Source organism: Theropithecus gelada, chromosome 1 (assembly GCF_003255815.1).
Source record: "Theropithecus gelada isolate Dixy chromosome 1, Tgel_1.0, whole genome shotgun sequence".
Lineage (NCBI taxonomy): Eukaryota > Metazoa > Chordata > Mammalia > Primates > Cercopithecidae > Theropithecus > Theropithecus gelada.
Genome location: NC_037668.1, coordinates 100,835,378 through 100,907,466, shown reverse-complemented (window position 1 = coordinate 100,907,466; position 72,089 = coordinate 100,835,378).

Genomic DNA, 72,089 nt, shown 5'->3' with positions numbered 1-72,089 from the left:
CTGTAATAAATATGAGGCTGTTTTTTGACACCTGAAAAAAAATATGTATTAAAGTACTTAGAATAGTGCTGAGAAAAGATTGCTTATGTAAGTTTCTTTACCATCTTTGGCAGCACAGTTAGCAAACTTGAATCACAAAAGGATCAATGTTTGCGAGTTAAATGGGACCTCTAAATGAGAATGTCAAAGATAGACACACTGGTCGCATGACTTTAATAATGTTTCTTATTTTTGCTCACAGCTTGTACTTAATTTCTAACAATGGGACTTCTGCTTGGCCTTGAAAGTGAGACTCAACTTTGTTCCAAAGTTCCAATCTTCATGTCAATCAATATCTTGTAGGTCCACACTTGCATTCTGATCTTTGCAATCTACAGGCCCCAGGATTCCTAGGATGCCCTGCATTCATGCATTCATTCCCAAAAGATTATATATGCTCTACTCCATTTAGCACCACCAAATCCTCTTTAAGATCTAGTTCAGTCTCCACTTCCCGAAAACCTTTTCTGATCTCATTGAAGAATTTTTTTTAGCGCTCATCCCTAACTATATCACTTCTTGAATAACGCATGGTTGGGTGACCTCTCTTGAAGTACGTATCGTGTTTTAATTTAATTCTCCATTTAAGTGTTGGTATGTTACATGTTATCTATCCAACTTGAATGTGTGTGTTCCTTGTGGAGTTTTATTATTTTGTATCCATACAAAAAAGCTGGTAATGACATCATACTTAAGATAAAACTTTAATCGATATCTTTGAATACTTAATCATCTGTTAAATACTGTATGGTTACTCCCAGCAAAGAATGCATTTATGTTGCTACTAAATTCTTTGAGAATGTTCAGCTGCCCTTATACTATGCATAAGAACAACTTATATCTCAGTCAAATTCTCTCCATGGCAATAGCAGCTTATTTCACAGAGAATACCACTGTTTTCTGTGGTAGGTAAAGCAAAGCTTGATATTCAGAGTGTTTTTGGTTTTGTTTTTTTAACTGGACCTTCACACACAAACAAACACAAGAGTCCTGTTTAAATAGATTACAAGTGTAAAATTATTTAGGAATCAGTTATGTTAAGGATCCACTTTAGAAACAAATTTTACCCCAAAAAGAAGATTACCACCATAATTCAACTTTACCTTTAAAAGAGCATTCTTTATTTAAACCTAGGACAGCAGACCATCAGTTATCCACTCAGTGAAATTGTTTAACTAGTGATTTGCATGATTCATGGAGTAAAATGAGACGATAATTTTGAGGGAGCAGAACACCATAAAACAGGTGTCAAGGTACTTAAAATTATTAGTACATAGAAATGTCCTGTTCTGTAATGTTCAAATACCTGAATATTAGGCTTTCCATGACAATATCTCATTATGATACATTTTCTAAATTTTATAAGTTTTGATATGGTTATAAATTATCCCCACTTAGAATCTACATGTACAGGCACCTGTAAAAATAATATCAACCTTCTTCTGTGCACAGCATAGTCATGTACACTTTTATTTCCTTTCTCTAAGACATAGTGTAGCCTTAACCACCATTACAATTTTGGTGACTTCCTTCCAAATTCTTACCCGGCTCACCTAGCTGAAGTTCATTTTTAAGAATTTTAAAGAGATTAGAAAGAAAAAGGGTTCTAAGTAAGAAAACCCTAGATTGATGATTATTTTTGCCAAAAATACAGTGTTTTGAATGAGAAATATCATAATTTGGATAATGCCACCTGGAATAGAACATGTTTTTCCACTTCGTGTCATGAAAATATATTTGAAAGTATGAGAAAGGCTTTGATCCCCAATGTCTTATGGCATTCTAAATTCATATGCAATGTTATAATATTAAATATATTTTAGCATTAAAATATATTATTAACATCTAGTTTTGAATATCTTTCACTAGACTGTGATTATAGGTAATAGTAATATTATTATATAGTTAATATTTCCCTAGGTTTGGGCACAGCAGACGTCTACTGGTATTTTAGATATTATAATATTTTTGCTATTGTTTTGCCAGTTCTGCTGCTGAATTACTATTTTACTTGTGAAAAAACATATGTTTGAAAGAAGATAAATCTACGTCCATTAGTCATGCTAAAATAGAGTTTATTTGTAGCAGAGAATAGAGGATTCCACTCATTGCAATAAACTTTTATTGCTTAATTTGGTTCCATGCCCTCATTCTAGACATTGTGAATATGGAAATGAACTAGAGATTGTTATTTCTTCATAAACGGATTAAGGATACAGTAATATAAACAAAGAACTACAATATATTATGATGAGTGTTATGATGGAGATATGCTTAAAGTAGCAGTGGAACACAGGTGATGGGGATTATAATTCTGAGTAGGAAATTAAAAACAGAAAAGGGACCTGCAAAGAAAAGCAACATCTCAGTTGAGTTTAGAACAAGTAAAGGTTTCCCAGGAAGAAACAATGCATCATTTCTATATGAGAAAAATTTTAATCTTTTGCCCTAACTTTCACAGAGCCATGTAACTTTTATATCTTACAACTTAAGTTCTTACTATAGAATTTTTCTTAATTTCTATTGAGATGAAAAAAAACTTCTGTGAGAAATAGCCAACCAATGACTTGTATTTTGCATAGAATAAATATACCAAGAAACCATTCTAAGAAAGTGCCTACTATTCCGGAAGTTTTTGATCTACCGTATACAGTAACTACAACAAATATGTAAAGCACAGAATCCATTAAAAATACTAAGCCAGCCAGGTGTGGTGGGTCATACCTGCAATCCTAGTACTTTAGGAGGCCAAGGCAGGTGGATCACCTGAGGTCAGGAGTTTAAAATCAGCTGGTCAACATGGTAAAACCCTGTTTCTACTAAAAATACAAAAATTAGCCCTGAGTGGTGGTGGGCTTCTGAAATCACAGCTACTTGGGAGGCTGAGGCAAAAGAATCACTTGAACCAAGGAGGTGGAGGTTGTGGTTAGCTAAGATCAGGCCATCAGGCCATTGCCCTCCAGTCTGGGTAACAGAGTGAGACGCCATCTCAAAAAAAAAAAAAAAAAAGAAAGAAAGAAAGAAAGAAAAAAAATACTAAGCCACTTAATTTTTGTATAAGGTATACAGAAGGCGTCCTAGCCCATTCTCCCAGCACCATTTATTAAATAGGGAATCCTCAACCCAACCCATTGCTTGCATTGCTTGTTTTTGTCAGGTTTGTAGAGGATCAGATGGTTGTAGGTGTTTGTTCTTATTTTTGAGTTTTCTATTCTGTTCCATTGGTCTATGTGTCTGTTTTGGTACCAGTACCATGCTTTTTTGGTTACTGTAGCCTTGTAATATAGTTTGAAGTCAGGTAGCCCCAGAACTTAAAATAAAACTCAATGAAAAAATAAAAAATACTAAGGCAGGATTATCATTGAATTTTCTTTCACCTAGTGTTAAATGTAGCCAATCTCCTCGAACTTCTAATACATGCTTCCCTATCTGAATAATAAAATAAAGAAAAATTTAAAAAGTTCACAAATTCCTATCACCACAATAATTTATCAGTCTGCAACTGTGCTTTCTCTCTCATTATCACAGATGCACAGCCACTTTCCCTATCTGAGACCAACCCATGCCAAGTGTACTAAATCCCTTCTACTCTTGCTTACACTGAAGCACTGTTACTACACTCTGCCTCTTCTATTGCATATTCATTATTTATTTCTCTAACAATCATTTTATCAGAAAACAAAATTCCTGTCACTTCTTCAATGTTAATAATAATAAATCTCATAACTTCATAGAATTCATCTATTGCTGGTTATATACTCTCATCAAATGGAACTCCTCAAAAGTGTAGTCTATATTTGTTGACTTCAATTTCACTCCTGTTACTTTTTAAAATTAGGGTCTAATTAATATAAAATAAAATGCTCCTTTTTAAAGCATAGAATTTGATGAGTTTTGACAATCACATACACCATCTGCAACAAGAACTATAACAATTTCATTACCCTAGAAGTTTCTCTCAAGCCCCAATGAAGTCAATCTCCTTGCCCCAGCAAAAATGATGTGAAACATTATGCATCTGAGAACAGTAACAATTCTTACACTAAAAGATGGAATTAGAAATTAGATGATAAAAAGCCAAGCATGCCTAGGTAAATCACTAGATTCTAGTGCATATGACAGGATTTGTGAAGGAATATCCACATTTAGATACTTGAGATAAAATAAATAAGAGCAGCTCATTGATAGGTAAATTATTGATCTGAAGATGAATTTTTAAATTCAAGCAAAAGCCCAATACTTGGAGTGTGGTAAAAGTAGAAAAATTGAAGTGAGCATGAGGTTAATTTTGTAATAAATCTTACAGACACTGCTTCTTTGTCTTTTTATTCTCATTAATAGCCTATGCTTTGTCTCCACAGGTGTACCATCACCTGTCCTTAAAGGTGCACTTCTCTGAATTTTATTAAAGACAATTAAATGCCTTTAATAAAGGAGAGAAGATGTAAGAATTTGTGAAAGCAGGTTCTAATCAAAAGCAAACAACTTTGTTCTTCAATTAAAATTAGAATCTTTTTTAATTAAATTTTCCTTGCTGTGGGCATGCATGGATATTCATCAGTCATATGCAAAAATGTACTTTTAGATGACAGTATGTTCTCCTTACAAAGCAGAAAAAGGTCATAGATCTCTAGCACAAATCAAAATTCAAATGTCTTCTCTCTGATTGATTTATTATTGCATATTAGAGTCCCTGGGCACATTTAAAACTACATAAGCTATGTGACATACAAGACAATTGTTTTTAATTTCTGCAGTTGTACTTTAATACTTAAAATCAATGAGCTATTCCAGAGCACTTGCCTTTCTGTTTTATGGGCTATTATATACAGTACTAATGTCATTTGCCTTAACTGCAAACCCTGGTTTTCCTTTGTCCATTACATGTCATATTCTGATATCTGGGGGTGGGTTGAAGTTAATATTTCTGTAGACCAATTATAATTTTAATATGCATATATTTTAACTAATATAGTTGATGAAAAAGATAGATTTGACAACAAATGATGCTGGAATAATTGGATATACATATTCAGAGAAAAGAACCAAAGAAAAACAACTTCACCATATACCACTTAGAAAAATTAATTATAAAATTGATCTATGCCCTTGTGTCCATGGATTCCAAAATAAAATAATAAAATAAAATTGATCTAAAAGTGTAAGATGTATTTAAAACTCTATGACAATACATTTGAAGGTCTCAATAATCTGGAAAATATCCTTTGTATTTAACAAATTAATTCAAAAAGGCATTGAAAAACTGTTGAATAATAATGCAGGGAGACACAGAGAGAAAGGAATTTAGTCATGAGTCCCACAGTGCCAAACAAACAAAAACTCCAGCAACACAGATTTTTGCCTCACATAATTGGAACCAGTATTGCTGTGTGAGACAAGAGTAGAATCATGAGCTTGGGCCTCCAAGACATTTCTTTCACCTCTTGCCTCTACTCCTGCCTGGATCTCAGCTGCATTGCATCCCGCTTGCTTCCAATGTCTCGGAAGTGTGGCTTCCCTGTAGATCTATTTCTTTATAGCATCAGCATCAAAGAATAAACATCTTTCAGAGCATTCCTTTAAGAAAATGACGGAGTCTTATATAACAAAATTGGGCAACACACCCATATGGAAACCAAAACGTGGAACCAGAAGTATGCTTCTGGTCTTATGATCTTCCCAATCCATATAATTTGCTGATTTCTATGCTCAGGAAGAAGAGAATTCTTTCGTCAGAAGAATGATTAAATCACACACTGTAATTTTTCCAGTGGCTTACATAATTTTTACAAGTAATTTATTTAAAATAACCAAGAGATTTGTCTTTCCTCTGTGCTTCCTAGTAACTGAACCCTTTCTGTACTTTATGCATCTTAGAGGTAGACAAACAACAAATTTCACTAAGCTAAAGAAAACATTGCCAGAAATACAGATGGTTGTAAAAGGTAAACACATCCAGTGTTTCTAAAGTAGTAAGGGAGATTTTTTAACTGAAACAAGTCTGCTACATGTTTTTAAAAAATTGTGATTGGATTTCAATCCAAACCCTGGTTCTCTTTCTAGAGATTCATGAACTGCACAGTGATCTTTAAGTAGATTTTATGATAGCATATTTCAAAACTTATAAAGCAAATTTATGTTGCTTGCAATGACATACTTTCACTGATACTGCAAATATTTTCTCTAAACTAATTCAACTCTTACATAGTTTAAATACATATTTATATATACATGCATATATAAAATACATAAATTAATATTTGAAAATATGAAACATGTAAACTAAAACTGACAAATTCTAAACAAATGTATATTATGTACATATGCACAAACAAGTATAACTGATAACAATAATTGTTATGAAATATGTCAATTTATCACATAATAAATGTCAATTTAAATCCTTGTAAATGGATCCTACTAGTTATTACAAAATAAATATGCTTTGACTAAGTAGATTTTATTCTGCAAACACTCTGGTTGATAACAGAAAATATATTAATCTATGTCAACAAATTCATAGATTTATAGCTCACAAATACAAAGCAGCAAGGAACCATAGCATTATAAATATATTTCTGAAAACAGATTTAAAACTTAAGAATATATAATAAGGTGAGGAGAAAGGCCTGAGAGAAATATATGACAAAAGGTATGTTTCAATGTAATAAAAAAATCTTCTGACTCAATAAAGATCCACCATATATTTAATGGGAGATTACTAAAATTATCCTTAATGTTAATGAAAAATCAAGGATATCTTCTGTAAGTACTATTTTCAATTCACATTCCTCTGAATTGGAGCCGACATGATAATCCAAGAAATGGGACATCTATAACAGAAATAAATTATTATCAGTAGTACTAGAAGACTTTCTTAAACTTTTGAAAATTCAAAAGAAACACTCACAACATTTCTGACTTAATTAGAAAATTCAATGGTTAAAGTATATTAAAATCAGTAACAATTTTGAAGAACAGTATGTATGAAAGACTTCTGGTAGACAATGGATTCAGTTGAAAAGGATGGGCTGCTTGCTTTTTCCAAGTTTTAGAAATTCCCTATTAAATACATAGAATATATTTTATAATTAACTAATAAAATTGTTCACAAAATAAAGGACCTACAAGATGCTTGAAACTCAGAAACAAATTGAAATAAGAATGGGTAGGGAAATCTGACGCTTTGCTACACCAAACTAAATTCAGACTATACTTATCCCAGAGGGCTATGGGCTGAGAGATGTTTAAGCATTAAGCGTGGCACCAAAGCCAGGGACATTAGACTTCTTTACCTTTTCCACAGCTGAGAATAAACTAAACTTTATCTAGAAGCCTTGAGGAGCAGCAAGGAACCTTAACCTTCATAGTGGATTTTGAGTAGAGGACAAACAAACCAAAACAAAACAAAAACATCACAAAACAAAACAAATCAAAACAAATCCTTGTCTACACAAAGAAAACAAACTGCAGAAAAAAATGTTTAAACAACCTGATTGAAATGAAATCCATAACTTACAAAATTATACAAAAAAAAGCCTAGAGGTATTAAGTATCTGATGATTTTTGAAGTAATATATACACACTTTCACAATTTTAGACATACAAGACTCACTTGGAACATGTCAACTCCACCCACAATTAAAGAAAAATAAAAACAGAAAAACATGCATGGACCAAATAACCATGAACAGAGTCATTTAAGAGAAGAAATGGGATATTCAGCAATCTCAAAACATAAAGCAATAAAACATTATGAAACATTCTTAAAGTGAAAGAAGGACAAAATTAAAGAGGAGAGTTTGTATTAAGAAAAAATAAAGTTAAAAATGATCCAAGTTGGACTTCTCACTGATAAAAAAGAGACGTGCTGAAATAAAATATTTAAAGAATGAAATAAGCAGTACAAATTTAAAAAGTGTGATATGTAATCCCAGCACTTTGGGAGGCTGAGACAGGCGGATCATGAGGTCAGGAGATCGAGACCATCCTGGCTAACCTGGTGAAACCCCGTTTCTACTGAAAAATACAAAAAAACAAAAACAAAACAAAACAAAAAACTAGCCAGGCAAGGTGGCGGGCACCTATAGTCCCAGCTACTGCGGAGGCTGAGGCAGGAGAATGACATAAACCCGGGAGGCGGAGCTTGCAATAAGCTGAGATCTGGCCACTGCACTCCAGCCTGGGCGACAGAGCGAGACTCCATCTCAAAAAAAAAAAAAAAAATTAAAAAAAAATAAATAATAAATAAAAAGTGTGATAAAGACAAATGAACACATGGAAATAACATGGGGAAAATGCATATTCTAGAAGGACACATAAATGTTAAATTAGCAGCATACTTCCAATCGGCAACAACAGATGAACAAAAACACCAAATTAGTAAGAAAAGTGACTCTCAATCTTGGTTTCTAAACTCATTTCAATTATCACTGAAGAACAAAAGTAAAATTAATACAGTCATGCTTCGCTTAAAGATAGGGATACATTCTGAGAAACGTCATTAGGCAATTTTGTCATTTTTTGAACATTATAGAATATACCTACCCAAACCTAGATGGTGTAGCCTACTAAAAACCTAGGCTATATGGTATAGCCTATTGCCTCTAAGTTACAAAGCTGTGCAGCATGTTTCTGTACTGAACAGTGCAGGCAATTGTAACACAATGATTTTTGTTATCTAACCATAGGAAAGGTAATGTGTTGCATGATGAAATTATGACAAAGTCGCTAGGTGATAGAAAATTGTTCTCTCCATTGTAATCTTATGAAAACACCATTGTATGTGGAATCCCTCATTGACCAAATCATATAACTGTATTCTCAAACACTGAGTGACTTTGTAATTCAGAGATCTTCAGTACAGGAATAATTTAAAGTATTTTAGTAAGAAGGAAAAGAAATTCAAAAGAAAATAGTGCAACACAAGATGCAATAGTAAAAAAAAAAAAAGATATCAAATATTGATAGATTTAATTACCATTTTCTAGTAAGTCATAACAATACTGAATCAATGTATACCTGATTATATATCATTCATGTATGTAACAAATTGACAGAATTACAAAAAGAAATTGACAAGTCTATACCTGGCAAATGATAAAAATCACCTAGATGGTAATAGCTCAAATGTCCAAAGTTAGTTTAAGAATATATAAGATTTTTTAAATATTATAATCTTAAATTCAGTGGACAAATATAGGAAGCTGAGCCCAACAAATAATGATTGAGAATATGGGCTCTGGGGTGTAACTTTTGGGATGCAATCTCAAATTCTGCCTATAACTAGATAATTGACCTTGAACAGGACACCACAATTTCCTCATGTTTAAAATAGTAGTGATAATACTATTTACCTCATAAGGTTATTGAGGAATTAAATATGTTAATAAAATCAAATGTGTTTAATAACAGAGTCTGATGCATAACTCTTCAATAATTATTTTATTTACAGATTTATAATTTTGCCCAAATATATTACATATGGCATATATAATTTTCCATAATTATCACGATATTTATAGAAGTTTAATTTTTATTATTTCAAGTAACAAAAAGTATACAAATTTGAAAAAAATTCTTGCAATAAATTCAGCTGCTAGAATATTCATCACTATTATACTTAAAATGTACTAGTTTAGGCCGGGCGTGGTGGCTCAAGCCTGTAATCCCAGCACTTTGGGAAGCCGAGACGGGCGTATCACGAGGTCAGGAGATCGAGACCATCCTGGCTAACACCGTGAAACCCCGTCTCTACTTAAAAAAAAAAATACAAAAAACTAGCCGGGCGAGGTGGCGGGTGCCTGTAGTCCCAGTTACTCGGGAGGCTGAGCCAGGAGAATAGCGTAAACCCGGGAGGCTGAGCTTGCACTGAGTTGAAAACCGGCCACTGCACTCCAGCCTGGGCAACAGAGCGAGACTCCGTCTCAAAAAAAAAAAAAAAAATCTACTAGTTTATACAAAACCATTGATTATACTAGAAGGCAACTGGTATCTTGCAGTATCTCAAGACTGCAGTAACTGTAAGTCAGGAATGTTTAGATCAGGGACTAAAAGCTGCCACGATTCTAAGCATTATTTTATCACCATTTTGTAGAGTCTGCAACATCATTTTTCTTTTCTACTCTCTGCGCTTCTTTGCCTTATTTTTCTTTTCTCTCTACCGGCTGGATCTGCAGCTTCTCCCCCATACACATGCTTGCCCCTTATCTCTTAAATTTACATCAGTTTAGTTCTAGCTACTAAAGGAAACTAACAGCAACTGAGTTCAGATTGCACATTACTACGGAAAAGAATGAAATAGTCGGCTGGGCGCGGTAGCTCAGGTCTCTAATCCAAGCACTTTCGGAGGCTGAGGCAGGCGGATGATTTGAAGTCAGGATTTCAAGACCAGCCAGACCAACATGGTGAAACCCTGTCTCTACTAAAAATGCAGAAAAATAGCTGGGCATGGCGGCACACACCTGTAATCTCAGCTACTTGGGAGACTGAGGCAGGAGAATCGCTTGAACCCGGGAGGTGGAGGTGGCAACGAGCCAAGATGGCGCCACTGCACTCCAGTCTAAGAGACAGAGCAAGGCTCTGTCTCAAAAAAGAAAAAAGAGAGAATGTAATAGTCTAAATGTGGGTCAGGTTATCTACTGCAATCAACTACTGCAAGGTTGGAATTAGAAATTACAATCAAAGGTACCTTCTAGGAGACGTTGTAGCCTAGGAAGAAATCATAGGAGTCATTGTAGCCTAGGAAGAAATCAAAATACTGTCTGCTATAATCAGTACCTTGCCTACCCAATCTTAAAAGATATACTATAGTGTTTTAGTTTGCAGGACCATAAAATAATACAGTAAAAAACTTGCTTGTGAGAACCAATGTTGTTTTAGAAAAATCACAGCTGTAAAAACAATTGAATCCAGTGTCTAGTACTTACCCTTGACAATAAAACCTGCACAATGGTAAAGAAGGTTTTTGTTTGTTTTTACTTTTTTAAACCATAGTGATGTACTCTTTAAATATTAAGATAACATAATGTTAAATTTAATTATTCCTATGTTCTCAAGTATGTTCTCCAAGTTTAAAATCCATCATTATTTCAGTTCTGATTTTCTAGATTTAAGACCAACAACATCTATTTGTACACCTTCCTATTCTTCAAAATCTATTTATACACGTTCATATATAAATATACACATGCACAACATTTACAAATTCAGTGTACATTAGACTAAATCATGTTAACTTGGATTTCAAGGTCCCAGCTACTCACTAGCATCCCACCTACTCATTATCGCATATATACCCCACCTAAAACTTAAATGTCTTACCCAGGAAGATATCCTGATTTTCAAGGATATGACTTATGTCAATAAGACCCAATTTTAATTTTCTTCATATGTCAAAATACGGTGGTTGGTTATGGGGAAAAAAAAAAAAATGAATTTTGCGGTGTCTCTGGTACTGACTTAAATGTTTTACATAGAACATTCAAATTGTATTATAATTATGTGAGATAGATTTTCCATTATCTCTGTGTTAGATGAGAAAACTGATGGTCATTAAGTAATTATCCCAATGTCACACATCTAGCAATAACCATTGCTAGTGTTCAAACGCAAGCACTGTTGCTTCAAAATGTGCTTTTAACTATTCTATCTCTGTATGTATGTGTGTGTGCTACTGCTCACACATGCAAATCTGGAGGGAGACTGAAAGAGAGAGGTTGAAAAAAAAGAGACACTGTTATAAGGGGTGAAATAAGAGAGAGAAAAAAAGCATGAGGGAGCAGAAGGGGAAGAGGAGAAAAGGAAAACAAGAGAAAATGTTTTATATTATCGGAACATTAAAAACTAAAATATTTGCTAGGTGATAAGTACCACCTGATAGAGACCATGTAGAATTTTCAGTATTTTTCATCAAAGGCAATATACTGTGATGAATTCTTTGACTTTTAAAATGAATATTTCCAAATTGTTCTTTAAAACAATTTCGTGAAGGGCAATTACATACATATTAGTAAATCTGTAAATACTAACAATGTCATTAGCTCTAAATATATAAAAGGAAACACTGCTTACCCAAATTTTCATATTATTATATATTATATATTCTCCATTCCAGGTTTTAAAACAATTTTGTCTAAAAGAACTTATTAGGTCTTTATCTCTATTTGGTTATTTCTAGAGACATGATATTGAATTAATTAAAACAAAGGGTTATGATTATAATTTGAGAGTGACATTAAAATGTATTGCTTATCAATGGCTTTTAAATTTTTTCAGTCTATTGCAATGTTAATTTTTAACTTAAACTAGAGGAATTTATATATATATGTATAATTATATATAATGTAGTATATAATATTAATATAATATATAATGTAATAATTTAGGTATATTATTATTTCATACTGATACATCTATATAATTTAGTACTGATATATATATATAACTATATATATTCTAAATTTAATCAGTACTAAATAAATAATGCTGTTTAATACTCACTAAATCAACATGACTGGGTTATAACAATTTTTCAATGAAAACAGATTCATTTTAACATATATGTTATTGAGAAGTATATTATCATTCAGTTATGATATTTTAGGATATAAATTATAATTACAATTCAAACAATTTTATATATTGGATTGTTCTTGATAAATTAAATCCAATATTTTCATCATCTCTATTTACATCAAAATATTACAGTTATAGACAATTTGAGTTCATCTATTACAAGAAATGGGTTTCCTTTTCTCTATCAAGAAAACATTTTAGCATCTTACATGTATATAAAAATAAACAATTTTAATTTAACTTTGTACAAGGCTATATATTGTGCATCTTGACTTTGCCCAAAGCCATGCACATTTGGCCACGCCAGTATTTAAGTAGCAGTTTACAGAAGGAATTCAGAAAATACTACTGGCAGTATGGTTGTTTTCTACAAACAACAAATGAAGTGTGAATTTGTAAAGAATTGTGTCTTCCAAAGGAGAAGTAAAACTGTAAATAATGCAAATTGGCAGGATTATAGAATATAATGATTCCAAAGAATATTCTGAGTTATAATTGGAAATCATGTTGAAGGAAGCAGGTTACTCTATATCATGTGTTGCTAAGTATTGAATATGCAGCTTGTGAAGGAATTCAACTATGCCAGAGCAAATTAAAGAGCATATTGTAATATTATGCTCATTCAAGAACCATTATTATACCTTAAACTTGCATGGTCCCCAACCCCCAGGCTGCAGACCAGTACCTGTCTGTGGCCTGTTAGGAGCCCAGCAGCACAGCAGGAGGTGAGCAGCCAGCAAGTGTACATTACCCCCTGACCTCCGCCTCCTGTCAGATTAGTGGTGGCATTAGATGTTCATAGGAGTGCAAACCTTATTGTGAACCACACATGTGAGGGGATCTAGGTTGCCTTCTCCTTATGAGAGTCTAATGCCTGATGATCTGAAACCATTGGTTTTGTCCAAACCATTCCACCTGCAGTGGAAAAAAAAATTGTCTTCCATGGAACTGGTCCCTGGTGCCAAAAAGGTTGGGGGCCACTATCTTAAAATATATGATGTGCTGAGGAATAACATTTTCTACGATTTTTACATTCTTAAGATATAAAGGATCTCTGAGACCATGGGTTATTTGGTTTTCTGATTGTACTAGATTGAAGAACATTTTGGTATGTCTAGACATGAGAAAATCCAAACAATTTATAACTTTAGTAATCCAGTAACCTATAGAATGTATAGCAATTAAAACAAAAATAGAAATAAACATAAGGCTTCAGCTGTTTAGAAAATCACAGATCAGAAGTAGATTAGGGGTGAGAATACCTCTTTTAAGAGGCTGTAAGTATAAAGTTTCCATAACTAAACATATTCACAAAAACCAGAAAATGATTATGCTTCACTTCTACTCCCAAAAGAAATCTGCTGCACTGGAAAGTCTTCTAAATTTACAAAAAGTGTTTTTTAGTGTCTCATTATGACTGAGTAGATCAAAATATCCTTTCCAAAGCAAAAAGTAGACATTTGTCATGGATATGCAAAAATCAGAATGAATGGCCTTAAACCTCCTCGGCTAACAGAATAATCTGAAACAAAGAAAACTATCAAGTTTTGAGAGCAAGGAAAATGGGCAAAAAAAGGCATCAACATTCAGGTAAGACACCTAAGGAACAAACAAACAATCTCCAGGAAAGTCTGCCTGAAAGTGATTTTCATGCTTGCTGAGGTGGAGACTTATTTAATAGAGTTGTTGACTTGATCGCCCCAATCCATCCCTCCACCCTGGCCTTGGACTTTATGTTCAGCTTTGGAATAGCTTTTCTTTATGTGGTGGTTCATTCAACAGAAATGGCTTTCCTCTGAAGGATCTTCATCAGTATAGATTACTCTCATGTTCTATGTCAAAAAGTCATGAAAGAAACTGAAAGAGGTACGATGAAAACAACAGGCACTAAAACATAAAGTACAATAAAGTAGGGAGAAACAGAGCTGCTGTCTCCTGTGTTTGGAACTGCAAAGATAAATGGAAAGAAGCTTAGAGTTCACTTTTTGAGTCTTTGTAGTTTTAATCATATGCTACTTTGTTCAATGAAATTTATTTGTGTAATATTTTGCTGTATTTAAAAGATAGTGAAGTCAATTATTTCTCATCAGCTCATACTGAAATGAGTTCAGATCACATATCCTTAGAATGTTGACCAAACTCATGACTATAGTCTCTGTGACTTTGAAATTAGGCTACTTCAATCAATCTATAGTCTAAATAAAGAAAATAACTAGTTACTGGTGAGAAAAGGGATTAACAGAGAATATGAATTTTTCATTTTTATACGGGAAAAACTTACTAGTGTTATATAATTATGAGCTACTTTGAACACTTGCAATAACAATCATGCAAATTATGATATTTAATTTTTGGAGTAAACTAAAAAATAAAAACTGAATATATATATTTTGCATTGGTTTTAATTTATCTTTTAAAAGTTAAAACAAATATATATTTTACTACAACTTCAATTGTTTTTACAAAAATTATTTTATTATTTTGTCTAGATTCATGAGAATCAGAGACTTAATATTTTTATGTTTGCTCTTTTTGTCATTAGTTAAAAACAAAAATGATGTGTGCCTTTTATGCAGTAGATACTGCTTTAAGTCCTCTGCGGATGTTATATGACTCGATTATTTCAAAAATCAATAGAGGATCTGGAGAGCCACTATCAATGCCCTGGACCTCAACCTGCTTCATCATAGTTTCTTGATTTACTGTATCTATGAATTACTAGTAGAACTGGATATTGGGTAAGATTCTTAATTCTTTTAGGTGATTTGAGAATCTGAATTCTTTGTGAGTGCTAACCGCCATAAGCAATGTTTCTATGAACATTCTGCTGCATTCTCACACATGCATGAGATAGTCTCTGGTATACGCACTGTTAATGCTACCCCTGTATACTTCAGCCTTTACCTTTTCTATCCATGGGGATCCAACTATCACACACAAGCTACTGTATCCTTTTGCCAGAGAATTTCTCTGTCTTTTGAAGCATGCTCTGCCTCTCAGCAAGTCAGACGTTCCGGCAATTAATGATCAGAACTCAATGACCGATGAAACTTGGTATATAAATAATGCCTCTTGCTGCACACTCACCCCACCTCAGGTGGGATAACCCTAAACTGTGTACTGCCTTTCAGAGTATACCAAAGTGTGATAATGCTTTAATTGCCTACAGTGGTAACTTGCTTTATAATCCACCCTTTACTGGCTTACTTTTCTTCTTTGTCTCAGTTTCTCACTGCGTTTCTGGTGTTTCCTGAAATCAATTCTCAGATAAGTTACTACCACTTTTATTCCTGATTCAGAGTTTGCATCTAGAGGAAATTAAAGTAAGAAAGATCCAGGAGTCCAAGTCAGTGTTGTAGATTTCACAGATATTCAATTTTACAAGCAAGAGCGAAAGAGTTTCTGAAAATATTTGTAGTAATTTTACACTCTCAATATCAGTTCATACTGTTTCCATTGATTCATATCCTCCACCAAAATTTCTTAATTTCTGTCAACATAGTTTGTGAAAAATAGTGTTTCATTATGGATTTAATTTGCCTTATTGTATTATTGATTAGGGCAAAAATCTTTCCATGTCTTTAAATGCTAATCTTGTTTTCTCATCAGAACAAATGCTTGTTCATTACTTTTGCCTAGTTTATGCTAGGCTGCTTGTCTTATTCTTATGTATAGTTATACATTCTTAATATGTTTAATAGATTAAATTCTAATGGCTTTAAATATGTTACCAATGTCTTCTACCTTTTTTATTTAACCAAATTTTCTTTTTGCTGCAGTTTGATAAACTCAGTTCTTAATTTTAATATAGTTAGTTCTATTAATATTTTTTCTCATGGTCAGCACATTTTGCTTTGGATTAAGAAGCCCCTTTCTACCCTGAAATAATAAATGTATTTTCCTACATTCTGTTCTAAAAGGCTTAACGTGTTACCTTTACATTTTTTTTTAACCCACTAGAAATTGATTTCTCTGCATAGTGTGAGATACAAACCCAATTTCATTATTTTCTCATGAGATGACTACTTTTCCTGGTACCATTTGTAAGTAATATTTCTTCATTTGTTCTTTCTTCTATCAAAATATTTTTTCTCTGGTCAAGGGTCAGCAAATACTTTTTAAGAACCAGATAATAAATATTTTTGGTATTCCACTATGGTTCTCTACCATAAATTATTCTGTGTTTATGTTTTACAACCCTTAGAAATAAAATAAAAACAGCAACAAAAACATTAGCTCCCAGGCTACACAAAAGAATGCCACAGGGTCAATTTGGCCTTCTGATCTATGTAGTCATAAATTTTGATATCTCATTTCCTCACTTTTTGCCGTTTTCAAGTCTTTGGTCAAATGTTATGCTTAAGATTTTCATCAGTGACCTATTTATAGATGTATTGCTTCTCTACCTAATTGTTATATATTGTTCCTCTCAAATCTATTTTTCACTGTGTGACTTACCACCTTACTGTTTTATACATGGCTTTGGTTTTGTTTTGCTTTGCCTTTTTTTGTTCTCCCTCCAACCCCCACATGCCCTGGAATGCAATCAACACACGAATGGATTTTTGTCTGTTTTGTTCATGACTGTCTCTGTGATCTAGAAAAATATAAGCCATGTATTATATATCCATTAAGAGTTGTATAGATGAATGAATAATTACGTTTTATAGTTTTGGAAGGTTTATAAATCTCCTGGAAATTTTTGTTTTAAAGCACCACACTTCTAGAGCCAGTAACCACAGCTTGTTCCTATAATCCCATATACTCAAGAGGCAGAGGTAGGAGGATGATTTGAGGCCAGGAGTTCAAGACCAGCTTGAACAACATAGTGAGACTTCGTTTCTAAAAAGTAAATAAATAAATAAACTAAAAAAAAAAAAAAAACCACCATGTTTTCAATTTATTTATTTATTTTATTATACTTTAAGTTCCGGGATACATGTGCAGAATGTGAAGGTTTGTTACATAGGTATACACATGCCATGGTGGTTTGCTGCACCCATCAACCTGTCATGTACATTAGGTATTTCTCCTAATACTATCCTTCACCTAGCCCCCTACCCCCCAACAGGCCCTGGTGTGTGATGTTCCGCTCCCTGTGTCCATGTGTTCTCATGATATTCAACTCCCACTTATGAGTGAGAACATGTGGGGTTTGGTTTTTCCGTTCCTGTGTTTGCCAAGAATGATGGTTTCCAGCTTCATCTGTTTCACTGCAAAGGACATGAACTCATCCTTTTGTATGGCTGCATAGTATTCCATGGTGTATATGTGCAACATTTTCTTTACCCAGTCTATTATTGGTGGGCATTTGGGTAGGTTCCAAGTTTTTGCTATTGTGAGCAGTGCTGCAATAAACATGTGTGCATGTGTCTTTATAGTAGAATGATTTATAATCCTTTGGGTATATACCCATTAATGGGATTCTTGGGTAAAATGATATTTCTGGTTCTAGATCCTTGAGGAATCACCACACTGTCTTCCACAATGGTTGAACTAATTTAAACTCCCACCAACAATGTAAAAGTGTTCCTGTTTCTCCACATCTTCTCCAGCATCTATTGTTTCCTGGCTTTTTAATGATCGCCATTTTGACAATATTGATTCTTCCTATCCATGAGCATGGAATGTTCTTCCATTTGTTTGTGTCCTCTCTTATTTCCTTGAGCAGTGGTTTGTAGTTCTCCTTGAAGAGGTCCTTCACATTTCTTGTAAGTTGTATTCTTAGGTATTTTATTCTCTTTGTAGCAATTGTGAATGAGAGTTCACTCATGATTTAGATCTCTGTTTGTCTATTATTGGTGTTTATGAATGTTTGTGATTTTTGCGCATTGATTTTGTATCCTGAGACTGTGCTGAAGTTCCTTATCAGCTTAAGGAGATTTGGGGCTGAGATGATGGGGTTTTCTAAATACACAATCATGTAATCTGCAAACAGACAATTTGACTTACTCTATTCCTATTTGAATACCCTTTATTTCTTTCACTTGCCTTATTGCCGGGGCCAGAACTCCCAATATTATCTTGAATAGGAGTGGTGAGAGAGGTCATCCTTGTCGTGTGTTGGTTTTCAAAGGGAATGCTTCCAGTTTTTGCCCATTCAGTATGATATTGGCTGTGGGTTTGTCATACATAGCTCTTATTATTTTGAGATATGTTCCATCGATACCTAGTTTATTGAGAGTTTTCAGCATGAATGGGTGTTCAATTTTATTGAAGGCCTTTTTTGCATCTATTGAGATAATCATGTGGTTTTTGTCATTGGTTCTGTTTATGTGATGGCTTATGTTTATTGATTTGCGTGTGTTGAACCAGCATTACATCCCAGGGATGAAGCTGACTTGATCTTGGTGAATAAGCTTTTTGATGTGCTGTTGGATTTGGTTTGCCAGTATTTTATTGAGGATATTCACATCGATGTTCATCAAGGAGATTGGCCTGAATTTTTCTTTTTATGTTGTGTCTCTGCCAGGTTTTGTTATCAGGATGATACTGGCCTCCCAAAATGAGTTAGGGAGGAGTCTCTCTTTTTTTATTGTTTGGAATAGTTTCAGAAGGAATGGTACCAGCTCCTGTTTGCTCCTCTGGTAGAGTTTGGCAGTGAATCTGTCTCATCCTGGGCTTTTTTTGTTTGTTTGTTTGATAGGCTGTTAATTATTTCCTTAATTTCAGAACTTGTTATTGGTCTACTCAGGGATTTGACTTTTTCCTGGTTTAGTCTTGGGAAGGTGTATGTGTCCAGGAATTTATTCATTTCTTCTAGACTCAAAATAAAGGGATAGAGGAATATTTACCAAGCAAATGGAAATCAAAAAAATAATCAGGGGTTGCAATCCTAGTCTCTAATGAAACAAACTTTAAACCAACAGAGATAAGAACAAACAAACAAGGGCTTTACATAATGGTAAAGGAATCAATGCAGCAAGAAGAGCTAACTATCCTAAATATATATTCACCCAGTACAGGAGCACCAAGATTCATAAAGTTAGTTCTTAGAGACCTACACAGAGACTTAGAGTCCCACACAGTAAAGTGGGAGAATTTAACACCCTGCTGTCTATATTAGGCAGATCAATGAGACAGAAAATTAACAAGGATATTCAGGACTCAAACTCAATTCTGGACCAAGCAGATCTAATAGACGTCTACAGAACTCTCCACCCCAAATCAACAGAATATACATTCTTCTCAGCAACACATCACATGTATTCTAAAACCGACCACATAATTGGAAGTAAGACACTCCTCAGCAAATGCAAAAGAAAAGAAATCATAACAAACAGGCTCTCAGACCACAGTGCAATCAAATTAGAACTCCGGTTTAAGAAACTCACTCAAAACTGCACAACTACATGGAAACTGAACAACCTGCCCTTGAATGACTACCGGGTAAATAATGAAATTAAGGCAGAAATAAATAAGTTCTTATAAACCAATGAGAACAAAGACACAACATACCAGAATCTCTGGGACACAACTAAAGCAGTGAGAGAAATTTATAGTACTAAATGCCCACAGGAGAAAGTGGGAAAGATCTAAAATTGACACCCTAACATCACAATTAAAAGAACTAGATAAGCAAGAGCAAACAAATTCAAAGTTAGCAGAAGATAAGAAATAACTAAGATCAGAGCAGAAATGAAGGAGATAGAGATACAAAAAACCCTTCAAAAAATCAATGAATCCAGGAGCTTGTTTTTTGAAACGATTAACAAACTAGATAGACCACTAGCCAGACTAATAAAGAAGAAAAGAGAGAAGAATCAAATAGACACAATAAAAAATGATTAAGGGGATATCACCACTGATTCCACAGAAATACAAACTACCGTCAGAGCATACTATAAACACCTCTACATTTTCTATTCTGTTCTTTTTCATTACTTGAATAATATATTGATTTTGCCTTAATTATAATTCCTGTATTTGAAATCTTAGGAAAAATGATGATGCTGATTTTTTTCTGTTAATTTTCATTCCTTATTATTTGTTTATTCGTGGTTGTCTAAGTTTGAGTGAGTGTGCAGGAATATTCAAAACATGGGACATTTTTATTATGAGTACACATTTCTTCCCATCTTTATCATAAGGAACATGTAAGTTTGTATTGGAAACTTCATTGCTCCAGAGGATTTGTGTTTGTATCTATCAAGCTACTGGGCCAATATTAACCAATATTAAAATAAATCTTGACCTGAATTTTCCACACAAGACAAATAATGTGATTTTGGACTACAGACCCACATAATGGAACTTTATTTATTTATTTTTTTGTTGTTCCATGCATGGTTACTTTACGTTCTGCAAATTGTCTTTGCAATTTTGGGGTCTTTTTCAGAATGTAAATCTCTTGTTTATTGTCTTCTCATGACAGCATGTTTCTTCTCGAGTTTAATAACATTTTATTAGGAGTTCATGTTTTGTGAAATTCAATCTTGGAGAATCTTGAGAGACCTGGAATCAGAATTCTACCCTTCAGGAAGTATTTGTAACTGCTTTTGGCAGGCACCGGAGTGGTCCTACTGACTTTGAAATACTTTAGTCAATTTCTCAACTTGATGTTTCTCAGGCTGCACAAGTAATGCAAAATAAAATCATATTCCAGTGTGAGCACAGGTTTAGGGCTTCAAATTCCCAAGGTAAACAATGAGTTTTATTATTCCACCTAGAAATGGCATAGAAAGCCTGATTTCCTCAAATAGCTCCTTTGGTTTCCAGCCACAGTTTTGCTTGTTTTGTTTTGTTGTTTACTATATTAAGGATATAGCTGTTCAGTGTGTTACAAATTTTGGCTTATATATCAAGTGTAGCTTCCTTCCTTTGAATAAACTCAAGACCTCTTCTACTATTGTCCAGGGGACAAATGTTAATTCCCTGGGCTCTATGTTCCCTATTGTGCTCCAGAGAAACCCCAGCTTCATTATCTTAACCACTCTGGTGTTATTCTGATACTCTTTTTTTTATTACCCCTGAGAATTTTCTTGTTTTCTTCCAAGCCCAGCTCTGCATATTAAAAATTAAAAATTCTTTCAGAATGTCTAGACTGCCACAGTATTATAAGAGGAAGAACCCCCTTGTTCCTTTGCCAGTCTTCCTAAAAGAAACCTTTAGCTTAATCCTTGAGACATAAAAATTTGTTCTTCAGTGGAGTTTATTCTAAAAATTTGTTCTTCAGTGAAGTTTTTTCTATTCTTCATCTTATCCATTTAGTTCCTTTAGACTTTGTATTTTATTTCAAGATTTTATAGTTGCTTTTCTTTTATTATAGATATCTTTTATTTTCTGGCTTTAGTATCCTCCCAATGAAGTCTAAGCTAATTAAACTAAAGTCAGAGTATTTTTGTGTTTATTTTTTTTTTTTTTTTTTTTAAGCATTGGTTCATCTGTTTCTGTCTTTAGTACTCCACTTGCATCATATTGTTTTTCAACAGATATTCATTGTGGATTCACATTTCTTTAATTAAAGTGGTCTGTTTAACAGCCTATAAACATATGCTCTCAAAAACAGTCTATGAATAAATACCTGTAGTCCTTAAACTATTACATCATTAAGACATTGGGAATAGAGATGGTTGTTCATCTGCACGGAAGGTTCTAATCTCCTTGGAGGAGTCACTCTCAACTAGGGCAGTGGACTCATCCTCTGATTCAAGCACTCTGTCTTGGTCCAGGGATAAGGACATTATAAGAAAAGGAGAAGGAGGCTTCTTACATTGTTTTTCTGAATCCAATTGCCCAATGAGTCATTCTTATCTCTGTATCCCTTCTGCCTCATTGAATGCATAGTCAGTTTTGCATTTTGTTTGTTTGTTGTTTCTTTGTCAGGTTGTCAGTTCCTCTAAGGTTTTCTACATAATATGGTTTCTAATTTGCAGCAATTCCACAAACTGTCTGGTCAATGGGTGAGAATTTTCTGCTTTTCTAGAAATTGTTATATTGTTGCCAGAGACTTGTGAGCTCTGCAAGAGTAAATGCATATCCTTCTTTCTTGTTCCTGACCTAAAATTACTATTCTTTTGAATGTGTCTTTGACCTTTCATCTTATCCACATTCTATACTGGATTGCAAGATTGAAAATGTGCACTCCAGTATATCTCCAATGTGCAAAGATAATATAGCTTCTTTATGTCTATAATTAATCTGATCTTTTTATGAAGTTACATTCCACTAAGAAGTAATAGAATAATGTTGTAAGAAATTAAAACAGGGTGCCTCAAAATAAAAGTATAAATTAAATGTAAAAAAGGTGTCTTTCACTTTGAGTGTTCTCTTATAGGTGAATTTTTAGTTCTCCTACTTCCACGCCACCTTTTCTTTTTTTTTTCTTTTTTTTTTTTTGAGACGGAGTCTCGCTTTGCCGCCCAGGCTGGAGTGCAGTGGCCGGATCTCAGCTCACTGCAAGCTCCGCCTCCCGGGTTCACGCCATTCTCCTGCCTCAGCCTCCCAAGTAGCTGGGACTACAGGCGCCCGCCACCTCGCCCGGCTAGTTTTCTGTATTTTTTAGTAGAGACGGGGTTTCACCGTGTCGGCCAGGATGGTCTCGATCTCCTGACCTCGTGATCCGCCCGTCTCGGCCTCCCAAAGTGCTGGGATTACAGGCTTGAGCCACCGCGCCCGGCCCACCTTTTCTTTTTAAAGTTGATGAAGAATTGGGTGTGGGCATAAGAGCAGTAGAGTAAGGAGCATCTGCTGTCCTTTCATCCACACAAGCATCTTTGCCATCTCTGGACTGGTGACAGGACGATGTGATATGTCATAACTGGACTTTGGTAATCTCATCCTCACATCCACATTTGGGGTATGTCACTCTCAGCTTTACTTTCAGTAGTAAATTGGTGAATAACGTGATCTGTTTAATGTAATTGCCATCCTCTACTGGCCCATCTGTCCTCTCATTACCCATCAGTCCCTTCCCCTGGGCATGTGACTACCTCTAGATCCCTTGCAGCATACAGAAAGGAGAGAACCAGCAGCATACCTCAGCTTCGTTCACGGACATTTCCCTCTGTTATTGCCATTTTCTTTACACTTGTGATACATGTGGCCAGCCTCTATCACAATCTCTTTTCAGGTCCCCAAACCAAAAGATGACTTCTGGTTATCATTCATAGATAGATAGATGATAGATAGATAGATAGATAGATAGATAGATGATAGATAGATAGATAGATGATAGATAGATAGATAGATAGATAGATAGATAGATAGATAGATAGATGATAGATAGATAGATAGATAGATAGGTAGATAGATAGATAGATCATAAATCTTTCTTACTTTCAGGTTTCTCCTCAGCCTAGGTAGCATGCTTTCCCATTCTGGGACCCACAGAATAGAAATCAGGGAATGTATTTAGAGCTTCTGGCTTCCCCATCTAGTGCATTCTCACCCTAAAATTCACAGAGAAGCAAGGGAAAGCTCCCCCCGCACCCATTCTCTGTGGTAGTACTTCCTTTACGTCATATGCTGAGTTGTCTCTAGGGTTGATTTTTTGTTACTGAATGGTGAAATTGATTCATCTTTGCTTTTATCATGGACCAATTACAGATTAAATGTTCTCCAAAGTAGAAATGTTAGTTTTAAATTCCAAAGTACGATTCCATTAGATGAAGTTAAAAAAAAGTTTAGTAAAACTCACTAGATTCCAAAAGTGCATTATTTCCAAAGGCACTGTTGGAAAAGTAGAAGAAAGTAGGTAACAATGGCATTCTTTGTGTCCCTTGAATAGGGTTTCCAGATAAATGAAATAAAAATTATAGGATCTTCTTAATTAAAACATAAAGATTTTTGTCTCAATTACTTCTCGTGTGTTAAAATATGTTAATTTGTAAACTATTTTGATAATTTTCAAAGATAGTTTGGCTCATGAAACAGAAAAGCGTTCCTTGTTCTAACTTTCTAATCTAGTTCTGCTAATATCTATCTGTATAATATTTTCCTTGTTTCCTTTCTTCTCTTTGATTTAGTTTCTTCACCTTTAATTAGAAGAGCTTGTAACTAAATGGTTTATAAGTTCCTTTAAATCTCAAAAATACTATCATTCAGCCAATCACTTGAATTCGCATAGTATGTTGAATAAGAAAACTTTGAGGAGCTTTATAAAAAGAAAAGCAGGGTTTAAGCTAAGGTTAAATGAAAGCAGAGAACCAGCTACCTTTCCAGTCTTCCCTTTCATTGCCTTCCAAATAGCACTTTTCCTTTTCAATCATCCCCTTGGACCAGTCCAAACTTTTCAACAGCCTTGACCAGAGTTACCTATTATATCTTTCATTGGATGCTCTGATTTGCATTTTCTAAAATGGCCCCAAAAGAATGTGTCAAAGAGTATATTTAATATTACACTAAAATGCCTTCTCAGGCACATTAGAAAATTGATACTAATGGCCCTTCTTCTCCGGAGAGCTGGAACGGTGTTAATGGTCCAGCACTTGTCACCGTTTTGGCGAAGTCTAAAATTGTTTCTAAAGGGGTTTTTTAAAACAAAATCTGTTCTTAGGATTTTTCACAAGATTCTGTATTGCTTTTTAATGTGTCATATTGTCTCTATTTTGTAAAATATTCATCATGCCACGGTATATTAAAAAGAAAGGAGAATGGCTTGTCAGAAACTTAATTTGTCTTAAGTGCCAACACCTGAACTGATTTTTTTTAAATTGAGTCATATCACATAATAAATCCTGAAAATAGCAGTTGAGTTATAATGTCACACAAAGTCCCTGTGCCCTAATAAGGTGTCTGCTTTGTGAAATCATACACTGGTGAATTGGGAACCTAATGTGGGAAGTGAAAAAAAAAGTGGTCTTTTGCAGCTTGCATTTGCTATCAATTATACTTGCATAAATCTGCTGGCATTTTAGAATATGATCCATCAGGTCAGCACTTGTCAGGTGAGTAAACTGCTCCCATAGTGCAAATTAGACTTTCAGAAGCAAGTTTTCGCTTCCAGTCCATTGGGGCATTATTTTGCACATTGAAGTGGCAATTTATTAAAATAGTACCCCTGTGGTCTGAATGAAAGAATATGCCTCCTAAACTTCATAGGCTATTTTTTTTGGACTGGAGGGAATATATGATAAACTCGGTTCATTCTAGCTTTTTCTACTGCATGGATCAAGTTATCATTTAAAAAATCACAATAATTATTATCCATACATTGTGATCAATTATGCAAACTCTTTGCATGGTAATTACTTTAAAGTCCTTTAAATTATTTAGTGTACAGTTAATTAGGATAGTAAGTCAATATTCAGTAATTAACTTTTTAAAGAGAGGATTCAGAAAATCAGGAAAAATTTGGATTAATATTAGATTACAGTGGCATCATTGTAATTGAACAATGCTAAATCATTTATCAATTTCATTTTAAATATGACACACATAGTCATCATTAATACATGTTATTGAAAGAAGTTATTGTAAGTTGAAATACATTTTCTAATTACATTATAATAAAATATTAACTTTTTGACAAAGTGTTCAGTGTCTATTATTTTAGATTGAATAAGATTGGCCATATTTAATTGGTTAACATGATATAAATTTACAGTATATATTCACATCATACAAAGGTTTATATAAGTCATTTAAGCAGATCAATATCATCTGAAATATTATTTAATAATGGGGAAATATTCGAATGGATATAAAGTGAATTTAGAGAGTGAATTCTGTATATTGCTGAAGGTAAATAAATCGCTCATTAGGGAAAATAAAAAGCACATTGTTTCTTGCTCTGTAGGAGAGGATGAGAGGACATAGATACACGCATAGGCACACACGAAGATCACAGTGAAAAGAAAGGAAAAAATTCCCTCATTTTTCCTAAAAACCAACTAGTGTTTTGTTGCTGTGGTGGTTGTTGTTTTCAAGTAGGTTCAAAGATCAACAGATACCACATTGGTGCACTTGTTACAGTTTTGCTTTGAAGATGATTTAAATTTCATGGGGGGGGAGCAAAATGAACTAAATGTAGATAATTAATAAATATGTGTCTACCACAAAAAAATTCTACTTTCTACAAAATAAATGCTGTGATTTGAATCCAGATCAGTGACACCATACTACCTGCTTTTAATCATCATAATAAATTATGTGTGAGAGGGAGGGTAATTACACAGAATCATGAGCTTATTGAATAGTCAACATGCAAATGTTTTAGGAAACATTAGATTCAATCTTCTTATTTTACATTTGAGATAATCAAGCCTGAAAGTGTCTCAGTTGAAGACTCATAAGTTTCAGAGGGAAGACTGAAACAAGTCACCTAAAGGCCAGTCTAGTGTTGTTTTTAATACATTTCTCTGAGCCATAAGCTCCAATTGCAGAAATGTTTGGAGACAAAAGATTACAAAAAATCTTTATAAATATGTCATCACGTATAAATGTATATACCTATTGCAACTTATTTAACATATTCTTTAGACTGTCCTCGCTTACAAAATAAGTGCCTTAACCAATTGATAATTTGGTGTGTATATCAAGATTGCCAAAATACTCAGAGACAAGGTATTGGTATTAGTCTCCAATTATGATCTATAATGTAATGAATTATTCTTTGATTTATTGATTTCAATGTGTTTTTCCAGCCATGGCAGAATTTAGGCTTATTCCAAGAAGTCCTTGAATGAATGCTTGTATGACTACGTGTTTTCTCAAAGAAGGGGAATTGGGTCTATAAGTACTGTCAAGAGTCTCTATAAATAGTAAAATTTCTGTCATGAGTAAAGAGTATGAATTATGTTAACATATATACACATATACATATACACACACGTGCATGTACACATATACACATGCCAATGTATATACATGTTTGTACACATACACATACTCTTGAAATAATTAAGAAATACTGATACTATTTACTGTCACACGCTATCCTATAAAACAGGAAAATCTATTGCTTTAGTGTTTTGTTTTTTGTTTGTTTGTTTGTTTGTTTGAGACAGAGTCTCGCTCTGTCACCCAGGCTGGAGTGCAATGGCATGATCTTGACTCACTGCAACCTCTGCCTTTGGATTGAAGCGATCCTCCTGCCTCAGCCTCCTGAGTAGCCGGGATTACAGGTGCTCACCATCACGACTGGCTAATTTTTTTTTGTATTTTTAGTAGACACAGGGTTTCACCCCATGTTGGTAAGGCTGGTCTTGAACTCCTAACATCATGATCCGCCCCCCTCGGCCTCCCAAAGTGCTGGGATTACAGGCATGAGCCACCGCACCCAGCCCATTATTGCCTTAGTTTTAATAACTCTGTCTTATTTTACTTCTCAATGCCCTTTATACATTGTATCTTTTTCATGAGTGATCTCTGACTTGAATCTTAATTATCTTTAAAAATAATTTAAAAGATAATGGTTATTTATCCCAGGCATGCAAGGCTGGTTCAATATTCAAAAATCAGTTAACATAATCTATCATATGAACTGACTAAACAAGAAAAAACATATGAACACATCAATAGATAGAGAAATTTTTTTTTACAAAAGTCAATACCAGTAATGATTCATGATAAAAACTTTCAGCAAGTTAAGAATAGAGGATAATGTCTACAACTTGATAAAGAACATCTACAAAAAAACCTATAGCTAATATCATACTTAATGGTGAGAAACTACAAGTATTCCCACTAAGATCAGGAACATATCAATAATCTTCCCTTTTACCACTGCTTTTCAATATCATAATGACATAATGACTAATGCAATAAGATAAAATGAAATAGAAGATATACAGATTGTTGAGGAATAAATAAAAGTGCCTTTGTTCACAGATGACATTATTTTCTATATAGAAAATCAGAATCAACAAAAAGCTACTGGAACTAAGAAGCAATTATAGCAAAGTTGGAGGATACAGATCAATACACAAATGTCAATTGCTTTCTTATATGCCAATAATGAACAAGTGGAATTTGAAATTAAAAACACATTACCATTTATGTGGGCACACCCAAAATGAAATAATTAGATGTAAATCTAACAAAATATGCACAATATCTTTATCAAGAAAATGATAAAATTCTAGTGAAAGATATTAAAGAAGAACTAAATAAATGGGGAGCTATTCCATTCTCATCGATAGGAAGTTTCGATATTTTCAAGATGTTTATCCCTTCCAATATGACCTATAGACTCAATATAACCATGATTAAATTTAAAACAAGAAAATGATTTTAAAGTTTACATAGAAAGACAAAAGAGCCAAAATAGACAATCCAATATTGAAGAAGAACAAAGCTAGAGGACTGATACCCTCCACCTCAAGACTTACTATAACATACAGTAGTAAACACTGTATGTTACTGGAGAAAATATAGACAAATAGATTAATGGAACATAGTAGAGATCCCAGACATAGACCAATATATATACAGTCAATTGATCTTTGAAAAAAACAGTAAGGGCAATGCAATGAAGCAAAGACAGTCTTAACAAATGGTGCTGAAAAACTTAGACATTCACACACAAAAAAATGAATCTAGACAGACCTTATACCATTCAAAAAATTAACTCAAAACAGATCATAGACTACTACATGTAAATGTAAAACTATCAAACTTCTAGAAGACGACACAGGAGAAAAACTACGTGAGCAGTACTGATTTGCTTTCCAACCAGAAATGAATGACAGTATCTGTTGCTTCACATTCTCACAAGAACAATCCATGAAATGCACAATCCGTGAAAAAAAGGCATAATCCATTAAAAATCTGTTGATAACCTGGATCTCCTTAAAATTAAGAAAAATCTTCTCTTCAAAAGACAATGACAAGAGAAAAAGAAGATAAGTAGCAGTCTAGGAGAAATTATTTGCAAAAGGCATATCTGATAAAGAAATATTATTCAAAATCTACAAAGAACTCCTAAAACTCAACAATAAGACCATTAACAAACTGATTAAAAAATGAGAAAAAGACCTGAACAGACACAGACACCTCACTAGACACCTACAAGTAGCAAGTAAGCAGTGAAAATATGTTATTTAAAAATAGCAAATTAAAACACCAGTGAGATACTGCTACATACCAAATAGAATTGCCAAAATCTAAAACACTGACAATACCAAATGCTAGCAAGGATGTGGAGAAACAGGAACTCTCATTCATCAGTAGTGGGAAAGCATATTGGTACTGCTATTTTGGAAGAGTGTTTGGCAGTTTCGTATAAAACTATACATATTCTTACCACACAATTCACCTACTGTGGCCTTGCACAGTTGTGTTGTGTTTTGTTGTGTTATGTGTGTTATATTTGCACATAGATGTGTGGAGCAGCTTTATTTATAATTGCCAAAACATTAAAGCAACCAGGATGCCCTTTGGTAGCTAAATGAATAAATAACTGTGGTATATCCAGGCAATGGAATGTTATTCAATACTAAAATGAAGTTAGCTATGAAGCATTGAATAGACATGAAAGAAACTTAAATGCATGTTACTGAGAGAAAGCAGCCACTCTGGAAAGGCTACAAACTGCGTGATTTCAGCTACAAGACCTTATTAAAAACACAGTTACAGAGATAATAAAAAGATCAGGGGTTGACAGAAAGGAGTGGAGAGAGAGGGATAAATAAGGAGAGAACAGAGGATTTCAAAGACAGTGAAAAATATTCCATATAAGACTATGTAGTACATATATGTCAATACAGGTATATGCTCTTTTATCATGATTCACTTTATTGTACTTTGCAGATATCATGTACTGTGCAGATTTATGGTTTGTGGCAACCCTGTGTTGAACAAATCTGTAGGCAACATTTTTCCAACAGCATGTACCGTGTCACACTTTGGTAACTGTCTCAATATTTCAAACATTTTTATTATTATCATATCTGTGATGGTGATGTATGATCATTGATCTATGTTGTTACTATTAAGATTGTTTTGGGGTGCCATGAACCATGGCCATATAAGATGGTGAACTAATTCAATAAATATTGACCAGGCACAGTGGCTCACGCCTGTAATCCCAGCACTTTGTGGGGGCTGAGGCGAGCAGATCACTTGTGATCAGGAGTTTGAGGGCAGCCTGGCCAACATGGTGAAACCCTGTCTCTACTAAAAAAACAAAAATTAGCTGAATGTGGTGGCGGGCGCCTGTAATCCCAGCTACTTAGGACACTGAGGCAGGAGAATCGCTTGAACTCAGGAGGCGGAGGTTGCAGTGAGCCGAAATTGCGCCACTGCACTCTTGCCTGGGCGACAGAGTGAGACTCCATCTCATAATTAATAAATAAACATTGTATGTGTTCTGACACTGATGAGTGATTTCCTGTATCTCTTCCTCTCTGCAGGACTTCCTTTTCCCTTAGAAATGACAATATTGTAATTAGGCCCATTAATAACATTACAATGGTCTCTAAATATTCTAATCGCTTTGTACTGGTAGAAGGTCTTGTCTTGAGGCTCATGACTGCTGACTAATCAGTGTGGTGGCTGCTGAAGTTACTAATAATTCTGTCCCTAGATAATTCCAAGTATTTAATATAAAAATACAACTATTAACTTAATATGTCTATCTTTTCAAAAATTTTCTTTTAATTAAAATACCTGTTATTAACACCATTTTACTACAGAAATCTGCCAAGAAGTCAGATAAATATCTAAATAGATCTAGATAATTATATATATAGTTATATAGAGAGAGATATATCTATTATCTATCTATCTATCTATCTATCTATCTATCTATCTATATAAAATGATGAACTACAATCACACACCCTAAATTTGAAGCCAAGTTCTTTGACCTCTACCTTGAATTTTGTTTTAACGATGGGACTCTGGACATATCTAGAGAGAAAATATGTACTGCCCATATTCCCTTCTCTGAACTTTCAGTCTTAGGAAATGCAATATATTAACTTATGAAATCAAAAATAACTTTGTTATTAAAATTTTAAATGTAAAATATGAGGGTAAAGTTATTTTTCTTCCTCATATAGCAAAACTGGTGCCAATACAATTTTTTTTTAGTTTACATTATCCTTGCACACACGTTTCTCAGTTCCTATGACACCTGTACATTGATTTCATATGCTGTAAGTAGAAATAAATTTTAATATCTAATTCTTACCCTTTGTTTCAATTCAGTATTTCTACAGTTAACTATTCAGGAAACAACTGTGTCCCTTGACACTTCCATGTACTAAATACAAAAAAATAGACAAAATTTAACATGATTGTTGTATTCAAGAATTCATGACATTTACATGTGTCACAAATATTGTATTTTAAAATCCCTGTGCTAACAGAAGTCTTATGTCCTAATGCGTTTGCCTTTCTAATACATAAGAAATTTAAAATTCAGTGCTGCCTCAAAAGAGTGTGGAAGCTCATTCACCTTCTCCAATACCCCTCCCAAACACATTTACTTCACTGAATATGCTAAACTGGACCTTAAATTTGCTGCTTATGTACATGAGAATGAAAACCAGATGTCCATTGATAATGGTATTGCTGATGCTGACACTTTGTTAAACGAAAATTCTTGCAGTGTTGCTGAAGAAGCAGAAAATTTAATGTCTCTTCTTTGAATGAGTTTTACCTTTTCGTCTGGAAATTCTGTGTGGCTGACTAGACCCACAGAGCTGTAAGCATTCCAGGACTCAGGAAGACTATAAATAGTTGCCTAACAGTAACACGGTAATTATTCTAACATGGGGTTATATAAAGTCCAGTGCTCTAAGTTGACCATAAGGCAAAAGCTAGAAAAACAAGTTAGACTCACTTTAAAAAGAGCATTAATCAGTCCATACTGCATTTTTTACCATGAGACTAGATTTTGTTTTTCAAAAAAGTTAACTCACACATTCAAATGCTTTACAAACACTCTGAAATAGATTGTGTAGTGAACCATTCTGACCTTTTTAAAATTCTTCATCTCGGTTGGCCAGTCATTTCAGTCTTTGCAACAGGTTACTGTACTTTTTAATAGGAAGAGAAGGAAATGGTCAGCTCTTTCAAAATCTTGCTTAGAATACTGAAAAGGTCAACAAACTACAGCGGGGGAATATAAAAATGAGACAATTGAAATCTGATACCTCATTTTTATGATGAAGATTTTTGCAAGTATTGAAAATGTCACAACATGAAGTCAATTTTTAGGAATAGACCAGGACACAGCACATCATCACCATACCATTAGCCTGTGGTCTCAACTTTATGATTAAAAAATGTACAGCTGTTTTTTCTTTTGTTATTTTTATCAAAGATATATTCAGTGAGAATGCAGAACAGTAAAGAACAAGATTCAGTGGTTCTCAACCGGCATTGATTTTGCCCCCTCAGGGGATGTTTGGCATCTGTTGAAGTCTGGAGATACTTTTGATTGTCACAACTTGGGGCAGGGGGTTGCTTCTGGTATATAAGAGGCCAGAGATGCTGCTAAACATCTTACAATACATGACAGCCCCCATAACAAATAATTAATCGGGCCCAAAATGTCAATAGTGCTGTGATTGAGAAAATTTGTGCTAGAAGAATGTAAAATTTAGGATTTTTTAAAATCAAATTACATTTCCCTTCAACATAAAAAGCTTTCATTATATTAAATCTGTATCAACAAAGTCCTTTTTATACAAAGCGTGCACAATAAATATCTAAGGCTTAAGAAGAGATAAACAAAACAAAGCAAAGCAAAATATCTATTGCTGCTGGTGGTAGTTTTATATAAAAATAGAAAATGTGTATAATCAAAAATAGACATTTAGACTGAACAACCCTTAAATTATAAATTAGTTTTTGAAATGGCATTTGTAAAACTACTGCTTTTCCTTTTAAAACTATGAGGTAAAATTTTTAGTAATTAATATATTAGGCAAGAAGACAAAATATCAGGTAGCATTAGTGTACCATTGATTTAAGTTGAAAATGTAAAAAAAATAAGAAAATAAAGAACTGGAAACAACACATATAAAGCACTACTACATGTCTCTTTAGTGCTATTACAGGCTATTTAGTTTTATAACACCTCTAATCCATTGTCTTCCACTAAATCCAACTTTCTGAAAGGGAGGACCAATCATACTATCTCTTGGCTCAAATCTTTCAGAACCTCTACATTGCATAGAGCAGAGGTCAGGGAAGGTTTTCTATGAAGACCCAGATATTAAATATTTTAAGTATTGCAAGCTATGTAATATCTGCTACCACTACTCAACTCTGTGGCTGTAGTGTAAAAGCATATACAGACGATATGTAAACAAATGGTATGACTGTGTTCCGATAAACCTTTCTTTGAAAAAACAAGAGAGGCTGGATTTGGCACAAGGACAATAATTTGATCTAATCCTAACGTTAAAGTTCAAAATCTTTTCTGCGACATACATTTGACCTTTCTTCAATTCTCCCGTTTCATCTCAAAGCTTATCCATAGTCTGCCGTATCTCATGCTCCAGGAATACAAACTATTAACAGTTCTTTGAACAAGCATGTCAGCTTGGTTCATGCTTTGTGACCCTACATCACTTCATCAACCTGGTAATGGTTTCCAGGTGTTTGGTAGAAACCTATTCCAAGTGAATACTCATATGAAACATCACCTAAAAATACCTTTCCATCCCTCACTCCCTGTCCCTTGCTTTTAGGCTTGGTCTCTGACTGCCGTGTCTCAGTGTACCCTCTGTGGACTGCTACTATTCAATTTTAAATACATAACTGAAATTTATTTACATATCCTTCCATGCTAGATATGAACAAGTGGTATAACTAACTAGAACATAACACCTTGCCTGAACATCATAGACATAAAATAATTGCTTCTTCGGCAAAGTAAATTTCAGTCCAATTTAAATGTGAAAATAATTTTCTGCCAAGATAGGCTCTACTGAGTTTCGCAAGATGTAACCATATATAAAATATGGCACTGCTTAAGCTGTAGCCTAAAAATAATGCATATAAGTCTTGATTAGTCACAATACAAGCATTTCAGCTTTAAGATAATCAAAGTTGAATTTAAAATATAGAACCACGGAGAACACAGCAAATGAAACACAATTTAAGAAACTTAAGAAAGAGCTGTAAAATAAAACACAAATGAAATTATAGTTTAAGGAAGAGGAGAAAAACAACAAAAAAATCCATCAGTCTGTGATATTATCAAGGCTCTAGGTATAAAATTTACAAGGTAAGTATTAATATTTATCTTTATACTTAAAATAATTACTTATACTTAATTACTTTATACTTATATTTTATACTTAAACTTTTAATGGTAAAAGCTGCAATTATTTTTGCACCAAAGTAATAGCGATTATTTATTTCCCATTGTAATCACAATGGCTTTGTCCAATTACCAATTCACAAGCCAGTCTTTTCATCTTAGCAGTAACTAGCACTGATGTATCCACAAATGTATTCTAAATCTCTTATGAAAGAATGGATGGTTTTGAGTAAAACTTACCTTACAATTCTGTGAATTTTGAAATTCCATTTGTATTACACTGTTTCTGCATCAGATTCTCGAGAAGTGATCTTTCAGTTCTCAAATTAAAGCAGTGCCTAAGGTGTAAGTCCTATTCCCTCATTTATTTTGTTAGCGATCTATTTTCTGATTTCTTGGCTTTTGCTGTGAATTGAAAAGCATAAATATTGGTAATGTTTTAAGTGGTTTATTGAAGACCTATGATCTTGCTATGCCTCACTTCAAACCATTTAGGAAACAAATTTAAAGGCTATTCAGGGAAGGACTTCAAATTGATGAAGGCAGTAGAGTGACTGAAGAAAGAAGTATGTTGGAGGTAAATATGTAACTCTTGGGAAAGTGAGAAATAAAACACTAGTTAGCCAAATGTTTAAAAGCGTAACCCTCACTAGAAATGAGAAGTCATTTAGTGATGTGCTCAGATTTGGTGTAACTGAGAAATAGAAGGAAGTCAGAGAAAAGACAATTTGGGTAGAGCACATGAGAAACTTCCTGACAGTGAAAACTGCTGGAATATGGAATTACCCCTCAAGGGAAGTGGTAGAAGTCACATCACTTGAATGGTTGAAATCAAGAGAGACAAAACACCATTGAAAGTTATTTATTTGTTGATTCTGCATAGCAATTGTTAAGGTTCCTAAGGGAAGTATTTTATCAAACAGATGAGATTTCTGAGGCTCTCTTCAGTTGTTCTGAGTTTCTGTTTCCCAAACTTTATATACAAATAACAAAAGAACAATGTGTTTTATCTTCTATTTCCAAATAGTTATATTTTTAAAATAACAGAATGTTATTCTCAACAAAACATACTTGAGTATTCTATAGATGGTGTATTCTTTATTTTGTCCCACTTTAAGTGAAAAAAAAAAAAAAGAAAGAAATTTGCCATCACAGTTCCTAAAGACTGTGTCCTTATTGCCATACATTATTGTATACACTAAAACCACTTTATATTTTTCAGATTTAGTTTATGGATTCATAATATGGTGATCTACAGTGATATAATTTTTATAAGGGTTGGATGAACCATAAAACAATATAAAATATAATTTGGTAAAGGCTAATTACATAGTGTAGATTATACTGTTTTCATCTTCACAGTTGAGATTACTACCTCATTCTAAATGGATTATATATTTAAGTTTGTTTTTTCTTGTAGTGATGATGACTTGTGGTAATATAGCACACTCTCGTAGTTATTCTTGCGTCTTAGCCATTGTGAGGGAGGAAGGCAATGGCAATAAAACAGTGAAGCTCATCTGGAACTGAATCATAGCTTTAGTGACTATAATAGAAGAGCTTCCTAATTGATTTGAGTGGCTGTATATGTATGTGCACATATATGTGTGAGTTTACACATACATGTTCACAAATAACTAAATCTCACAAAAAATGTGGACCATTATTGGCCAGTTTTCTCAATTTAATTATCAGGAAACTTCAAAGTTGGACAGCAAAGCTCAAATCTATTTAAAGATTGTTCTAAACGTTACCTACTTACCACGTTCTACCTGAAGCAGCAATGAATCTTCAGCAGAGATAGGATGGGCTGTTTCTCAAACAGAATGGCAGAAAAAAAAAAAATGCCTAAGTTCATACGTATTATTGAGTGCCTCATAACGCAACTATAAAATTCTGCAAACCTATTTGGGGTAATTCTAAAGCGAGAGCCAAGTGCAGACCAACAGGAACTGTGATAACAACATCATTTGGCTAATGTGCTGTTTATGTATACAAAATGCTTTGCAAATGGTAAGGGGAAAATCACCAGCAGAATAGTTTCTAAAAGCATCTTAGTTTTCTAAAGCCATACTTATCTAAAATTGTAACAAAGAACAGCAGGAGGTGTGTGACAATGAAGCCAGTACAAAGTGAACGAAGTTTCAGCCAAATGTCAAAATATAACGAAAGAATTTCTGAGGCAAAAGAAAAAAAATGTATTGGGAAATGGGAATACAGTAGTTTTATAGAGATTTGGAACTTTAAATTATTCAAAACTGGTACAATCAAAACTAAAACATGTGCATGTGTACCATCTGCTTGCCTCCAAAGAGGAGTCTTTAGAGAATTAATTTCAGCTGCCAGAGTTGGAGGAAAGGAAACTGGTCTCTGGTTTATCCAAATCATTAGTTGAAAACAGGAACTCAAGAACAGAGAAGAGACTTGGGCCGTCTGGCTGTCTCCATGGAGAGATATTCCTTAGAGATTTCAGCAACTGCAGAAAAATACAAGTTGAGAGAAATGAGGTACAACCTGGAAAGTCAAATTGAGACTAAGAGAAGTGTTTGTGCTCCAAAACACGTTTTAAGAGTAGTTAGTAGTACTTAAATAGAGATTTAAACTCTCATAAATATTTTGTATTGAAGTAAACAAAGTTTTCTAGTAATCCTAAATCATGATTTGTTAAGTTATGGTTAAGCCAGACATCTTTTCTTCCTGTTCTACTAACAAGAAAGTAGAACCTGGTATTTGCTGCTTAATTTGAAAAATGAAGGATCAGTGCTCCAGGGAGTTATTAAGTCCCTATGTCTAGTAAATCTATATTTAACAGTATGAGAACTTTCAGTTGTGAAACTAAAGGACACGTCTACATCTGTAGTTTTTGCTTTTAAAATAAACCATAAACAAATAGTTATTGTGTTTCTACAAGTAAAATAATATAAAGAAGCATAAGTCGTAGTCTGGGATTTTAATAACTCTAAATATAATAATTAGAATTAAACATACATGTTTGAAAACTTAACCATAAAAGAAGTCAATAGCAATTCAAAAAATGTCAAAAGACATCATATGACTAATTACTAGTCAAAAACTACATATTATAGGGATTGCACATTCAAAGAAAGATGAAATCATCTGTGGGTTAAAGTAGATACAAAAGACTTTCTAGGTATCAAATTTGAACTGAGTGGACGAAGAGGCTAGCAATTAGTGAAAATAAGCTATGAAAAATCCAAGAATGGCACAGGTATTAGCTTTACTCACTAAAGAATATCGTGGATAAATTAAGTGATGGATGGAATAATGGGTGTATGGATGATAGATAGATAGATAGATAGATAGATAGATAGATAGATAGATAGACGGATGATAGATAGACTGTTTTTCAAGTACAACAGCTCCACTAGGTGAGACATACACATGATGAATAAAATTTATCTTTGAGAGTCTAGATTATTCACATTTTTTGAACCACATTATTATTGGTAAATACCAATAGCAAATACACTCATATTGATATAAAAAGTCTTTCTGATGTACAGAATTGAAAAATAAATTATCTTACAAGGAGTATATTTACTAAGATACCAGTTCAAGTAAATTGGGATATTAAACATGAAATTATCCATAAAACTATATCCAGTTTGAGTAACAGAAACTTGCAGGATATAAATTTGAGTGCATGAAAACTAGCTTCTCAGCCCAGTAAATAATATAATGATTACATAACTATTTTTAAAAGTCCTTTCAAATAGGAAATTTAAGTTTGGGAAAATAGAATTTTTAGACTGTGTTTGGTAGTAAACATGATGCTCACATACTAATGTTCATATATTGAGCAACAAATGTGCTTTAGGCACTATAGAATTATCCCCACTATATATTATCTAATTTTGCAACTGTACTATGTGTTACATATATTTACCCTGTTTTTACATGAGATAATTAGGTTCAGAAGGATTAAACAACTAGTTCAACATTGAGCAATTGGGAAGTAGGAAAGCCAAAACTACAACTCAGGTTTGTTGAGTGCTAGTTTTACCTGGCTAACCTTACTTGTATACTGGCGCAAGATGAGATGATGATAAGGAAGCATGCTCAGGTGAATGGACTTCTACATGATAGAACTCTGCTCCTCCTGTAATGTCATGAGCTTTGCTTAAGTAAAAACAATAATGACATACAAAAAAGTGAAGCATTAATGAACATGACACTGCAAAGAACAGGTCTACGAAAGGAGAATCACATCTCTATTAATGTAGTAAAGTCTGTGTGTAAAAAGTAAACATATTAACACTACTCATTCTGATTCACCTGGCTAAATATGATGAGAATAGGTGCTTAGCAATATTTTCCAGTTTTTTGTTTGTTTGTTTGTTTGTTTGTTTTTTGAGATGAAGTCTCATTCTATCTCCCAGGCTGGAATGCAGTGGTGCAATATCGGCTCACTGCAACCTCTGCTTCCCAGATTAAAGCGATTTTCCTTCCTCAGCCTTCCAGGTAGCTGGGACTACAAGCGCCTGCCACCATGCTTGGCTAATTTTTGTCTTTTTAGGAGACATGGAGTTTCACCATATTGGCCAGGCTAGTCTCGAATTCCTGATCTCAAGTGATCTATCTGTCTCGGCCTCTCAAAATGCTGAGATTACACATGTGAGTCACCATACCAGTCCTATTTTCCAGTATTTTAACAGTAGTACACCATAAATCATTAACAAACCAACTCTCAATTGTAGAAGAGCTTCTCAGAAATTCAAAAGTCAGTGAACTAATATCAAACCTGTTATCTGATAGTCTGATAAAAGAAATAAATTTATTTTATCCTCTGACAAAGAAATAAAAGCAAACATTTTAAGAATGAGAGAAATCAAAAGCATAGCAATCATGGAATCTCATTCTCATGAGAATGAAAGGTGATGTGGTCTAGGGACTTTATGTATAAGGTTCCTTAAAAACCATCTACTTTGGTTCACTTATTTATAGATAAGAAAATTAAAAGCTAGAGAATCATAGACACAGAGACCCTCTAAGCTTATAATTGTGATTTCTTAACATATATTTAAACTATATGATTCTTGTGTAAGATCACCAAAAATGATTTAGAGACATACTAGTTTCAGGCAATTTTAGGTATTTTTTTTTAATTTTAATTAGAAACTCTTCAATATACAAAGCTGAAATTGGTTCCCTAATCGTTTCCTTGTAAAGTTACACAATTTGAAGGTTTGTGTGTATGTGTGCCTGTGACTTTTTAAAGTTAGATGCTGTATTAATGATAACCAATGCACTAGAAACTAACATGCCACCCCAGCTGTCTACGTAGTTGGATTCTGTATCAACAGCAATGTGAAGATTCAATGTTCATAAGAGCTAGGATAGCTAGAGCTAGCTTAAAAATCGCCATAGTACTTAAAATGATTGCAAAAAAAAATCAATCTTTACATTTTACGTATCCTCAAAACTAAATTATGTGAATAATACAAAACACTATAAAAACAGTAGTGTTAGAAGCAAATTTGATTTTGTGCCCAGCCTGTAGCTACCCACCTCTTTTACATCCCACAGTTACCAAGTTTTTTTTTTTTTTTTAATGGCACAAACCAGCTTTCCCATTGGTGAATGACCAATTTCTACCACCTGTTTGTGGAAATTACATCGTAGAACTTTAAACCTGGCAAAAGTTTTGTGATAATAATATGGACTTGATTTAAAAGAAAATTAGTTGGCTATAGGTAGAAAATCAAATGGGACAACAGTCTATTAAAATACGGCAACTCACCTCTGGTTTCATTCTATTAAAAGGATAGTTATTTCTATACAAGTCACCACAGTGGAAAATCAGAGACAACAGGCTTGAATCATCTGAAGGCTCTCAGAAGCCTTCAGAATAATTTTGTTCATTCCAAGTCAAGGAAAAAGTGTCTTTGATATTCTTAAACTCCAGTTTTACGGAAATATTAACATGTAACATTTGCCTTCCTTACAGTCATTAGATAAATGCCAACGTAGTTTTAGAAGAAATGCATTTTCAGCTGAAATCGAGCCAAGTTGTCCTAGTTAGTTATGTTAAAGAGAAACAGAAATTAATCAGTCTACTATTAGGGCACAGCTGTTTTTTGGAATGTTTCTTTGATTTTCAAGAGTTTATGTTTTAAAGAGTTATTATTAATCATAATGGTGCGCCTGGAAGTTGAGAGAAAAACACAGTTTAAGCAAGCTGGCATTCACAGAACAACAAAACAGTTTATTCCTTCTGGTTACGACTCTTGAGCACGTCCTCTCTCATCCCCAGAAGTATCAAACCGAGGTATTATATTACAATGGAGTATAAACCTAGAGGAACCAGAATACACTGAGGGAATTCAAAGTTTGATGTTGCCTTGTATAGTTCAGAACCGGCAGGGAAGAATTCTACACTTCCGAGTCGTTATTACAATAAGAAAATTCATTAACAGAGCATAATGACATAGTAATAGTCTTCAAACCAACAGTAAATACCTTTTTATAAGCACTGTGTTTAACTTAATAACCCTTTTAGTTTAAAGGCAAAGGTTTGTGTCATCCTTAACTGACAAACACTTATATTGTCTCTTGCTGAGCAGCTGAGAGCAGGTTAATGCACTGTCACAATAGTACATTTTTTTAAACTTTTTTTTTTTTCCTCATATGGTTGAGGATTGCATTTGCATCAGTATCAAGACACACGGTATAATTGGAGGGTTCTGGGCCATGAAAGCATATCAAGCTGTTAGACCCTTGATATTTGCTTAAACATTGTGGGTACTAGAAGTGGAAAAGATGCCCTAGTTTCAATGCCAATGCATCACTTCATCCCCTCAAGCTGCCTTTTGTAATTGTCAGTTCAATATCAGTAGCAGGGTCAGAAACTGTAAAGAGTTCATTACAGATTTCCTTCCTTCTAATAACCTAAGAGTGCAAAAAGGCATGCCTGAAATTTATTAATTTTTCCACTACTTAATCTCCCATTTTAGACTAGATCACCCTCAGTTTCTCAAAAGCTACACCTATGTCTTTAATATTTATAATTTAACATTCAAGACTGCTTCTTATACATTCAGGCAATAGAGAGTTTTTTAAAGTTTCATAGTAAGTGACAAAAGGTATAAAAGGAATTAGATATTGACCAAAGGAAATGAAAACTGTTAATCTTCAGGTAGGGGTATGAAAATATAATAATTTTACGTTTTATAATTCCACCAAAAAATATGCTTTTTTTTTTTTTTTTTTTTTTTTTTTTTTTTACGAGACTGAGTTTCACTCTTGTTGCCCAGTCTGGAGTGCAGTGGCATAATCTCAGCTCACTGCAACCTCTGCCTCCCGGGTTCAAGGGATTCTCCTGCCTCAGCTTTTCCGAGTAGCTGGGATTACAGGAATGCCCCACCATGCCTGGCTAATTTTTGTATTTTTAGTAAAGATGGGGTTTCTCCATGTTGGTGACGCTAGTCTCAAACTCCCAACCTCAGGTGATCCGCCTGCCTTGGCCTCCCAAAGTGCTGGGATTACAGGCATGAGTCACTGTGCCCAGCCCTACATTTTTATCTTCTTAAGTAAACAAATCTTTGTCAGTCCTTTTTAAGTAAACAAATCTTTGTCCATTTCTGGCTATGGACACTGACAACTAGAAGTAAACACAAAATACTTTTGGAGCACAAAGAACCCATAAGATTCACTAATATAACAAGCATTTCTTAATACCATGTGTCCTGCATTGTGCCAAGTATGCATTATTTTATTCACATCTCACAATAAGCCAATACGGTTTTAGCACATATACTATGGATAAATAAACTGAGGCTTACAAGTTAGGCTTCTGATTGCCAGAGGTCTAGTAAGTGTCAGAACCAGAATGTGAACCCAGCTGAGCTTTATGCAGCACCCATGTTGTTAATTAATCAATATTAATTCATAACAAAGACATGTAGCTAGACTAGGTATCCGCTCACACGATTTCTTAGACCAGACTTAAATTGATTGTGAGGTCTTAGTAAAATCACTTCTTAGTGTTTTCCAGAATTCATATATGTAAAATAATGAGGTCGTTTGAGTTATTTCGTGAACCTCTCAATTCAAAATTCCTAGCTTATGCTATCATAAACTAAAGAAAGCTTGTAAGGTCTGATTCACTCGTTTTCCTTTCATTCAAAACTGAGATTTATGCAATGTCCTGTTTTAAACTATAGAGCACTGTACTCCAAAGTAATGTATTTTCAGGGCCTACTCAGTGCAATTTGAACACTTCATAAGAAGTCACATAAGAAAACATTTCTGGGTCAGCAGCAATGGTTGCAAATCAAATAAGCTGCTGAGGCTGATAGAATTCTAAGTGTAAGCATCCAAATGCCAGTTAACAGCTGACTAAGCAAGAATCTCTGAGACTATACTAAAGAATTTAGAAAAAGAATTTTGTTATATGAAAGTGCTTGTGTCTTTTCTTCCTCATTACCAAAAAAAGTCCTCATTCTCATAGCTAGGTAATACTATTCACATAAAATGAGATACATTTATGTGTGTGTGTATAATGTACATACATAGTATCATATCCAAATATATATATTTAATATTTAGGCTCACTGTTCCTGGAGAGAAAGGAAGAAACAAGCCAGGATATTGCAAATATTAAATTATTTTCTCATTTGATATTAATATTCCACAAGTTTTCCAAATACTTAGATTACAGGTTAAAGCTTGCATTTAAAACTCAAATTTTTATGTAGCATTTTAAAATAATAAGGCATAATTTCCATATTGTACAATAAATACATAAAGAAAACTATGCATTTCAAAGTTTTGAGAATCAATTTCAATTTTACGCTGATACTTCTTTCAGTAATCATATGCTGATTGATAAATGTTAATATTTTTAAATTTCCATTAATTCCCTTTTTTACCTATTGTATAAATCACAATTTAAAAGAATAAAATATTACTTTCATTTACTGAATACGTTTTATGCACTACCATCCCATAGATTATTTTTCAAAAGAAAGTAACATTGGGGATAAAAAGTGAAACAAAGGGGGAAGAGAAGAGGTAGATCTGTTTCCAAAAGAAAAATGCAACTCTGAATATGTGTCAGTTACTCTAAAATAAGAATCATAGGTGCTATTTTCTCATTGTTTTGAAATAAGGCCTCAAAATCATCCTGGCTGCCATTGTTCTTAGAAATACTGAGGGATACCTGGCCCTTATGGTCTGTTTGAAGAAAAGTTATGAAACTCCAACAGAAATAGGAAGGATATATGCTAATTATTTCATCATGCAATAACTGGAATGTTCTGGTAAGACATTAGGGACTGCATTAGGTAATGGCCGTAAGTAAAGAATGGAGCTATGGGTTCATTTTAAAATGAGAATGGTACTACCTATTGTACAAGACACGTTAGGAAGCATTAAAGGGTTAATATATAAGAAAGCCAGCATGGTGCCAGGAAAATTGCGAGTGCTAAATAAAGGAAAGTTGTTATGAATAATGGAGGTAGAATTGAAGAAGTAAAGGAGCAACCATGATGGTGGAAACAGAATTTTTAATAAAAACTGGAAGCTCAACTGTGAAATAAAAAAAGACACCATCTTTGCCTGGAGGAATTTGCAATTTATTAAATAAGTTCTTACCCCTAGTGAAAAGATAAATGACAATGCTAAGTATGGGGGAAATATTGGAGAGATCCTTCACCCAGGTTAAAGAATCGGGAAACACTGTCTAGAAAACAAAGTCTAATCTGAAATGGAAAACAATCTCTATTACATATTAGCTGTATACACTTTGGCAAGTTGATTAACTACTCTTATCTGAACATTTCAAAGTCCAATAAAATTGGATTACTCTGGATACCTCATATAAATGGAATAATACAGTATTTTCCCTTTAGAGACTAATGTATTTCACTTAGTATAATGTCTGCAAGGTCTATCCCTGTTGTACCATGTTTCCAAATTGTATTTCTTTTTAAGGCCAAATAATATTTCATTGTACGTATATACCACATTTTGCTCATCCTTTCATCCGTCTATTGAAACTTAGGTTGCTTCTGTAAACATGTGTGTACAAATATCTCCTCAAGTCCTTGCTTTTAATTTTTTGGGGCATACAATGTGAGGTGGAATTTCTGGATTATATAGTAACTTTGTTTCTAATTTTTTGAAGAACGGCCATACTGTTTTCTATAGAGGCTGAAACATTTTATATTCCCATGAAGGTTACAATTTCTCAATATTCTAACCAATTTCTTTTTCTCCACATAGCATTCACTAATTTATGTATTCATTTAAACATCCATCTTAATGATGTGAAGTATCTCGTGGTTATGATTTGCATTTCCCTAATGATTAGTGATGTTGAACACTTGATTCTTGACAATTTGAATGTCTTCTTTGGAGAAAGCTATTTAAGCTTTTGAATTTTCTAATGGGGCTATTTGGTTTTTGGTTTTTGAGCTGTATGATTTTTTTATACACCCTGGATATTAACTTCTTATCTGATATATGATTTGCAAATATTTTCTCTTATTCTGTGGATTGCCTTTTCACTCTGTTGATATTATCTTTTGATACACAAGTTTTAAATTTTGATAAGTGTATTTTTTCTTTTGTTGCATGTGATTTTGTTGTCATATTCAAGATATCATTGCCAAATGTAATGCCATGAAAATTTTTTCTTGTATTTTCTTTGAAGAGTTTCACAATTATACCTATTATGTTTAAGACTTTGATCTATTTTTAAGTTAATTTTCATATATAGTATTTGATAAGGGTACACTTTTTTTATTTATATGCAGACATCCGGTTTTCCAAACACCATTTGTTTAAAATTCTGCTTTTACCCCACTGAATGGACTTGGAACCCTTGTCAAAAATCATTTGACCATATATATGAGGGTTTATTTATGATCTCTCTGTTCTATTTGGTCTACCTGTCTGTTTTTATCCCACTATTGAATTATTTTATTTATTGTGAATTTACAGTAACTTGTGAAATAAGAAAGTATAAGACATCCAACTTTGTTCTTCTTTTAAGATTGTTTTGGATGTTCTGTGTATTTGAGACTCCATACAAATTTTAGAATTGATTTTTCTATTTCTGCATAAAACATTGTAGAAGTTTTGATAATGATTTCATTTTGTAGATCACTCTTGGTAGTATTAAAATCTTAAATATCTCTGATACATGAACATGTCCTGTTTTTCGATTTGTTGATATCATCCTTGTGTTTTTAGCAATGTTTTGTAGCTTTTAGTTAAAAAAAAAAAAAATGTGGTTTTCTTCATTAAGTTTATTTTTAAGTATTTTGTTATTTTAAATGCTATTATAAATAAAATTATTTCCCTCAATTTCCTTTTCAGGTTGTTTATTGTCATCATATAAAAATGCAACTGATTTCTACTTGTCAACTTTGTAAGCTGCAATTTGCTGGATTTGTTTATTTGTTCTAAAAATGTGTTTGTGGAATTATTAGAGTTGTCTGGTTATAAGATTCTGTCTTGTAAGCTGTATACAAAGATAATTTTACTTCTTCCTTTCTAATGTAGTTGCCTTTTGTTTATTTTACTTTTCTAATTGCTCTGTAGGATTTCTACTTTGAAGGTAACTAGAAGGGATGAAAGAGAGCATTCTTGTCTTATTCCTGATGTTACAGGAAAAGTTTTCATTCTTTTATTGTTAAAAATCATGCTATCTGTGGGATTTTTACATATGACCTTTATTTTGTTGAGATAGTTTTACTCTATTCCTATAGTTTCTTTGTGTATTTCTTTTGCTCTCTTAGCATATTCAAGACAGATGTTTTAAAGTCTTTGTCTAGTAAGTCCAATGTCTGTATTTCATCAGGAATGATCGCTAGTGATTTAATTATTTCTTTAAACATACATTTTTTTTCCTGGGTCTTTTTTTATGCCAGTGACCTTTTGTTGAAAACTGAACTTTTAAAAATCAGCTACCTGTCCAAATCTTTGCAGTCTGTCTCTGTTCAGGGTAAGAACTTTACTCTGAACCTTAGAATCATTCTTGTGTAAAGGCTCATAGTCTTCTCAGGTCTTTTCTGGGCATGTTTCCCCTAGGTCTGTGTGCTTCTTTCTGTTTTGCCTACATAGATGGTTGTTTTAAAGACTCTTTATTTCTTAGAATTTCTTAGAGTCTAATCCCTATTTCTTCTTGTGGTCTTAACTGTTCTATTGTATTCTTCCACCAGTGATCTCTTGCTCCAAGTATCTCCTTTGTAGTTTTCAAGGACTACAGGTAAAGACATAGTCTGTAATCTGAGATATGCCAGGTTTGACTGTCTGAGCTCCAGTTTAACCAACACAGAGCCCAATAGACCAATTCCTCAGGCAGCCAGGAGGCAGGCTTGAATGTCACTAATTAGTTCTCTCTGCTTTTCTGTAGTTCTCAGAAAGGAACTAGGGACTGAAACAACACTTCCTTCAAACCACATCATGCTGCACCAGGGAGGAAGTGGGTCCAGGGTTTGTAAAATGTGACCCAATTTCTTTTAAATGTGAATTTTTCATAATTGGACATTCATTTGATTGCTATACATCTGTGACTGATTTCCAGATCTTCTGTAAGTTATTGTAGCGAGTCTCTAGGAATATTTTAATGTTCTGTGGAGGAACAAGGGCCTGGAGCTTCCTAGTTCTCCAACTCACTGACGTTACTCCTCTAGTAAGTAGTTTTACCCATTTATATTATGATGGGAATCTTGATTTCTTTATAGTATATTTTATTTTCATTGATTAATTCATTGAATATATGTGTATACACATTAAATGTGAATATAGAATAGTGGAGTAGTAAGGGAAAGTTCTGCCTTGAGGGGAATTAGTGGCAGCAAAGACAGAAAACTTTGCTAAGGGTCTTCATAATGAGAAAAAGCAGAAAATTGGTACAATAACTGATTGGGGATATAGGTTATTTTTCTTTTAAGTTGAGAGAATTATATTGTTTATGAATCCTAATGAAAATCACCATCTAGAGAGTGAAAGTCTGATTATATTCTAGAGGGAGTGAGGGAGGATGCCAGAATGATATTATTGAAGAAGCAAAGGATAGTATTCACTAGCTAATTGGAAGGCTTGACTTCTGATATGAGTGTGAAGAATTCATCCAATGTGACTGGAGGGAAAGCATGGTATGCGAGCAGAAATGCAAAAGTGTCTGTATATGTAATTATTGAAGTTTGTAGAAGTACTCTTATGGATGTTTCTATTTTTTAGTCCAATTTGAAGGCAATGAATTTCAGTAAGAGTGAGAATAAAAATAAGAGGATGGATGTTTATAAAGGAAAAAAAGGCAATTGATTTTTATCTGGGAAAGGGAGAAAGGAAGGAACAAGGAAATGTAGTATACCTGCCTGGCAGAATTAAGGGCCTGATAGTTGTTTGTGGTCCTAAATTTAAGGTGAAACAACTCAATATGATTGTTTTTCTCCAGCGACATTCACCTACTGAGGTACACTGACTGAGCAGTTACAGGATGAATTTTAACCAGATTTAAGGTTTGGTCAAAAGAATGTGAGGATATAAAAAAACAAGCAAGAGAATTAAAAGCATATAGGCAGACAGTAACATGTTCATAATAACATATTCATAAATGTATTTTTTGAATCTCCAAATATTTAATGTTTTGCTATGGAGCACTAACTATGTTCAAGGCAGTATTTCATCACTTGGAAAACATCAGTAGAAACAAAGACCACTGCCCTTATGAAGCTTACATTCTAATGGAGGGAAATGGACTATGAATAAAAATATATAATACACTACAATATATTAATAATGTGTTAACAGATGAGAAGTTCTATTGGAAAAAAAGTAGAAGAATAAAAGTTGGATCAGATATACTAGTTTGGAGGATGCAAAATTATTTAGAGCAGTCAGCATTTACCTCATCAGGAAAATATGACCTAAGCAACAATTTGAAAGTTAGCACTGCAAATATCTGGAGGAAGAGCATTCTAAAACTGTGACTGCTAGAGAAAAGGTCTGAGATTGGAAGTGTGCCTGACCGTTTCAAGGGATAGCAAGGAAGGTAATATGTCTGGGGTGTAGTGAGAATGTGAAAGCATAGCAAGAGATTAAGCCAAAGAAGTAAAGGGTCTGGGGGAAGAAAATCACACTTGCCATTTCAAGAACTTTGGCTTTTCGTTTACATGAAATGAGCAATCATTGCCTAGTTTTGAGCAGAGAAATGATATGATTTTTCCTCACTGTTAAAAGGATCACTTTGACTACTGTATATGGAACAAACTCTATAAGGCAAGGGCGAGGCAGGGAAATTTCTATATTGGTCAGCATTAACTAGCTTATGCTAAGATATCCAAGCTCCAAATTCTCAGGGCCTATATAACAAGATGTATTGCTCATTCAAGTTAGCTGTTAGCTGGGATTAGCTATGGCTCAGTACCCTGGGTCTCCTTCATTTTTAAATTCAGGATAAAGGGGCAGCTCATATCTTGAGCATATCATTCTTATAGTAAAATAAAGTAACAAATGGAGGCACTACACAAATTGCTCCTGAAGATGATCCCAGGAAATACTACCTGGCTTACCCGTGAATTTTATTAGCCAACTCTTCTCCTTCGTGGAGTGGCACCGCAAGCAGGATTGGCTGCATAATTAGAGAAGCCCATCGCAAAATTAAAATACATGATCCTTTGTTCAAAAACCATTAGGAATTTCAAGGTAGCAATAACAGAGTATTAAACCAAGTGAAGGTCACACACTCATGAAGCCAGCCCTGAAAACAAATCAAATTGAAATCAACAACTGAATAACACTCTCACAGGACAGATCACTGAATATATGAATGCATTAGAAAAAATAATGCAATCTACCACAATTTAATAGACAGCTGATATATTCTGGACAATTGGTAATGGTAGCTCAAACCAGGTAATAACAGTGGAGGTGGAAATATGTGGTTGGTTTCTGCAAATATCTTGAGAGTAATGCCTGATATATTGGAAAGACAGGTATTAAAATTGATTCCAGATTTTTTTTAATAACTGGGAGAAGAGGGGTGCCAGTAATTGAGATGAGGAAGACTATAGTTGGAGGGTAGGAAAATCAGAAGTTTGGATTTGAACATGGTAAGTTCAAGGAATGCATTAGATGTATCAGTTCAACTAGAGATGTCAAGGAAAGAGTGGGATATACACATCTGGAGGCTGTAAAAGAGATCTGTGCTACAGAAATACATTTGGGGGGTAATGGCCTATAACTGATATTTAAATTCACTAGGCAAAATAAGACCACCATAATAGTGAGTATAGATAGAAAAGAGAAGAAGAGCAAGTGGTAAGCCCTGAAACAGTCTTATATTCAAGAGACAGAAAAATGAGAACAGACTGCAAAGAAAATTTCCTGAAAGCAGTCAGTGAAATAGGAATAAAAATGTAGTGAATGTGGTACAATGAAAGGCGTGCAGAGAAAATACATCAGAGAATCAACTGTGCCCATTCTGTTAATAAATGTAGTAGGAAGAGAACTGAGAAGTGACAATTGAATTTAGCTGTGTGGATGTCATCTGTGAGTCTAATAAAAAGAGTTTATTTGGGTTGGTAGTGTCAAAAACCAGATTTCAATGAATCTAAGAAAGGAGAGGAATTAGACACTGTAAGTAGAGACAATTCTTTTAAGAACTTGCATTTTTAAGAAGAAAATCTGGCATCTTTCCCTCAGTCTTAGATGTTGTGACAAACTTAGTACACCACGTATCATGAAAAGGTTTTTCATTTCTAAAAGTTTTACATTCCAAGACAGACATGAAAAGCAGAGATATTGAAAATATTTCATACTGAGAAAAGCTATAAAAATATAAACAATTTAGGGATTTTTCTAATTAAAAAATGAAAATCTGGTCTATTAATCAAAAACTAACCCAAATATCATCCCAACAGAAATGTTCGTTACCAATTTTGAACAGTAAACCTGGCTTTTAAAAAAATTCCTGTGAGTCAATTCTTCTGAAATGTTTGGCTTTCTTACACATGCTTTACTGTGGCTCATATGTAGCTGTCCGAGTTTTTTCTATTTTTTTAAGCTTCATGGCAGAACAAAACAGGAAAATAGAGAGGGAAATGAGATAAAGACTTTTTTTTTCCCTTTTTAATAAAAAAATGGGAGAAATAAACATATGTGTATGCTTACAAAGATGAGAGGGAAAATAAATTATATAAGAGAAAGAAGAAAATAAAAGATAAGGGAACAAAGGATTGAATTGGTTTTAGTTATGACTACAGAAAATTCATCTATAACTGTAGTTCTCACAAGCAAGAGCATCTACCCTCTCTTGCCAAAAATAGTTGGCAATGTTTGGAGACATGTTTGATGGTCACAACTGGGAGGGAGTTTCTACTGGCATTGAGTATAGAGGTCAGGGATGGACATCCTCCAGCTCACACAACAAAGAATTATCTAGCCCAAAATACCAGTTTTTCCAAAGTTAAGAACCCTGAACTATGGTAAGAGAAGGGAAAGCTGGTAGTCAGTTCTACGGGGGATGAGAGTCTAATGATTTGACATCTCAATGCAATGAAAACTAAGGCTATTGTCTGAAAAGAGACAGGGAGCAGGGAGGCAGAGTGTTGAATATAACTAAACCGATGAATTTTCATTATTAAACAAATGTAAGGAAGTGAGATAAGGGTACAGGATAATTGAGAGTGTATGCACACAAGCGAGTATAATGATTAACTACAGAATAATCTGGGCAAGGAAGGAAGCAGGGACATTGAGGAAGTGGGAAACAATGAAAACGTGTTATGGTTAATGGATTGGAGGTTATTAGATTGGATCAGGTGCTAGCTAAAAGTGAACTGGCATGAATAATGTGGTCCTCCAAAAGGGAATGCATTAAGATTATGGAAGTGTTGCAGTTCCACCTGATAGGGGAGAAGATAAGATCTTGGAAGGGAAAAGTTTTAAGAATTTAAAGGCTATATGTTAAAAGATCATTGCCTATATGGTGAAATTGCTATGAATTCAGATATGTAATTCAGATGTGTAATATTAGAAAAAGTGATTCAGATGTCTAATATTAGAAAAAATGATTATGAAAAACAGAGCATTATTGAGAATAGTGGGCAAAGGGACCTGGGGTTGATAGATGACATCTGATATGAGGGGTAGTTGGTCATATAATGCGATGATACGAGATACAAATATAGAGACTGTTATGGAAGGAAGATAGTCCAAAAGCAGAAATGAGGATCAAAAATTTCTTCTTCCTTCCAGTTTTCAACCTCATTTTACTCCAGCCTAGGAGTAAAAGGTTTGAGGAGAGAAAAAAGCTACCAGTTGAGAGGATGCAAAAAACACTTTGTACTTACTGCAGAATCAACTTTTCTCTAGAGCAAAACAGTAATGGGAATTTTCAGAAGTAATTCAAGATTAGCAGATTTTACTGATAATAAACTGAAGTTGTGAATACAGAGTGGAAGAATTTTATGAACTTTGGAAGGATGAGAAGGAGTAAGAAATTAAGGGTCGTTGGTGAGCTGGGAATGTGGGTTTAAAATTTTTTTAACAAATAATAATTGTATACATTTATGGGGTACAATGTAATGTTTTAATACATGTATACAATGTGGGATGATTGAATCAAGGTAATCAACATACCGATCACTTTGCCTACCCATCATTATTCCTAGTGAGACATGTGAAATTTACTTTTCTTTATTTTGAAATATATGATGCATCATCCTTGACCTTTTTGTAGCATATACAAGCAGCAATAAAGGACAAAATGTGATTAGTCCTGAAGGGTCCAAAGGGGATAGTCATGCCTGGATGCTGAGTATTAGGGTCTAAGAAGGGGTAGGTTTCTGGAGCTCCTCCATTATTCCTAAAGAAGAAGGAAGAAGGCCTGCAAGAGGTATGAGTATAGTTCCCATGTTCTGATTTCCTGTTGGCCCACATAGGGAGAGAGGTGATTTGGTTCTCAATGTATGTGATCTTTACTGGTTCAAGTCAATGGACTTAATGACTGCTGGGGAGACATTAACTAAAATACCCTTATCTAATTCCGTTTTGTTGAATAAACAAACAAATTCTTTTTGTATTGCCAAATCAAGGACAAAAAGCCACATAAGAAAATGGATATGGGATATAAGCATATGTGGTTAGAGCTTGGAAAGTGGAACCATTTATGTAGCTGGATTCTAAATATGGATTTGTATCTACCTTTGACTCTTGCAAATTGTGTGGCTTGGAGGGTACTATATAAGTTTTCTACAAATTATCAGTAAAATGGGAGTAAAAATATAACATACCATACCCAAAATTTTTGAGGACCCATTAGGACATCAAAATCTTCTTAGCACAGGACCAAACACATGCCAAGAATTCTGTAATATATGTCACATGCATTAACTTTTATGTATTAATTTAGAAAAGAGAAAATGTCCAATAAAGTTAAGGTTTTCAACCACTTTGCAAGTTATTATAATGAGATAACACATTTTTAAACCTATAAAATTGATGAAAATTTTCAAAAACCTTTGAGAATATCCAGTTTTTAGTGGATTTATGGTGAAATAGGCCCTCTCATTTATTATTGGTGATAGATTTGGCATTGCCTTTTCAGAATACAAGTTGCCAGCATTCATTAACATTCAGTGTATATATTCTTGAATCCAAAATTTAAGAATGTGATCAATGAAAATGTAAGAAGAAAATGTCAGGACTTTTACATAAGAGTGTTCATCTTTGCAAATACCCATAAGAAAAATAATAATTACTTTCTTTCAAGGTGGATAAAAGCTTTCTCTTTAGAACAGTTGGCTGGCAGCTGAAAGCTGCAGGGAAGAGCACCACTGGATTGTCAGCCACCATGGCAGTGAGAGGGAGCCACTCCAGAGTAACAGGCCACAGGTTGGGTGCTGGTAAGACCATCAGCAACACTGGAGGGAAGTCCAGCCCAAAGTAGCTCATTGAAACCTGGTGCCATAGATCCAAGTAAGAGAGTACAGTATAGTGTTTAACACCAAGGACTGCCTGGATTTAAGTCCCTGTGCTGCCACTTTCTGCTACTAACTGTCCTCAAATGGTTTATTATTATTCCTATGTTAACAATAAAATACATTACCAATCAATAGAATAATTTAAATACTTACCAGCTATAGAGTAATAGGCCACATATTTTACATTATCCAATCTACATAAAAACCATTTGAGGTAACTATCATTGTCTACATTGGATAAATGAGGAAACTCTGACTAAGCAAGGTCAGTCAGTGAATTGTCCAAAGTCAAACACTTAATGAGCCAGTAGCCAAAGTTCAGACCCTATTCAGCCTCACCCAAAGTTTTAATCATCCACAATCCTCTAATTTCTCTGCTCAGTCTGGGGACACTAAGCATTTTATAAGGCCATTCTGTGACTCTGGTTATGGCCAGTGCTCTTTGAAATTTTGCAGACAGAAAACGCAAAGATTGGTATATCTTGAAAATTCTTAGCTGTCGGAGAATCAGTCTTGATTTAAAAAGTAATACACAGCATTACTACAATATAATATGAAAAAAATCACTATCACCTGGTAGAAAGGCATGATCTTTTGGAAAACAGCATCATTAATAAGATACTAGGGACCAATTAAATGGTCAAGATTCCTAATATTAGGAGGACTAAGCTTGTCCCTATTTCATGGATCACTAATCCATATCAGGCAGGTTTAATTAGTGAGGAAGAGTCAAATGACTTCCAGTTGCCTTTCTACATCATTTTAAGTACTTTTAAATGTCCAGACTGTAATAAAATCATGTTTGAACCAAAGCTATATCCATTCTCATGTGCCCTTTACTTATTTCCTAGGGAATTATGAGTAATCTAATTAGCTATTCCTGAGGTGTCAGATCGATATCACATACACATTTAAGCCTGCACTTCTAAATTCTCAGTATAATTAGCTGCTCAGATTATACATTATTAAACTTAATTTTCACTGATTGTCTTTTTAAGATTAAAGTATTAAATATCATATTTAAATATCATATTTAAATATAGTAGTTTAATAATGCTTGGTAGCAAACATTTCAAAAGCTATGTAATACCTTTATATTTACCTAAGGAACATGTAAGTCAGCTAGATAAACAACTAGATACAAGAAAAAAAATGGTTTCACTGATTGGATTCCTAAAAAGAATTGTAGTTACAATATACATTCGAAATGCTGATGTCATTCTACCAAAATTGTCTACAGAATTTAAAATCTATGCTCATGTTATTTATTTTCCTCTTCCTCCCCAAGTTTCTTAAACATCAAGTATGTTGCTCTCTTAAAATTCTATTAAGATCTTATTAATCCTTGACTGAGAAAATGTGTGTGCTGTTTTTTTTTTTAGTACAGTTTATAATTCAGAATTTGTAGTAAACTACTAAGTTTAGGTAACTGGAAAAATATTTTAATTCATTTACTTTTGCTTTAGTAATTTGTAATAACTATCAACTACTCGTTTGGGCATTATATTGCCGTAAAGTATACCTAAGACTTGATTGAAAGTCATGTTCTACTCTTAATATTTATGTTCATGTAAGTTTGACTAATAATTATTCAATTGCCCTGTCTTTCTTCTACCTAAGGAACATCAAGTGCCAGTTTGTTGGTTCTGATCTGAAGATAGAATTATATTAATTATTTTCCATATTTTATTCTATTTTAATGAAAGAATGGGGAGCAGAGCAGATGGGGGGAATGAGGGTAAAAGAATGAAATACTTCTCTCTGAATATAATTTTAAAAAGAAAACAAGCCTTCTATTGTGGTACTGTATGCCATATATCATATCATATTAAACTCTGGGAATCAAATAAGTAAAATACATTGTTCCAAAGGAATTCTAATCCAGAAGGAAGAATAACATACATAAACTATACAAATGAACATTGTATAAACTATACAAGTATATATATAGAATAAGTGTTTTCTATCTGTGTGTTGTCATTGTTTTATGTTTATTTCTCTTGACTTTAACAAGACAAAAATTATTGTAAAACTTGTCTATGTGTGCATTAGCAATGGAAGTGGATAGAATATAAATATTTTGAGGGGAGGATTAGAAAGTAAAAATGAGTATATGACTTTATATAATTCTACAAAGAGATATGGAGATAGATAATGGGTTGCTAAATACATATTAAATTAGACCTTCACAGCCCACCTAATATTTAGAATATGCTGGATTTTTTAAAATATGAGGTTGCTGAGAAAACTGTCTACTTTCTGTATTACATTACTGGATTATTTTTGAAGTCCTAAATATACCTGAGATATTTGTGGTAGTCTCCTCTTATAAAAGGAAATGAATATTTATTTATTTTCCCATTAATATGATGAAGATTGGATTACAGTTTTCTTAATTTATTTGTGCTTGTTTTTGAAAAGTAAATTATTTTCATGCCAATTTTCATGTCATATAAGAGATGAATAAAAGCAATTCCTCACTCCATCCCTATTGTATTTGAAATCTGTAATATCAGAAATCCAGTATAATATCTTAACCAATCAAGCTAAATATGCCAGGGGACTTTCTAATATGCTGCACTGATGAAGCAAGAGTATTAAATTTATTCAACCAAGAACGAGTCTTTGATTATCATGCACCTTAACGGCTTCGTATGTGTTGACCATAAGAAGAATAAAAAAATAGAGAAAGAAGTGTGATTAGTTCTTGATGAATTGAAATTCCTTTAATTTACATTGAATGGAGAAAATTTGCATTAATAATTCAAATTAAGCTTTCAGTATTTTCTTTTTGCTAGTAGTGTTCAATAAATGTACCTGAAGTAAGATATCATTCTTACAGATATCCAAAATGCAGCATATGGAAAAGTGGATGTTTGTTTTATTGAGGGGAGTGTGAATTGTCTACCAGAAAAACTCATAAATAATCATGTCAGTTATGTTTCTTTTCTGAAAACTGTGTTCACAGTTGCATACTTAGTATTTGTCAGTGAGTTAAGTGTAGGGATGTATAGAAAGTGAAAAATTATAAGATTTTCAAATTATTTTGAAGCTGAAGCTTAACAAAAGATTGCTTAAAAAGCTTAGTTAAAAGGGGAAAAAACATATAATTCACTGGATAAGACATGATTGTACTGTGCATAAGCCATTGTCAGTGTATGGAAAAATATGGGAAAGTTTTAAAAGGCCCAATAATTAGAGCATCACCTTGTTTTGGCAGCCTTATAATACTCATTTTCTTGTTTCTTAGACAGATGCAGAATTCTATAGTGTTGGAATTGAATGTCAAGAAAAAAAGTTCTGTCAGTGCTCATATACCATATACAGATTTTTTTAACAGATGAATTATTACTTCTTCATGTTTTGCTTCTGTGGCTTCACAGTTATTTCACACATACTTTTTGTGAGTAGCTGTAAATGATGAAGCATGGAAATTTCACAGAACTCACTAAGAAGTGTGAAATCAAGTTTGAGATGTTGAATATTTTTAATTTATTTCTACTATTGGTACAGGTAGGATAACACAATTAGGATAAAGGCATATGTCAAGCAAGGGGAGGTGGTGGAAACAGAATCTATCAGGCTTTATTGAGCCTCACCTATCTGCTGTTTTCACATCTACGTGATTTTTCTGGAATAAATCAAACACATAAACAAAAGTGAGCAATACAACTAACAACATATACCTACAGGAAGTTTACAATCCAATTAAAAGGCATTGATTTTAAGTATATCTATGGAAACTCTAATGTAAACTAATGGGAAAGGAATCATCTGAGTAAAATTTCAATTCTTCTACTGCCAAGAATTGGCTAAGTCACTTAAACTTCTTGGTTTGAATTAATTGGTACTGTTTAAAAATGACTTCCTCTCTCCGAAATATTGTTAGTGTATATTAATTATGTTAATGCTAATTATGGAATATTATACTATGATGATATACTTTTCTCTGCAAATTTAAACAAAGATACTTCTCCATTAAGTCAGTTTTCCAATTGTGGTTTTTACAGGTTTGGAGTACCACTATAACTGCAGAACAGGAAACTTATATTTTGTAAATGTATCTTTTCTATTTAAAAAAAAAAAAACTCTCACAGAATGTCCAGAGTATGAGGAACATATGTTAAATATTATTTTCCATTTCCCATTGTATTTATTTCCATGAATATTTTTTCTAAAAAAATTATTTACAGCCATGTGTAGTGGCTCATACCTGTAATCCCAGCACTTTGGGAGGCCAGGGTGGGAGGATCATGAGGTCAGGAGTTCGAGACCAGCCTGGTGAAACCTCGTATCTACTAAAAATACAAAAAATTAGCCAGGCTTGGTGGCGGGTGCCTGTAATCCCAGCTATTCAACTGAGGGAGGAGAATCGCTTGAACCCGAGAGGCAGAGGTTGCAGTGAACCAAGATTGTACCATTGCACTCCAGCCTGGGCCACAGTGCAAGACTCTATCTCAAAAAAAAAAAAAAAAATACTTCAAACATATAATTTATTGTTAACAGTTTCCTAGTTCCTAGTTTAAAGGGGAATGTGAAGAATAGTTAGAGAATTTGATGTAATATCTTCTTTTCTGAATAGATAAGTTTTTCTCCTTTTTTTGTGTGTAAATTCATGAAGCCAGGAGTGGCAGCTCATGCCTGTAATCGCAGTGCTTTGGGAGGCCAAGGTGAGAGGATCACTTGAGCCCTGGAATTCAACACCAGCCTGGGCAACAGAGTGAGACTTTCCCTCTACGGAAAATTTAAAAATTAGCCACACCTGGTTGTGCACATGTGTGGTCTCAGCTCCCTGGGAGGCTGAGGCGAAGTATCACTTAAGCCAGGGAAGTCGAGGCTTCAGTGAGTCATGATCACGCCACTACCCTCCAGTTTGGGTGACAGCAAGACCCTGTCTCAAAAAAACACACACACAAAAATTATGGAGTATGACTGTAATTCTATTGCATGCATAGATTGTATAGTTTCCTTTCTGCTTTTCAAAAAGCTATCATGTTTTAGAAAAGCTTACTACATCAGCATAAAAACAAAATGTGATAGGAAAAATATGATGCCTGAAAACATTCCAGTAATTGGAATCTAAAGGTAGAAAAGTAAGAACTTGTCTTAATAATATTCAAAAACACTCAAAATATATTTTCATAATGCTGTTGTCCAACTCTTCAACTTCTCTTTATGACAGCTATACAAGTTCAGAATCAAGAATATCAGAAAAGCAAAATATGTTATTATTGCGAAGAATGTAAAGGTCATCTAATACAAACCTTTATTTTACAGACAAAGAAAAGGAAGCATCTATCAAGCAAACAATTTACCCAAAGTCATCTAGTGAGTTCAAAACATAAAATGAACTTATTATGTATGATTAGGAAAGGGCCTTAAGGGGATTCAAATCTTCAAATCTTTCATGTCTAAAAATATTGACTGCCTTAGGATAGGCCTTACCACTTAAAAAAGCAGAAGACTTGTTAATTTTACTCTTTTTTAAATTAAATATTGAATATATATTAAAACATTATAACATATGTTACATACAAGTAAGATCAATAAAATACACATCCAGGCCAGGCACGTTGGCTTACACCTGTAATCCCAGCACTTTGGGAGGCCAAGGTGGGCAGATCACCTGAGGTCAGGAGTTCCAGACAAGCCTGACCAACATGGCAAAACCCCGCCCCTACTAAAAATACAAAAATTAGCCGGGTGTGGTGGTGGACGCCTGTAAGTCCAACCACTTGGGAGACTGAGGCAGGAGAATCACTTGAACCTGGGAAGCGGGGGTTGCAGTGAACCGAGATAATGGGGAAAAAAAAACCCAACACATCCATTTACCCACCACCAAGTTCATAGTACTTCCTGATGTTTACTTCTCATGATATCTTTTCTTTCTATTCTGCTCGCTCATTTGAAGAGTTATCCACTAACAAATGGTCCAAAAGTTGTAAACATATCAGAATAAAGTCGCCCCTCAGTATACGCAGACGGGGACTGGTTCCAAGGCCATGGCATTCCACGAATATTGTATTTTTGATCGCTGTTAGGTTAAGAAAAATCTGCATGTAAGTGGACCCACGCAGTTCAAACTTGTGTTGTTCAAGGGTCATATGTGTGTCATGGAGTTGTGGTTTTCCCCCAGAAACTCTATAATTTACTTCTTAACCATCAAAAAGCATTATTTCATGAAATAGTCCACTAATCATATTTAACATAAAAAGCCAAATTAATTACAAAATTTAAAAATCTGATTCTTTTTTCATAAAATATCTCTTATTTTATGTCATTAAAGTTTTAAAACAGTTACAAGTGAAGAAATCCTGATTCAAGATACATAGAATAAAAAACTCTGATATAAACAAAGGGCATAGTGAATCACTAACGTAATATATAAACAACACTTATTTTATTTATGTATGAACTCTTTTTCCAAGTTTCAAAAAATGGCCAAAAATCCATTCATATATTTTGATTGTTCTTTACTAAAAACCCAGCTGCTATCTTTATAAATAAATATAGAGGAGAAAATTATGAGCAATCATGAGCTTCAAAATCTATGTACGCAGAAAAAAGAAATCCTCAGCAGTGGGATCTGGCAAAAGTATATTGTCCAGGTCAGCAATTTTTCTCATAAAAGTGAACGATTATGCAATAACTATCACAGCATGGTCAGTTATATTTCAGTGTTAGGTGAGATGCTATTTATTTTCTGTCCATTCCATCAGCATAATAATTTGAATGATCCTGTTCTCCCATTTTGTTCTCAGTTGAACTGAATTTAAGATGATCTGTAGCTTTACCTAGTGCAATGGAGAAAAAAATAAGTGTCCTTTCATAATAGCATCTTTGTATATATATAAAGTGCAGTCCGTGTAACCAGAGCAGCATGACTTAGGAACTTGGTAGTAAAGCAAATTCTCAGACTAACCTCACACTTTCAGAATAATAAACTTTGTGTGTGGATTACAGCAATCTAAGTTTTAACAAGTTCTCCACGTGATTCAGTTGCACACTGATAGGGATTAATGATAACGAACACGATAATAACTTGGAAGTTGGGCATGAAATGAAATTTGAAAACTGACAGTGTAGAAGTCCATCAATCAAACATACTTTGGGCAGACCTTTGAAATTGCATCTTCAAAAATGCATGTATCCTTGAAAACGGTAGTGATCTAAACTACTATTATCCTCCTCTTTTATTATTAGTAAATTGACATACAACTCTTGCCTACTTTAACCCAGGGTCCACTAGTACATTATTCCCCTTTATGCTAGGCTTCAAAGGATTGCCAGTGATCAATTTATCACCAAATCCAGTAGTTCACCTCTCCAGTCTCATATTCCTTTACCTGCCTATGTTAGTTTGAAGTCAAAGTCCATAATATAAACACTACAAAATGCTGCTATTCATTTTTAAAATTCATTTATCTATTTCATTTACAAATAAATAAGAGTTACATGTATTTACAATGCAAAATATGTTCTTTTGAAATATATATATATATATACACACATTGCAGAATGGCTAAATCAATATAATTAACATGAATTACTTCACATAGTACCATTTTTTGTGATGAGGACACTTAATATCTGCTCTTTGCAATTTTCAAGAATACAATAGATTTGTTTTTAAACTATAACACTATGCTGTGCAATAGATCTCTTGAACTTATTTTTTCCTATCTAACTAAAATTTTATATCCTTTGACCAAATCTCTTTATTCCTCCTTCCCTCCCTCCAGCCCCTGCTAGCCACCATTCTACTCTCTACTATGAGTAAGATGTTTTAAAATTCCACTTATAAGTGAGATCATGAGTTTTTTTAATCTTTTTGTGCCTGGCTAAGTTCATGTAGCATAATGTAAATGAAATAATATGTACTAAAGTGATCATTTAGCACATCTTAAATATAAGACCTGAAGCTGTAAAACTTCTAGAACAAAACATAAAGGAAAAGTTCTATAGCGTTGATTTGAGTAGTAATTTTTGGGATATGAACCCACCAAAGCACAGGCAGCAAAAACAATGATAGACAAGGTAGACTCCATCAAGCTAAAAAGGTTCTGTATAGCCAAGGAAACAATTAACAGAATGAGGAGATAACCTACATTATGGGAGAAAATATTTGCAAACCATATATCTAATAAGGGGTTAATGTTGAAAATATATAACAAATTGAAACAACTCAATTTTAAGAAAACAAATAGCTTGATTAAAAGATGAACAAAGAACCTGAATAGATATTTCTCAAAAGAAGACACACAAATAGCCAACAGTTGTATTTTTAACATGCACATGATTACCAATCATCAAAGACATGCAAATTAAAATCACAAGGAGATATCACTTTACACTTGTTAGAATGACTACTATTAAAAAGAAAAGAGATAACGAAGGTTGAAGAGAATGTGGAAAAAAGAGAACTCTTGCACTCTATTGGTGGGAATGCAAATTAGTACTAACATTATAAAAACAGTTTTAAAAGAAGTAAAAATTGACCTATTGTATGATCCAGAAATCCCACTTCTGGGTATTTATTCAAAGGAGGTAAAATCAACATGTTGAAGACATACCTGCACTCCCATGTTCATTGCTGCATTATTCTCAAGAGCCAAGATACAGCCATCAACAGATGAATGGAGTAAAAAATGGGGTCTATATGCACAATGGAATACTATTAAGCCTTAAAAAAGAAGGAAATCTTATTATTTGCAACAACATGGATGAACCTGGAGGACACTGTGTTAAGTGAAATATGCCATTCATTTTTAAGTGTCTCTTGGAACTGTTGATTATAACTACCTTAGAACATTCTTCCAACTTAACTCCATGATGCTACTCTGTACTGATTTCCTGTTCTCTCTTTATAGTCTGAAGATATTTTTCTAATTTATAAACAGATTTTTTAACTGTTAATCTTTAGCTTTCTCCTTTAATTGATATATATAATTGTGTGTGTGTGTGTGTGTGTACAGTTAGGATTTTAACTAATGCCCTCTTTTAAATCCCTGTTCCTGGATTTCCTGTTTTCCCTGGAGGGCCAATAGGCCACATTATAAATAAAAGAAAGTTTCCCAAACTATGGTATGCATACACCAGGAAGTGTATAATGTGATTTTAGGTGTCATATGAATAAGTTAAAGTCATAAGTTCCTAATTTTATTTACCATACATATAAAGATAACAGTCAATTTTGAGTTGGACTGATGAACTATCAGGGAGAGAAGAAAATTCTCCCAGAATGACACAGGTAAACAAATGAGATTTAGTTGACTTGAATTATTAGATTAACTCTTTTCTCTCCCATTTATTCTTTGAAAAGTGATATCTTTCTCTCAACTAAGTATATCATCATTTTGAGCCTTGTTTTTGGTAACTAACACCTATTAAGTTATATATAAGCGTGTATTAATATTTAATTTTATTGTATTAACATATTTTAATGTTTTTTATTAGATTTTTCTACTCAATACCTACCCCAGACCAGATTTTATAGCATCAGCATGAACAGAAAATAAAGATTAAAACAAAAATCTACCAGTCACAAATACACCAGGCCCAGCAGAAGAAGACAGTGTTAGTGCTATAAGGAAGACGAAGGTTTCTAGATCTCTGTAATGAGACAAACAATACAAAGAAAGATGGTAAAGGGAAAAGGAAGACCAGTGAGATCAGCTGACTTATTTTTACATGTTGTACCTACAATGGGTTTACAACTTTACAACTTACTAAGCAAGGCATGTCATACATACATCTCTCTCTCACACACACACACACACACACACACACAGACACACACAAATTACAATGTCAAAAGATACCAAGCTTATCTTATAAAAATGTGTATTCATGGTCCAGGCTTCCTCCTGAACGTAAAGCCCTTTATACTAGCCCAGTGATCTCTAACTTCTGTTCATGGCTGAGCATAGCAACCCAGCGACTCTGGCAGGGCAGCCAGCCCAAATGCAAATTACCTTAACTGTGAAGGCAGGAGTAATCACAAGTGTCTAGCACTTCCAATTCAGGTAGAAAAGGACAGTTAGGCATGCCCTTGACCACAGCATTAAGCATTGGCACCACTTGGTAATGGAGAAAATGAGTGAAATAAGTTACCTAAGCTGGAGAAGTGGATTGCAGGGTCAGGGCGTTACCGTCCCAGTGATAGAAGTAGAGGAGGGAAATAGGACTAAAGAGACCCAATGAGGACTTTTCACATTTACCTAGTGTGTAAATAAAGGTCTTAAAAGAGCCCCTGGTAAATCCAATTGCTTCTTTTCTGACTCTGTACCACAGTTACTCTTCCCTCTGAATTGGTAAGACAGAATCTATTAGAGCTTCAAGTATTTCAGTGAAAGAAATAAAAAGAATAATTAAGTTGTTACTTGATAAATGTAGGAAAAGATTTCAAGTGGCATTAGATTGCAGAATGTCTTCCAAGGGAAGTTCGGGAGCTATTTATTTTTGTTGCAAGTTCAAATACATACGTATGGGTGTGTATCATATATATGTGTAATATATACATACACGTATATACACTAGGTTGATGCAAAAGTGATGGCGGTTTTTGCCATTACTTTTAATGGTAAAAATGCAATTACTTTTGCACAAACCTATATAACACATTATTATATACACAGATGTCATGGAGGCCAGCTATAGTAGAGACCTAAGAGTAATAATAACAGGTATTCAAAAATAATTGACATAAGTTCACCTGGACAGACTTTGGCTCTTGTACAACTCAACCCTGATCGAAATTTGGCATTGTGTTCCCAAAGTAAAGCTGTCTAAAATAGGAATCAATTTGTTTTCTACAAAATTTAATTTAATACTGCACGCTTCTTTCCTAAAATAATTACTTATATTATGTTTTCTTAAATCTAGCAAAATATTTGCCTAGGGTTAATTACTCAAAAATATAATATTTCATAAGCTTTTTATATAATATATTAAATCCACACAACTTGAAATATATGGTCTATGGTGTGGTGCCCTAAGTCCTCTAAGTGTGGCTTATTTTGTGATATTGTAAATCTTAGAACATCAAAGAATGAAATAGTGTCTGGACAGGTTAACATCAAAAACAGTCTCCTAAACTGTGTGCTACCTGGTAACAGCAGTTAGTGGAACTGGGAGATGATGAAAGAATGTATTATAATATTGGTGTTTACTTTTCCTATGTGTTAGATGAGGTCATTACCTGATTGTCATGGCTGGGTGAATGTGGGTGGTCAGCAAACCCTTCCAGGTTTCTGAGTGTCTTTATTCTAGTAAATTTTTCCAGGAACTTAAGAAGGCATGGAAAATGGGATGATGGGTTTTGTCTCCGATAACAAGTATCTTTACACAATCATGCAATACTTTAGAGATGAAATCAGGGACTATGCAGCCATCCAGTGAGCCCCCTCATTGGCCATTCAGCATCTCTCTCCCGTTATATTTGTCAATAGATGAATGAAGAGCTCAGAATATCTTGGTAACCGTAGTGGTTTAGGTTTCTTAAATATAAGACCCAGCCTGGGAGCCTGTGACATTGCTAAGACTAAATGCATTTTACCAAAGACATGAACACAGCTCAGAAGTAAAACTGATTTCCTATTAATACTTCACTTCATTCAAAAATGTATTTTATATCGTCTCGTTAGCAAGTGAAACTATTGCTTCTGTGAAAATGCAATATAGTTTAGAACATTTTGTTATTTTGTATGCTTCAAGCACACTTCATACTACTAGAAGTCTCCTCTTTCCACTCAAGTAGGGAACTTAATTTGCGGAGGTGTTTCATGCATCTTAATGGGAGTCTTTTTTTAAATCTCTTCTACCACAAAACAATGAAGCTTTGAGGAAATACTGTTTATCCATATATATACACATACACACATACATGCACACACACACGTATACACACACATACACACACACACACAAAATGAAGCAATCCAATATATTAGAAGAATAAAACTCTAGGTATAATATATTAACAGAAAAGTATATTTCAGTCCAGAATTGTATTTTTAACTGGATAGTAATGGAAAAGACAACTGAAAACTAAATAAACTGTATTTGCTTTGAGGACCCAGAAAGATCTACATTAGCAACCAACTTAAAGAAAAAATCAGTATAAGCATTTTCAACCCATTACAAACAGAAACAGCTGCATTAGCAACCCCTCAGAGATAGAGCTGATAATGAAAACGTTACAGACCTTTAAGTGGAGCATCTCTGGCAGACAAGGTTACAATAGTGAACTTACATTAAGGAAAAAAGCATTCAGTATTTATGATTTGCAATTTTAACTTGTGTTTAAAGTGGTACAGGAGAATTCATGGGGGATTTAGTGTTCTAGGAAATCTATTTGGTCAGTACTGTAAGATTTTATGACCTTTCATTAAGACTTGAAAGTTTAACTGTGCAGATACTGCATTGAATGCAAATCATGCTATTTTGTGCTGCCAGGTCTCTGAACATTTCTAATGCAACAGTTGAAAGAGGCAGTTAGAGAAACCTTGTATTTTAAACTGGCTGCCATCAGAGCCTATAAATACAATATTCATCAAAGGAACTTCAGAGGACAAAGCTTTAAATAAAAAACCCAGGGAATTGTTTATTCTTTTAAAATGTATACTCTGTGGAAACCAAGAGAACCACACTTAAAATGCCCGGTATGTAATTTAACATCAGAAAATTTTCTCTAGTGAAGAATATTTTAAATTTTTGAAAAAAATGGTTACATTCAACCAAATTCATACATGAAACCATAACTTATTTTCTACAATCATTCTCCTAATGTGTATCACAAATTTTATGGGAGTCATCAACATCAAATAACATTTAAGTTCAAATAAATCTCCCTGAATAAATAAAGTAATCAAGGAGCTTTCACATAGGTTTCTCATTTAATCTTCACAATAATCCCATAATAATCTGTATTATTACATCTGTTGATGGAATGGATGGAAAAACTGAAGTTCAAAGATGCAGTAATTTGAATAACATCCTCTAGTCTGTTTGTGAACTCCAAAGGTAGTATCTTTTTTCTACTATCCAATGCTATTATTTATAAGCAAATATGCCCCTAGTTGTATTTTAATAGTTTTGAAGACATCATTTTCATGTTATTCTAAATGTTTCTTGCTTTTCTATGGAACCTGAGCAAGCTTTGCAAAATTGGACAGCCAAGATAATTAATCTGTATCCATTGAACAAAATCAGTTTAACCCAAGAAGGGTGAGATATATTTTTATATAATTGTCACATTCCAAGAAGCATCTTAAAGATACCAAAAAAGGCCGGGCAAGGTGGCTCAAGCCTGTAATCCCAGCACTTTTGGAGGCCGAGACGGGCGGATCACGAGGTCAGGAGATCGAGACCATCCTGGCTAACACGGTGAAACCCGTCTGTACGAAAAAAATACAAAAATCTAGCCGGGCGAGGTGGCGGGCGCCTGTAGTCCCAGCTACTCGGGAGGCTGAGGCAGGAGAATGGTGCGAACCCGGGAGGCGGAGCTTGCAGTGAGCTGAGATCAGGCCACCGCACTCCAGCCTGGGCGACAAAGTGAGACTCTGTCTCAAAAAAAAAAAAAAAAAAAAAAAAAAAAAGATACAAAACAAAATACTAATCTAGTCTGTTAAAGTCAGACTTTGGAAAAAATGGAGACTGGAAGAGACTCTGGGCTCTGGGATTGTACTAGAATTTTGGTTCTGATTCTAGGTGCGTTTTCTATCACTGTGAAAATCTAGCTATACATTTTCTCCAATGTTAGACTGCTTCACTTATATTGGCATATTTCTGGCTTCTGGGACCCTGGCTTTTGTCTTAAATGCTAGTTACTTTATGTCCTATGACTATCATCCCCTATTTCTGGCAACTGCAAATTATTTTATTTAGAATGTCAGTAACTAATCATGACTTTAGACTAAGATTCTGACATATGTTTCTCAGACGATGTTGGATAAGAAGAGACATAAGAAGCCAGATAAAGACTAAAATATTGTAATAGCTTTATTATTAGTGAAGTTAGAATGGGGAAATCAGTACAGACAACAAACGCAACTTAAACTTTCTATTTTTTTCTGCAGGTACTCACTTTCTTTTCCCACAAAACAGAACTTGGTTCCCATATATAAGGGAAGTTGGGACTGTAGAGTCTCTTGGGAAACGATGTGGTACCCACTGCCAACCAGCTTCTTAGCTTGCCAGGTCAGAAAATAAAATGACAAGAAGGAAGCAATCTTTCAGATTGTTTTGACAGGCAGATTCTGGGCTGAGACACAACTATGTTTACTCTGTGGGGGTAAAGAGCTCACTGTCTATTCATCAATGTGGCAGGAAATATACAGAAGATTGAGTCAATTGAGCCAAATTTACACCATTTTTTATATTTTTAAATATATATATATACACACACACACACACCCCCAATGTTAGCAATTTTATAACTAACTCTTCTCTAAAGGAAAGATAGTAGAGCAGAATACGGAGATGCATTGAGTAAACTAAAATATCCCTTAATAGAAATATAAAGAATGAAGCGGCCGGGCGCGGTGGCTCAAGCCTGTAATCCCAGCACTTTGGGAGGCCGAGACGGGCGGATCACGAGGTCAGGAGATCGAGACTATCCTGGCTAACACAGTGAAACCCCGTCTCTACTAAAAAATACAAAAAAAACTTAGCCGGGCGAGGTGGCAGGCGCCTGTAGTCCCAGCTACTCGGGAGGCTGAGGCAGGAGAATGGCGTGAACCCGGGAGGCGGAGCTTGCAGTGAGCTGAGATCCAGCCACTGCACTCCAGCCTGGGTGACAGAGCGAGACTCCGTCTCAAAAAAAAAAAAAAAAAAAAAAAAAAAAAAGAATGAAGCACTGCCCAAGCACTGCCATCATTTCGTTAAAACTTTGTTTATCATTGAGTTCCCACTACTCTATAACTAAAGCTTTCACGTCATTTGATATGGACTTCTACATTCCGTATTTTTTAAGGAGGGGATACATTCATATAATTTTTACATAATCTTATATGCATTTTATTGTTCCTGTTGTATTGTTAAAGCTTATGAAGCTATAGGCAAATTATCGATGAGTATTATAGAAGCATCTTAATTCTCCATTTTGGGAGAATAGACCAATCCAATGGAAAACTCTATTCTTATTTTCAGACTTAATCGAGTTCTTCACATATTGCTTTGCCCCAGCGTGTATTAAGTACTTTATCTTATTCAGAAATCATCTCTAGACAGAAATTAGCATTTAGAAACTAGAAAGACATCTCTCTCAGCAGAGTAAAGGACAAGCCTCTATTGTAATGTTGAATGCTTCTTTCAGAGCAAAATAATATATGTCCATCAGAGCCTACTGAGAAGAAATTATTTAAATTCCTTGAGAAATAAACTCTATGTGGAATGAGTTTCAGTTGTATCTCTCCAATACATCTTAATAGAAAGCATTTTAAATCTCATTTCTTCATCATGTATATTTTCATCAGTGTCTTTTTTGTGCCAGGAAAATGAAGAAAAATGTATACAGTCACCCTTCAGTATTCACAGGGTATTGCTTCAAAAACCAAAATCCACAGATGCTCAAGTCTTATTATAAAATGGCATAGTATTTGCATAAACTTATGCACAACCTCCAGTATATTTTAAATCATCTCTGTATTACTTATACCTAACACAATGTAAAATCTATTTAAAGACCTCTTCAAAGAAAACTACAAACCACTCTTCAAGGAAATAAGAGAGAGCACAAATGGAAAAACATTCCATGCTCATGGATAGCAAGAATCAATATCGTAAAAATGGCCATACTGCCCAAAGTAATTTATAGATTAAATGGTATCCCTACAAAGCTACCACTGACTTTCTTCACAGAATTAGGAAAAAAAACTACTTTAAATTTCATGTGTAACCAAAAAAGAGCTTGTATACCCAAGACAATCCTAAGCAAAAAGAACAAAGCTGGAGGCATCACGCTACCTGACTTCAAACAATACTAGAAGGCTACAGTAATCAAAACAGCATGATCCTGGTACCAAAACAGACATATAGACCAATGGAACAGAACAGATGCCTCAGAAATAACGCCACACATCTACAATCATCCGATCTTTAACAAACCTGACAAAAATAAGCAATGGGGAAAGAATTCCTTATTTAATACATAGTGTTGGGAAAATTGGCTAGCCATATGCAGAAAACTGAAACTGGACCCTGTCCTTACACATTATACAAAAATTAACTCAAGATGGATTAAAGGCTTAAACATAAGACCTAAAACCATAAAAACTCTAGAAGAAAACCTAGGCAATACCATTCAGGACATAGGCATAGACAAAGTCTTCATGACTAAAACACCAAAAGCAATGGCAACGAAAGCCAAAATTGACAAATGGGATTTATTTAAGCTAAAGAGCTTCTGCACAGCAAAAAGAAACTATCATCAGAGTGAACATACAACCTGATGGTTGCATGTTCTCCCAAAGAATGGGAGAACATTTTTGCAATCTATCTACCTGGCAAAGGGCTAATATTCAGAATCTACAAGGAACTTAAACAAATTTACAAGAAAGAAAAAAAAAACCCCATAAAAAAGTGGGTGAATGATATGAACAGACACTTCTCAAAAGAAGACATTTATGTGGCCAACAAATATATGAAAAAAAGCTCATCATCACTGGTCTTTAGAGAAATGCAAATCAAAACTACAGTAAGATACCATCTCACACCAGTTTAGAATGATGATCATTAAAAAGACAGGAAACAACCGATGCTAGAAAGGATGTGGAGAAATGGGAATGCTTTTACACTGTTGGTGGGAGTGTAAATTAGTTCAACCACTGTGAAAACAGTGTGGTGATTCCTCAAGGATCTAGAACCAGAAATACCATTTGACTCAGCAGTCCCATTACCCAAAGGATTATAAATCATTCTACTATAGAGACACATGCACACATATGTTTATTGCAGCACTATTCACAGTAGTAAAGACTTGGAAGCAACCCAAATGCCCATCAATGATAGACTGGATAAAGAAAATGTGGCACATATATGCACAATGGAATATTATGCAGCCACAGACGAGGATAAATTCACGTCCTTTTCAGGGACATGGATGAAACTAGAAACCATCATTCTCAGCAAACTAACACAGGAACAGAAAACCAGACACCATATGTTCTCACTCATAAGTGGAAGCTGAACAATGAGAACACATGGACACAGGGAAGGAAACATCACACACCATAGGCTGTCAGAGGAGTGTGGGGCTATGGGAGGGATAGCATTAAGAGAAATACCTAATATAGATGATAGGTTGATGGGTGCAGCAAACCACCATAGCACGAGTATACCTTTGTAACAAACCTGCATGTTCTGCACATGCATACCATAACTTAAAGTATAAGTTAAAAAAAGAAAGAAAAAAATAATTCATCGGCATACTGTTCAAGGGCTGTATTCTGTATTTTTTCCTTTTAATCAAATCCATCTTTTCTGTCAGTTGGGCTTTCAGGGACTTTTAGTGACTTCTGGGAAATACCAGTGTACAGAGAGAGTTACACTATTACAACAAGCTTCAGGAAACATTAAAAGTAAAAATATTTTTAAAAAATTCATTAAAAGCTATTTAAATAGTTGCTGTACTGTGTTGTTTTGAAAGTAATGACAAGAAACAATAGTCTGTACATGCTTAGTACAGATGCAACCATCCATTTTTTTAAATATATTTTTGACCCATTGTTGGTTGAATCCACAGATGTGGAAGCCAGAGCCTTGGAAAAACATATTTATTATAGGTGAAAAAGATATAAACACAAAATTGCAACACACACTGTCACTGCAGCGGTAAAGATTTGTGCAAGGTGTAGAATCCTAACAGCATAAGCCCCTACAACTTCCTGGAGAAATCCGAAAAAGCTTCAAATAACCTATTTTAGTACAGACAAAGGATTAAGAGGTATTTTACTCTGCAAATGTTGGGAGGCAATCAGATGTGTAGGGAAAACATTAACAGAAAAATAGATGGTATCTACATGGTTATACGCTTATATATTCAAATCTCCCTTGCATACACATTTATTCCTTCAATGAAGATTTATTCAGTGCCTGTAATGTACCAGAATTTCTAGGTTCTGAGAATACTGCCAGAAAATACAGACAATGTCCTTGCCCTCCAGGTGCACTCTAAAGGTGGAGAAAAAAATAAATAAGTAAACATTAAAACTCTTACTATTACTTCAGGTAATGATCACTGTATAATGATAAATCATAATAAGTGAGTAGAGTGGGGCAATAAAAGAGGGAGAGGTTATTTTAGAACAACTCTCTGAAGAGACTTTTATGAGAAAAGAGAAATCAATGGTAAC